Below are 65,449 nucleotides of genomic sequence, written 5' to 3' on the forward strand. Positions count from 1 at the left end.
TGCTGACTGGGAATCACTTTCCAGGGATTCTGTTAGTACAACAGGTCTGTTGCGGGTTGGTGGAAACAAATGGAATCTTACTAAAAAGACTAGCACTCCTGGTCACTGTGCGGTACCTTCATTTCTAATAGGCATCAGAGAGAGAGTTGCCACTACACGTAATGAGTCTGGAGGACAGTACAAGGAGCAATCTGCATTTGTCATTTCCATCATCCCAGAAAAGTTCCCTCCCAGGCAGCAGTGTGCTGATAAATTGTCACCAACTTGTAATCTGAAAAAGCAATCTATGCACACGTGTATGTTTATTGTAAATTTTGTTGATCTAAAGATGAGGAACACACAATTTACAAATAATAAAATATACAATCCTCTTTTCTGTAAATTTCCTATGGTCAATTGATTCTCAAAGAATGCTTTTGTGGATATTTACTGAGCTCGTGTATCTGTAGCCAATCTATGGTTGCAATTGGTCAACGAGTATAGTTCTGATGTGAATGTTGATGTTTTTGTTTACATGAATGAGTAATGCAAACATGAAACAACTTTGTATGTCGAAACTTCACTTGGATAAATTGGAAAATAGTTTTCAAATAACGGAAGAATATTTCCTCAAGTGTTTGTGCTATTCACAATGTAATGGCCAAGGAGACAACTTTTAAACTGCATTATTAATATTTTTCCCATTACTTGTCTAATATTGAACAAAATGAGGATGTGGCCCACACCTGTAATCCTAGTACTTTAGGAGGCCAAAGTGGGAGGATTGCTTGAAGCCAGGAGTTCAAGACCAGCCTGGACAATAGCAAGAACCCATCTCTACAAAAAATAAAAAACTTAGCCACACTTGGTGGTGTGCACCTGTAGTCACAACTAGTCAGGAGGCTGAGGCAGGAGGATCACTTGAGTCCAGGGATTTGAGGTTGCAGTGAGCTATGATGACATCATTGCACTCTAGCCTGGGTGACAGAGTGAGACTCTGTCTCAAAAAAAAAAAAAAAATCAACAAAACAATAACATGGTAAAATAACTAAGAAGTGATGAATTTGAGTGTTACCTTTGCTTTAAACATAATTTGAAAGTTATATCATTTTTAATGATTGTTGTTTAACAACCTGAAAATTTAACTGTTGGTTCACAAGCCAACACACAGTATGTCTGTGCAGTCAATTCCATCCCATATATATATACACACACATATATATATACACATATATATATATATATATATATATATACACAGTTTGTTTTTTAAATAAGGAAAAGGTAAAAATACAGAATACTACATGAATTTTCAGGGTTAAACCTATTATTTCTTAACATGACAGGAAAGTAAAGCTTTGACCCACAGGGGAGGCTGGAAGGGAAAAGTTGGCTTGTGTGTTCCCATTTCCGGAGCAGGCTACGAGTGTGTGTCTGGAAACAAAACCGTTAGGGAGACAGTTCACAAGCAACCAGAAGCAGGACCCAGATCTCTGCCCAAGGGCTTATAACAAAGACTCAAACCAGGCTTTTTTCCAAAAATGTTTTTAATTCCAACAGCCCTCTTAATGGCCTACTGCAGACTAACTTAGCCAATAGCTGTTACACTAAAAATGGAAGCTAATGATTCCAGCTAAAAACAACGAAGCCAGTACTCTCAAAGTGTATGTGAGAAACTGATCATCACAGGGTGCATTTGTTTTTCACATCCTTTTCCCTATAGATAGGCTTAATAAGATTCCCACATCAAAAGCAAAAGCATTTCTTCCTCTCCTGGGACCCTAGAATATTATGAATGTGCTCCCTAGAGGCAGACACTTCCCAGAGCCTCTTTTATAACACTCAGCACATGCAGGGAGCGGTGGTCCGGCTTAAGGACACCACCTGCTATTGGTCATCATATTAGTGCCTTTCAACAAACATCGGCAGCATTAATTTATTTCTCTTGAGCACCTGCAGGTACTCCCCACTTGGCTTGGTGCTATATAGCTCCGCACACTTTATACCTTGCAAAATAAGTGCATTGGAAAAGCAGTACAACTTTTAAGGCACAGATCAGATACTATCCATACCACACAAACGGAGAGCTGGAGGAAATCTGGCAAAAAAAAAAAAAAAAACCCACCCCCAGAATGGAGTCGCTAACCCAACAGAGCCCCTGGGAATGCAGATGCCCCCTGGTCATCTAGACTCTGGGCAGGGGTGGGTCTTGCTGCTGGCCCTACTCTAGGTGTGGCTGCAGCCTGATCCTCTCACCCCTGGGGTGTAATAACATACTTTGGATAAACGCAACAGTATCAGATTGAGCAAAGTATCTCTTTTACATACCTTAAATAAGAGGGGTTTTTTTAATTAAATACCCAATTTATGAGAACAGATTAGCTGAGGGAAAAAATGCAGTGATTTCAAGTGACCTATTCCACTAAATCAGTGTATTTTCCCCAAAAAGAAATGAAGAAGAAAAAAGGAAAATCTATTTTTAAGATCAGCTGAAAACATGAATGACCTAATATTACTTTAGTATTGCTGATATAATGTTCCCTCTGACAGGCTTAGTTTGAGCAACTTGGAGCAGAAAACTCCACTTTCTCTTCAGAAAATTCCATTTTCTCTTCATATCTACACAATCATCACTGTCTAAATAATTTCAGCTATAAAGAAAAACTTAACAGAATCCTAGAGAATTGTTAACATTCTGTTCATGGGATTATCTGAGCAAGGATGTCTACTCTGAGGTATTATCAGGAAAAGTCATGGATTTTTACTATTTAGTCGGCACCAGCATGTCACTGACACACATTTAAAGGCCTTTTAACAATGACTTTGCTTCTCCTGATATAAAGCAAATTTTAAGTGCAAAGATTTCTTTTAATTTAAAAAAGCAGTTCACAAATGTATATTCTTCAGAACACTATACGTACGGGCACCTGGGCCTTACAATCACCCTGGCAAGCTAAACTGCCCCATTAATACTGCCCCTGCCAGTTTCTGTAGACGTTGATTCACCAACAAAAAGCCAGGCCTGTGCATAAGCGCTGTTTGAAGAAACTGCCTACAGTTCATCGCTATTAATAATTACCTGGGCAACATTTATACTTCAAAGTTGACAAACAGGACAGCAACTCTCAAAGCTCTAAAAAGATTTTGTCCTACAAAATGCTACCCTAGTGTGTGACCCTTACCCATCTACGGTTAACAACAGTCAAAGGTAACACTTCTTAGAGCAACAAATGCCATGGGCAGTGATCCCAATAAATCTCCCTTTGTCTCTCACTGCAAAGGCTGGTCTGGTCCCAACTCAGTATCAAGGATACAATTCCAGACAGCCTAGTCACTGTTGATTCGGAAGTTTCCTTAGTGAATAAGAGACTTCAGATACACTTGCAAGGGCTCCTGAATCGGAGTTTTTCTGCAACATCTCCATAATAATATATTTGCACCTCTGCAAATGTATTATTATTTGTATAATAATATATTTGCACCTAAAGCTGTTGAAGAAGGGAAGCAGACCCTAAGCAAGTTTCCTTTAAGGAGGGAGAATGGCTCCAAAAATAACCTGTCTTCAGTGCCACACCACGAACCTGGAGAATCCACTTCACTGTGGGACAGTCACTCAAAGTCTACTTGGAACCTAAGCCCCCAAAAGGTGACAGAAAAGTACAGAAGAAAATTCTAAACAACTACCTATGCCTTCTATCTTTCTCTAGAAACATAACCTACTAAAAGAAAAGCCAATTTCAAATTTAAAAATTGTAGATGCTACTCAAATTAGAGGGCCATTATCACTGTAAGAAAACTATTAACTAAAGTGGATGGATGGCATGTTTCTTTTCCTGTATTACAAAGTCAACTCATCATGCTTAATAATTTTGGTTAACTAATTTTGGTCAATTTTGATTTAGCAGACAGCATGAATCACACTGGTTACAACCTTAATGATGTCCTAATATTTATTAACATAGCAAATTCTGAATATAGAAGGTCTATGAATCCCCTAATACTTCCAGTTTATAAACTCGCTTTGAAAAAAAAATCAAAGAAATGCTCTTTTGAAGAACGAAGTTTTAGGGCTTGGAGAAAAGAGAAAGTGATCATTACAAATTCTTCATGGATCCATCGGAGATCTTTTAATCCATGTAAATCCAAATATAGAAGATCAGATTCTGATCTGACACTATTTCTACATTTTTAGAACAACTTTTCCACTCCCCAATTCAAGGTCACAGTGGCATTAAAAATATCCACAGGAAAAGATTGGCATGAAATAGCATAATTAATAATAGTTATTGCATTAGAGTGGTTTTCTTTTCTGTATTTTTCAAATGTCCTATTGTATGGCTATATAATTTTTATAGTAAAAAATTATAAATTAATAAAAAGTTCAGAGTTACAAAGCAGAGCTGTCCTTATAAAATAATTCTTAAGATAAATGTGCAGAAAGGAGACATTCAACTAAGATACAGAAGACTCTGGAAGGAAAGGCTCCCGAGGGCGGGGGAGGAGATATAAGGGGGAGAAGCCCACCCTTGGTGGCTCCCAGCAGCACTGTCCTTGCAGACCGGAAGCGGCAGGGCCCCTTCCCTGAGGCACCAGGGACACTCACCAAGGCGTGTCTGGTGAACGCTGGATTTCTAGGCGTTTATCAGCCTTGCATGCCTGGGGAATCTCAGAACACTGCTCAAATCTGTGCTCGATTCAGTTTCACGGCGAGGAAAGTGAGACTCACACACAAATACAAAAATGACCAATGAATGGGGGCCTCCCAGGCAAAAGCAGCCGCTGTGTGTAACCAAACACCCCACCCACGGGCCTAGGGAAAGATCAGGTAACATTTCTTTTTCAAATTCATTCAAATACTCAACTATGCTCATTTTAAAAACTACAACTCCACACGCAAGACTGTAAACAGATCTCATTCACACTGACAGCCCACGGAGAGGACCCTCTGTACCCTCTCCGGGGGGCTTGGGGCAATAAAACCAAACTCTGTATTTAAAATAGAGGTCTGTCTCATAAGATAAATTTTAAAACTCACTTTTCAATGTCCTAGTGGACATTACAAACTAGTAACTTCACCCAGAGAGGGGGAATACAAATGGTTACTGTATAGTTATACGAAAACAGAAATCTCTCAATAAGGATTTTGGAGTCCAATCCTCAAGAAATCACACAATTTGCGCCCAAAGGCTGTGCGTATACTAATGTGACTTCTGTTGCTGATCTCTAAATAACGTCCTCTTCCACATCGGAGGTATCTGGAGGTCGGCAAATTTGCCTAATCCCACGAGGTCCTCGGGCAGGGGTCACAGCTGCTGGTTGGTGAAGAAGGATTTAGTCTCCCTGCAGACAGGATTTACACAGAGCGGACAACTCAGCGTCAACTGCTTGGAGCACAGCTCGTTGGACTGGATGTGCGAGTGCACCAGATCGGCCAGGGCCTGGAAGACACGCAGGAAGCAGAGGGTCGTCAGAAGCAAAAGTCTGCTTGTCCCCCACGCATCCCCTCCTCCCGTCCACCCAGACAATCGCTCTGGTGTACGGTTTCTTTTAATTTGAGTTGTGAATCCTTTGAACCCAATTCTACAACATCTTCCCTTCCTGAGAATCCTCAGCTTAAAGAAAGTTAAAACAGAGATTTCAAGAAATGAAAGCCTCTTACCCCACCCACTAAACCTTCTCTCTGAAAAGCAGATTTTAAAGGAGATGGTTTTCGGAGGATAGAAATAAGAAAATTGGGGCTATCTGAAGGAAAAAAACGTGAGCGGTTAAGGAATTCGATTTTATTTTTGTAATTAATTGGAACTCGAAATGTTCTAATATGTGAGAAAACCAATATTCTGCAAGAGTTTCTCAGAGGATTACTCTCCGGTATGTTCTACTAAAATGGTTGTAACACTACAGGTACCTTAGAGAACAATGGATTTCCATTAAGAGACTCTGCTCTTCTGATGTTTTCAACTCCACACTGAATCAAATGAGAAAAGGGAGGAAAAACACAGACACATTTTATTTTCCTTTTGTTTTTTGGTTTTTTTAAAGAAACTGTTACCAAAAAAATAAAAATAAACATACACAGATACACATAGACAATTCAAAGTCTAACTTCAAGTGTTCACAGACCGTTCATAAGTGAATAACAGTCGCCAGGCCGGGCATGTAAGTGGATTTTGTTATCATAAACTGCTCAATTCCTATGTCCTTCCCCAACCCCATTACCTTCCCACAGGTGGTTTATTTCCAAACCATTTTTGAGGTTATACTTGACAAAATTCTCAGATAATTTAAATCTGCTTACCATTCTTTATTTATTATATTTTTCTAATGCATACTTTTACAGACTCTGCCTTGGTAGAATGTTGCTTTAATTAAATTTTTGTACTTGTTTTCATCTCAAGTGCCAAAATCAAATAATTTATGGACTAAAAAATGTATATTGAACCTACATCAGATGCAATTCAGAGTTGGGTTTTTAAATATCTTTTTTGGGGGGGGTGGAGACAGAATCTTGTTCTGTCACCCTGGATACAGCGCAGTGGCCTCATCATAGCTCACTACAACCTCAAGTGACCCTCCCACCTCAGCCTCCCAAGTAGCTGGGACTGCAGGGGGATGCCACGACACCCACTAATTTTTCTATTTTTAGTAGAGATGAGGTCTGCTCATGCTTAGGCTGGTCTCCAACTCCTGAGCTCAAGCAATCCTCCCACCTTGGCCTCTAGAGTGCTAGGATTACAGGCATGAGCCACTGTACCCAGCCTTTAAATATATTCTTAACAGAGAAAAATCTAAAGAAAAAATCTGAAGATTGTCTCAATACTACCCCTGATCTCCTCTCCAAAAATATCCAGGTAATTATCCCCCAAATAACTGAGCACTATGCAATTATGATTATTTACTTGGGGAATCTGGAGTCTTCTCTTTCCCTCTCCTGCTGACAGCTTCTCAGCTGCTTTATCTTTTAGATTAGCATTAACATCAGGGGGCTGGTCTGGGAAGAATGTTGAGACTCAGCAAATGCATAGTTCTCAAGAAGAGGCTGTATTCTATTAATAAAACTCCACATAAAAGTTAGTAACAGCAGAATAACCAGTGTTGGCAAAGGATGTTCTCCAACAATGTTGATGGGAGAGGCAATGGATACATTTTTGGAGGGCAATCTAGAAAAATATGGATCAACATTGAAATTCCATTTCTAGAAATCTGTCCTAAGAAAATATTGGAAAAGTGAAACAAAATATTTATTACAGAGTGGTATATGATAGTAAAAAATTATAAACATTTTAAATGTATACTAATCGGAATTTGTTAAAAATGACTATATAGATCTAATTTTATTAATTTGGGTCCATAATATATTTTTAAGAAAAAAAAGATTATAAAACAGAAGAATAAAATATCATTTTTGTTAAATGTGTAGGAGAATATGACATTTATTAAAATATATGCACATTTAGTAGAAAAGGACCTATTTTATCAAAATATTAATAGATGTTATCTCTGAGGGGTAAGATTATGAGTGTGTTCTAGTTTCTATGTTATACTTCTCTGAACTGCCTGAGATCTTTATTTTTTTATTCTCAAAAAGCAATAAAGTCATTTCTATTTCTAGAAAAAATTCAAATAACCTTTTAAAGTTAGTTGTTTTAAACGTACTATATTCTCCCATCAAAATAATGAAATAAATTGTGGCTACGTGGTCTTCTTTATGCCCTACGTGGACTAATTTATCAGTCACTAGTACATTTGATTACCAAAGAATAACCTCAGTTTAGTAATAGGAATGAATGTGAACTCAATGTGATTTTCCAAACACACTGGTGTGAACTATCAATGTATTTTCACTAAAGCCTTTTTAGCAAGTTCACAAAGAGCCAAGGTCATAGTGGGGTGTAGAAGGCATCTTTAAATGAAACCCATTGACAACACTGCAAATTTATCTTCACCAATTACAACTTGCCTGCAAATCCTTTATCAGAAGCACTAACCAGCAATTTGGGCACTCCCTAACTCTACTGACATCTCACTGATGACTAGCGTGGACATTCAAAAACCAGGGGTTCCGGTGTTGCCCCAGGTTCTGCCCCCACCCACTCTCCACCTACTCTGCACCTGCCAGCCAGTCCCACGGAAGGGGATGTGTCCTGCAGGCCAGGCCTCCACCCGTCATGCATGGGATGACCAGGGCCAGGAGCTCTGACAGAAGAGGCAAGGGAAGAAAGGGCTTCCTGGGTCCCAAGACTTCCACACTTCCCATAAAAACAAAGATAAATCAGATGCAACTTTCAGGCTGGCCCTCAGAAGCCAGAGTTAGGCGAACAATAGTTTTTCTCCTCCCTGAATGACAAGTCACATCCATCTTACAAGACACCAAAGATGGTATTTGTTATTTCAATAATCAGATTGATCACAACACAGTAGCAAACAGCTAATGAAGTGAGTGCATAAAAGAGGTCAAGGAAATTACAACACACGCTGCTTCCGTGTGCATCCCATGCTCTTCTCTTAGATGACAATGACTCCCAGATGCCTTGCAACCCAACGAGAACCTGTGTGTAACAGCCCCAAGTAAAGGACACTATTAGCCAAAGAAAAGAAATTATAGAACACTCAAATTTTTCTCCTTAGAATTAGTGAGAAGCACAATTCTTTTTCTTAAGCAAATGTAGCTGTTATTACTTTCAAGTAACGCACAGTAACGCAAACTAAATGAAATGATGCTGGCCACTGTGATCTCTGGGCCACCTGATTTAACCAAAGCACAGGTGTCCTCTCCCACTCCTGACAGGGGACGAACTCGATATGCTGAGGTTATTACTCAGGTGAAGAACTATTCAGAACCATGAGGACAGGACACGTGCAAACGTATATAGTAAATGATATTTCTCAATGCTCCAATTAGATAGTTGCGGAGAAAGTTTCCTTTTAAAGCAAATCACCATGGGATTGATAAACCAGATGGGTGCGTTTACCTCACTGGCTAACACTTGCGAGTACTCGATATCCAGTTCGTACAGCGTTTCGATGTGATCGCTGGTGAACGCTATGGGAACCAAAAGGATATTCTTCCTCCCTCTCTCACAAAGCCCTTTGATAGATTCGTCTGTTTGAGGACCCAACCAGGGCATCGGACCCACCTAGGAGAAAGGAGGATGAATGCGTGAGTGGACCACTCTCCCCAACGAGGCTACAGCGCACGCACGGCCCACCACCCGGGTGCATACACCTGCCTGTGAGGGGCGAGAGCCACCTTTACACCTGCACACTTGCTTGAATGGGTCTCGATACTTCCACGTTGAAGCTGGAGTCCTTCTAGAAGTTGGCCCAATATAAATGAATGTTTCTGTTATTTACAACTAAAAATATAATATCGAACCAATGGAACTCAATGAGTCATGTATTTCCCCTTCTATCTTGCTTGCTGAGTTCTCTGTGCATGGTGAGCAGTCAGGTTACTGAATGGCCTGTGTCAAAGAGCTAAATCTAGTCATTTTATAACTAAGTCCTTAAATAGACTTTCTCACAAGAGCTGACTTCCTGCAGAAGCACAGAGGCCACCTACCTTGGATTGCCAAACCAGCCGGTAGGGGTTGCAGTGACCCAGCCTTTCCATGACTTTCTGGACGGTGGCGCCTACTTCCTGAGGATAGGGGTCTCCTCTGTTGACCACCTGCGGCAGAGGCACAATGGGAGTTCATCGCCAACACTGTGAAGGGCTCTGAGAGCCTCTGGCTGGGTGGTGGGGTGGCGTGGGCCTGGCCCCAAGCCCTGCCTTCCTGTCTCCTGCACTCGTGTCGGATGGTATGACCTGAGCTCCGTCACCGAACTTCCTTGGTTCCATTTCTTCATCGGCCAAAGGAGAACACTGCACTCAATCATCTCTAAGGTCCCCAGAGGACATAAAATTCTATGTTCCATGTTACTCATGGGAGATGGACAAGATCTAACTATGGAGGACAAATCCCTCTGCCCCCTCCTCATCTGAAATAGCTGACACAGAAAAGCTACGCAGCAGCAGTCAGCACGGGATGGGAATTTCTACCTCGGTAGCCAGTGAGGAGCTGATTTTACAACAGGAAATGAACACGTGCTATATGGACAATGCATAGAACTGCTGGACGTCAGGCAAACACTGGAGGAGGAAGAGGAGGAAGGCAGCAGCACGTGGGGCCAGGTTACAGGCTCCTCAAGAATATGACCTGAACCTTCCCCTTCTTTCTCTCCCCTCACTCTTCCCACCACAGTGGACTACGGACAAATGCTTTGTGCACAGCGAACTCTGATATACGTTCCCTTGTTAATGCCTCTGAAAATGTTCAACACAGATTTTATTTTAATGCTTTAAATATTTAATGTGTACTGACCCCCTATGTCCTTACTCTGCTCTATTTTCTTCTGTAACATCCATTCCTTCCTGATTTACCACACCGTTTTCTTGTGTATTAGGTTTATTATCTTTTCTCCCTACTCTCCAAGGACAAAGACTTTTGTCTGTTTTCTTTACTTCGATATCCTGTGATAGTGGATGGGACAGTGCCTGGAATGTAGTGGGTGCTCAATAAATACTATTGAAATGAAATACTGATGGATTATTTTATGAAATTATGAATGGTTAGTTAAAAAGCCGTGGGAAGCCTAAATGTGGAAGGAATGAGGGAAACACAAAGTTGCGATTGTGGTTAGGACAGCAATGCAATAGCTGCTACCTGCAAGGTCCACCCATGCGTGTGAAAATCAGGGGCAAGAGTCTGAGAAACAACAAAATATTTGCATAGTCTCCAAGTATCTCCTCCAAGATATTTTTAATTACAAAGAGAAAAATAGTAATTTTACAATGGACAAATCCTGCAGACACCACCTTAAACAAGTGACCAAGGTCCCATCACCAACAGTAAAACATACTGACATCACGGACCCCTAACCTGGGGCACCAAGTTGGGCGTGTCCCCCCGTCCTGTGGTGTTCCTGCCAAACACGCATAACCACAATCCAAGGTAGATGAGAGGAAAGGCAAGCATGAGGAACCATCACAGACGGGAGACTACCAAGGAAACACAACACAGTGCGGGATCCTACACTGGATCCTGGAATGGAGAAAGGACATTTGTGGGAAACCGGGTGAGATCCAGATAAAGTCTGGAGTGCAGCTGATAGTACTGTGCCAATGTCACTTTCTTAGTTGCGATAACTGCACTTCGGTTACAGAAGATGTCGACACTTGAGGAAGCTGAGTGAGGGTATATGGGCACTCTCTGCACTCTTTCAGCCACTTTCTGAGTCTAAGAATTATTTCAAAATAAAAAGTGTAAAAAGTCACTGGAAGTGGGGAAAGAGCAGAGCTTGCCAGCTCAGTGCTCTTCCTCGACAATCCCACAATCTCATGTCTCCCGTACTCCTGCCTAATCCCCACGGCTTCAGGGCGTTCCTCAGTCCCACCCAGGACCCTTGGGCAGCAAAACAACCTGGAAGCAGCATGCCCCATCCAGGGCAAGGGAAGGTGAGGCAGCACCTGGCAGTGTTCATGTGTAAAAACCTGTTTCCTCCAGGCCGGCTCTAGAGCTTTCCCTCTGCCATCTCCAACAGTGTCTCATCACACGTGGGATGAGGGCGGGCAGGAGGGTGCACAGATGAGGAGGATTTGCACACCAAAAAGGAGAGTATGAAGCCATTACAATAAAACAGGCTTCCAGAAGACAGAAACTTATCTCCAGAGCCACCTACTGCCGAAACAGCAACTGCCTGGCTGAGCTGAGTGGGAAGCTGCGAGGGCGTGACCCCCATGACCAGCAGGCAGCGGTAAGGCCCCGTTAGAAGAGTGGCCCCCAGACACTCAGGTGGACTCCATTAACCATGAGGATAAAACCTTAATTGCATCTAAGAAAATGTAATTCTCCACCTCTCTGGCTTGGAAAGTAAGGTTTTTCAGACCCAGTGCTAGTTCTGAGCTGATGAAATTGGTTACTTATTCCAAGCACTTCTATATAACACACAGCGCACGAGCTTGATCATTCTTGTTTCCAAAAATGCAACAGCTGTGGCACAGACTGCAGTATTTCAATGAACAACCTAGTATAATATGACCAACTATGGAGCAACCAGATCACAACTCGATGCTCTACATTCACTTGCCAAAATGGGGTCCCTGGTCTTAGCAAATTGAAAACTTTGCCTCCTGGAATTCAAACAGCCCCTGTCAAGTCTTGAGGACAAAAGAAAGAGATTAAGAGTACTGAGTCTGAATGGAGACCCTACAATCCAACACACTGAAACATCAGGTTGAGCTCTTTCAACTGGGCAATCGAAAGCAGTCTTCTCTTAACTATCCCACTTATTAGAAATTCTATAAATGATTATATACTCAAGTTATCATTTGAAAGGTAGGAGAAAAAGATTTATTTATAATATTACGAAAAGATCTATTTACAGTATTACAATTTGTTATGAGGTTTCAAGAAGTGAGTCTAGATAAGTCAGTACCGAGTGGGGTTTTAGAATCCAATCTTGCAGTGGGCTGAGGACATAATGGAAGCTGGATCCATTTTCCACATTTAGAAAACAAAACAACCCAATCCCCTACCACTAGGTCATCCAGCAAAATGTTCTTACTTACAGACATTGGCAGTGAGTGAGCGGAAAACAGAATGACCACCTCGCTTCTCTTCTCAAGTGGAAAATGGTCCAGTTCTTTTAGAATGTGGTCTGCAAAGCACTGTGCGAATACCAAGAAAAGAGGGTAAGGAGGAAAAGGGGAAGAAAGAAATGGAAGGAAAAGAAAGTATTATAAAAATGAGAGATATACCCCAAATCTCAGAGCAACCCTCTAAAATCAGAACTCCCTTTTTTTTTTAAATTGCAAACAGTACAGTCTCTTTGCTTTGGTTCATCATCAAAATGGATCATAACGGACTCAGGGGCCTAGGGAATTTGATGGGAAACATCTAAAGCTCGCTAATGGCTCCCTGCAAATGAATGCGGCAGGTCTGCTTCCCCTCGGGAAGTGCAGGGCACACTTCCAGATGGAAAGGAAACACAGATGGGAAGAAGTTGTTTTAAGACCTCTCATTGCTCCGTTAGCAAGAAAACAGCTTACAGGGTCTTTCTAAATCTCCCTTCATTTGGCATTCAGGCATATCACATGAAAATACATTAGTCAGAAACAGGAGAGAGGTAAGCAAATACCCTTCTATTTTTACAACATTTTCTTCTGAGCCCGGTATCCTCACCGCGTCAATCTTAGTAACACCCTTCACAACAGATGACAGGTTGTACAACCCCCATTAAATTCACAGAGGGCGAAAAGATGCGGAGGACGTGGGGGTCCAATCGGTCACATCTGTGGAACTGGGCTAGAGCGCGGTCCCGCCTCCTCCTGCAAACCTCTGTCCGCCAGACCAGTGAACTCCCTTGTCTGGTTGGCACTTTCTGATTCACCCCGAAAGGTGCTGAAATACCAGATCTGAAGACGCTTTCTTTCATCTTACACTTTAATCATTCTCTGTCATTTAATTTATAAAAAATGCTAGGAAGGATATTAATGGGTCAACTGACAAAATTGGAATTTGAATGTAAATTAGACAAAAGTAAGTAACAATGTTCAATTTACTGAAGTTGGATGTCGTATTGTGGTGATGTAAGAATATTCCTGATCCTAGGAAACACACACTCAAGTATTTAGAGGTAGAGAGTGATAATATATACATAACTTATTCTCAAATGGTTCAGAAAAAAAAATCATTTACATACAGACACACACAGAGTATGTAAATGATAACAAAACTGAGATAAATGTTAATAATACATGAATATAAGTAAAGATGAAGAGTTCCTTATACCATTCTTAATCTTGTAATTTTTCCATGTTTGAAATTATTTCCAAATAAAGAGGTTTGAAAAAATTATAAAGGACAATTTATCAAAACCACATAAATCTACACTTTACCAGTGGTCAGTCGATACTACAGGATGAGCAAACTGTTCACTAATAAATATTGAGATATTATTAATCTTTCCAGAACCCTCAAAATTTGGTAAATAAATGTCCTAAGGTACAAAATGGTACCTAGAGCTAGGTTCCCTTTTCAGAATTTATAATTTACCTATAGAGTAAATATGATAGGATCAGATACAAACAAAAACAATATTTTCTGACCTTTATAATGTTTGGAAACTAAGCCTGTTCAGAAAGGATTATTTTTGGACAGCAGTCTAGATAATGAGGCCCACTGCAAAGTGTAAATAGGAGCTTAGAACATAAATTTAGTGTAATTACTAAATAGCAATATTAGAAAGACAGTCATAAAATGACTATTTGGAGTAATTATTACCTATAACAAGTAGAAGCATGGATTTAGTTTTTAACTACGTTTTTAGTTTTAGTTTAGTTTAGGGTTTTAGTTTTGTTTTCTGGTTTCCAAAAATTACGTATCTTATCCAGAGTTTAGCGTTTTTCCTTTTCTTAGCTTGCAAAACTGCAAGTAAGAACACAATTCGTTATGGCTTGCAGCAGTCTCTAAGCCATCTTCAAAACTGAGGGGCCCTGGGCCAGCAGAAGTGCTCCTTAAATCACCCAAAACCCATCTGTGGTATTTGCTATGCACCACTCCTCTGCAGAATGAAAGAGGCACGGGGCTCTCAGAGCCTTCAATCACACCATCTAGGAGGGCAGATAAATGCCTCTAAAATTCCCTTTCATTTTATGAACAGAGACTTCCTCAGTTAAGAGACCTTTCCATCTTTCTGCTTCCCCCCTTTTCAAAGGGCTGAATTTTAATGCAAATCTAATTACTCACTCGATCAGGGCAGGCAGATGCTGTGCAGATCCCTCCGTTCCCTGCTACCACATGTCAGAGCTGACCTGAAACACCCTCCTTTCCAATCACAGGCCTCCAGGAGCAAAACAGTCAGGGGACACGGTGCTTCAGGCAGAACTGGCTGGGCCCGGTAGCACAGCAAACGAAGGACCACAGCCACACCCATCCCTAAGGGTAGGCTCCTTCTTCTCACTTTTTACTTAAAACAAGATTTTAACCCAAGTGTTAACCCTTTATACGGCTAAGGAATACAGTCCACTCTGGGGAGAGCTGCCTGATTTTAATGATGTCTAGCACCATCTAGTGGCTATACATTTTAAGTGACACCAGGCTTTTTAAGACGCTTTTAAGGGTATTTTGCCAGAAGTCAGAGAATGTTCAAGGGATGAAAAATAAACTAGATGAAATTTAAATAAATCACTTAATATTTCTCCTACCTTAAATAACTCAAAAGCAGAAACTCCTATTAGCAGAAAAAAACCATATTTGCATGATTTAGGGCAATATTTTACCAACTGCCTTCTCATATTTGATAGAAAAGAATACAGTAACACCAATTCAGAGCTACTGGCTTTAGAATTGTAGTTTTAACTGATTCTCCTAAAATCAAGCATCTATTAATATAAATATTATAAATATAGAATTGTATAGAATAAAGTTGAAATTTCTTTAATATATGAAACTTTCTCAACTGAAATGTTAAACTTATTTTCATGTCTCAGAACATGTAGACATATTACCTTTAAAATTTTTAATCTTTTGAGATGTTAAAGGATTTAGAAAATAGAGGATTTAATTTGCTGGTCAGGCATCAAGCTACAAACGTCAGTTAGCTGAAATGCCACAATCTTTAATGTTCTTCTGGTCACTGAGAAACACACAGCTGAAAATACCATTTTGTTATGGTTTGGAACTAACAGCATTAACCTGAAGAAAGCAAAGAGTCTGACTACCTTAGTATCTTTACATTTATTTTCGCTTTTCATAATAAATCAAGAATCTAATGCTTGTCGTTTAATCCCCAGCACACAATGTAAGCAGGAGAATGGCAAGGCTCAGAAAGACATCCACAAGCCCAGCAGGGACACGAACCTTATCTGCCCCAGTCGCTGGCAGTCGCTGGCTTACCTGGATGAGGAGGCGATGTGTGGGCCACCTGTCAATGGTACTCCACTTCATTGTGGGCTTCCGTCCCACTCCATTATAGTATCTGTAAATGGCATTTAAGCTGCTGCCTGAAACATACAGGGGCCACTTAGTAGATGCATTTCAATTACAGTGAAAATAAAAAAACAGACTAGTAAAGGCAGTAATTATAAGTTCAAAGCAAGTAACTGCTTCTAAACTGAATCGGGCTAATTACAATCATTTCAATACTCTAAAATGCACATAGATTTAACGACCCTGCAGATGAAGATCACTAAAAAGTAATCAATTTCAATAGACTTTCAAAGATTATTGAGGCCATTTCAAAGATAGCTGTGGATTTATGAATTATAAGCAGTTATTATTTGCAGGGACCAAGTATGTTAAAATTTTTTTCCAGTTATGAAGGTGATCAACCTCGTTGCAGAAAATATAGGGGATGAGGGAAGAAAGGTAAAAAGAAATCGGCCATTATCCCAGCAAGCTAATATAGTCATTGTTTTATTCTAGCACGGTTCTTCTCAGTTATTTTTGTTTAGAGCTGTTTTGTTTTACTAAGTTGTAATTTTAGTATATATGTAATTCTGCCTCCTATTTTGAGCATTTTTACCTAATGTTATGAGATAAATATTTTCCATGTTACAATAAAAGCTTTATAACCATCCTTTTGAATGGCTTTGTGATAAGGAGAGCAGCTTATTGAGGTCACTATGAGCATTCTTCATCCCCAGAATAAGTTAAACGGACACCAAATCCTAACAGGTAATCTAACGAAACTTGTATTTCTAAGTGAGTGATGGAAATCGTGAAAATTCAAAGCCTAAAGAAAGGCAGATGGTGCCAACCAAACTTTTTCCTGGCCTAGGGAAGCTGGCAGTGAGGCCAAATCTTAATCCTATGAAACCAATTCTAACACGAGGCCTCTTCTTCAGTCTTAACACAGGGCAAGGCCTAAAACATTTCCTTGCTTCCCACCGCCAATCCATGGGGTTCTCTAACTATAAGAACTAGGTTTCCAATTTAACATGTTAGGACAGAGCCGTATTTTAAATCAAATGTACTCTTAGGCTAAGACTCAACTTTCAAAAAAAATAAACAGTTTCAGTTTTGGTGAGTGGAATACAGTGAACTTGAAGAATCCAAACTGACTCCATTCAAGGTTCAAAAACAGCCTCTCCAGAAATTGCAAAGTGGTCGCTACCATATTTGCAAACCACATTTCACAGGTGGATACCATTTTCAGATTTGCAAAAGGGTTTCTGGAAGCTACAATAGCTCTTTTGGGTCACTTGCAAATATTTGATAAACTACCAGAAGTCATTAAGAAGGGGAAAATATAACTGAGAAATTTGCTTGTGATATTAATAGAATACACCAGCTCTGCCACAAAAGTACATGTCTAAAACACATGACACATAAACGATACTCTAGTGGCCACAAAGAATTAACGTGCTTCCCAAAGGCTTTCACAGCTTGGGAGTAAAGATGTACCTATCCTTATATACGAGATACACTAGAGAAAAACTGAGCATGCCTTGAAGTTTTGAACACACTGTTACAGCCAACTGTGAAATGAAAACCATAGTCAATCCTGTGTCATATAAATAATAATCTTAACTTATCTAATTTTGAGAGCAGATATTTACATGTTGGGGTATATTTTTTAAAGCAAAGCAAAAGTATAGCTTAAAAATTCACAAGATCTGACTATTCTCCAATAATGTATTACCGGATATTTTAAAGTTGTAGTGGTACATTTTCCAAAGAAATGACAATTCGAACTCTTGAGTTCTGAGAACTCACACATTTTAACAGATGCTCTGAACAAATATTTAAGGCACAAAATGAGCTCTGAATATTCCTTCCAGTAGCCTTTTGTTTCTCCATATAGTTATAGAAAGAATATGCATTCATATCCAAAAGCAATTTGGGAGTAAAAATGTGCTGACCTCAATCCTTGGAATAAAATGCAAACAAATGTATGTGTGGGTGACGGTAGAAGCTTTGCCTACAGTGAATGATACAGAGATTGCCAAACACAGATCATCTCCAGCTGCAGTTACATACTTAGGAAAAAACAAGCACAAACATTTTCCAAAATCAAGAACACTGAGAGGAGTTTGCAAAGGGAACCCCAAACGGGGCTTTAGTTTTACCAGCAACCAAACCATAACTGAAGTGCAACAAAAATACATCAGTATTTCCCGTGTAATGTGGGCATCTCTGCTTTCAAAATGGAAACAGCGATCACCTTTGCTCCATTAATAAGAAAATCAGGGTAGCTATAAAAAGGTTTATTATACAAACCTAGAGAGTGGCTTAAGGTTGATTACTGATCCATTATGCAATGGCATTAAAGCACTGAACACTTGCAGCCACCGCCTTCCACCCACAATTTGTAATTCCCAGCCGAATGGCCAATAACTCAAGGGACAGATGAACCATGAGATTTCAAATGGACTGACCTGAACTTCCGCGTTTAAAGGTACTTTAAGGAAACAGATTTGCCATTCAAATTGCACATAACCTATCCTTTACTTCGGCATTCACACTCCCCGGCTATTTTTGCCTGGGCCCTGCCTTCCTTCCTGCTGTCAAAGAGCCGCCCTTACCTGTGGTAGAGCAGCTGTACTGCGGATACTGCGTGAAGGCGATAGCCCTTTCCAGGCCGTCTCTCTCCATCTCCTCAATTGCTTCTTCTGTTAACGGATGGACGTACCGAAATCCAATATAGTATTTGTGAGGGGCTGTTAGGAAGCACATGTGGGAAGGAGAAAGTATTAATCTTTATATAGATTCCTCAGAGTCACCAAACACAATGTCATGCCCAGAAGAGAAACAGTTAACCTAGTTTCTCATGGTGCTGATAATATAAGCAAGTTGAGAATATTCCTTGGATCTTATCCATCGTCAGCCGGTACCTGCACTTTTTTTTTTTTTTTTTTTTTTGAGACAGAGTCTCACTCTGTTGCCTGGGCTAGAGTGAGTGCCATGGCGTCAGCCTAGCTCACAGCAACCTCAAACTCCTGGGCTTAAGCGATCCTCCTGCCTCAGCCTCCCGAGTAGCTGGGACTACAGGCATGCACCACCGTGCCCGGCTGATTTTTTCTATATATATTTGTAGCTGTCCAAATCATTTCTTTCTATTTTTAGTAGAGACGGGGTCTCGCTCTTGCTCAGGCTGGTCTCGAACTCCTGAGCTCAAATGATCCGCCCGCCTCAGCCTCCCATAGTGCTGGGATTACAGGCATGAGCCACCTCACCCGGCTGGTACATGCACTTTTAATCACAATTTTCTGGGATCAACACCTCACCTACACACCTTTACTTAGCACGGTGGTTTTTAAAACTCGGGCTTTTGTTCCTAATTCTCTGTTCTTGGCTGGGATAAGAGAGACTCAAGAGAAAGAAGGGCAAAACTAACACTTATGACTGAAGTATAACCTCCTCTTGCATACTGGACACCACGGTAGACGCTTGGCATTTTTTCTTTCTCATTCAAATCCTTTTTCAGATAAGAAAACAGAGACTCTAAAGGTTAACTGACCTGCCCAAAGTCACACCTAGCTGGTGGTCGAGCTGGAATTAGAGCCTGGGTCCCCCACCCCAAAGCCCATGCTCCTTCCTCTCCCCAGCCTGTCCTGTCACCCAGCCCCCTTAGCCTCCAGGCCACTAGTTTATGTAAACAAATGCAAGAGCTCTGGATACGGGATAAAAGTTCACCAACAACAAATGATTAAAATGATTCTTGTCATTTTATATACATATATAACAATGCTTAAATTGGAGGCACCAAGTGGGATTTAAAGTAATTGTTCTTGGCCAGGTGCAATAGCACACACCTATAATTCTAGCACTTTGGGAGGCCAAGGCAGGAGGATCACTTGAGGCCAGGAATTTGAGACCAGCCTGAACAACATAGTGACAACCCTGTCTCTACAAAAAATTAAAAAATTAGCCCAGCATTGCAGTGCACACCTGTAGTCCCAGCTACTCAGGAGGCTGAGGTGAGAGGATCTTTTGAGCCCAGAAGCTCAAGACTGCAGTGAGCTATGAATGCATCACTGCACTCTAGCCTGGGTGACAGAGTGAGACCCTGCCTAATTAATTAACTAATTAATTATTCTTTGCACCTAAACGGCCCATGTCTGTGGCATATCTTTGTGCTCCTTCCCTTGTCACTTCACCAACTCCCTCTTCTATTAATATCTTCTCTTTTATCCTCTTGCGTCTTTCCTTCCTATATTTTAAAAGCATCCATATCACACAATTTCTTAGGCCTTTATAAAATCATAAAACTGAAAGTTTCCTAAAGTTACTTGATCTTGCTTCCTTGCCTTTTTATAGGATTACACATAACTTATACTCAGGGATGATACTGAGAATACACTACATAAATGTCAAGTAATAAGAAAACCAAGATGACATTACTGCCCAAAGCTTTAGAAAAGGCTACAACTAAAAATATGACACAAAACTGCCACAAGAAACACGTAGGTTACAGTGAAGGGAAAGACAGGAGTTTATCTCATACACACAAAGACATACACATGATGACACTCCTCATAACTGGACCCAAGGAACTCTAAAATAACGGAACACATTACCACGGCCAGAAGCAGGGTGTTGTTAGGCAAGAGAAGCACGTATGTGTATGGGAAGGGTGGTCTGATTCAGTATTCTCTAGTGGGGACTGCAAAAAGGGGAAGGAAGGGGTATACGCAGAATCATTTTCAGCTCACCATTCCTTCCAGGCCACCAATTTTATGCTATCTTGCATAAAGATGGTGAGAAGCAGTTAAAACATAGCAGACAATGTGACCCTGTGAGCAAACTCCAAATGACTGATCGTTCAAAGATTATGTGCTTCATGCTAAAACTGCCAACTATCACAACACCATCAAGTCCACTTAAGCAACTCATGGTGATCTGAGTTGGGGTCTAGCAAGCCAGTGGATACTGCTTTCTGATCTACTTTGAAACAATACGATTATCAGACTGCCACAGGAAGACCTCCTAGTGCTGCAGATTAAGCAGCTTCTCATATTTTCTTTTCACCTGTCCAGTATCTGAAGGTTGCAGTCTAATGCCTGGGGCCTGGGAGTTCCTCAAACAGTGCAGACTAAGAGGTGGAGAGGCTGCCCTTGCAGATAAAGGCAGGGCGGGGACCACATTTTAAAGTGAGAGGGAGTAAAATACTCTGGAAAGAACAGATAATGTTTTCTAAATGCACATTCTAGAAAAAGTGGCAATGTGCTCTGACTGTGCCTATCCTGAGGAACCAGCAAACAGTGCTCATGAAGGACCCTTGCCTGTCGGGGGGGGGGGGGGGGGTTCACACTGTAGCTGGCTGTCCCTAGCAGGATGCAGGGAGGGGAAGGAGCCTCTCTGATGTCAACCAGCACCACATCTGACTGGCACATCTGGTGGGCACATCTGGCCAGAGTGAGCCCCAAACACATGACTCACTGACCTAGCCTGGATACCCGCACAGGTATTTAATTTTCACAGGAATCCTAAGAGTTGATTCTGTTATCATCCCATTTTTGAGATGAGGCTCAGTGAGGTAAGCGAACTGCCTGAAGTCATATGACCACGACCACGAGGAGCAGGAAGGCAGCATCCTGTGAACAAGAACCCCTGCTGCTCCCCACCCTGCATCCTGTAAAGAACTGGATTGTTTCACTGAGTAGCCGTTACTTACAGCTTCATTGCAAGCAGCCACAATCTAAACAATTAAACTGTAATGAAGATTTTAGATTTAGATTTTTCATCAGATGATTACACTTCTCACCCATCTCCTACTCTACTCCCTACATTTCTGCAATGCGGTGCAACTGTACGAAACCACTTCCAAGCCAGATCCCCAATATAACTCACTGCCTTAGGTAATTGGCCAATTCCATGCAAAGCCAGTGCAAGTCTCAAAACTTCCACACTAGCCACCAAGCAGCAACTACATCCCTTAAAAAATGACAGCATGCAACATTTTCATCTGTTTGCAATCGCATTTTCTTGCCTAAAGAGAATTTTTCTTAATTAGAAATAAACCAATAGAAGTAGTTCAAAAGTAAACTTTATAACTGTATAGGAAAGAAAGGATCAGAAGAGAGGAGGAATGAGAGAGAGATGGTGAGAGAGAAACAAAGAAAACAGAGAAGCATGAAGGGCGTCCTCAGCACCCGGCTTCAGGCCCACACAAGAAGTGTGAGCAGCAGGACAAGGAGCCTCTTTCTGGGCAATGTGGGGGCCCCTGAGAGAGCCGCAGAGCCACGATTGGTGGTCTTCTCGGTCTTCAATGCAAAATTCTCCCATGAAGTTTCCAAGCCTTGAGGCTATTTCATGTATCCCACGTTCATACTGCGTGCTCATCAGCCTTCATAAATGCCTCGGACACCATCTCTTCAGTAAGTTTCCAAAAGATTCTCTCTCTGCCCCTTGAGCAGAATGGCCTAGAGAATTAAGATCCCATTAGGCTGCAAGCTTCTTATAAGTAGAAACCATGGTTCTACTTTGAACAGCAGCACCAAACAGTGCCAGGCATTCAATGGGCTGCTGAATAAATGAATGAATGAATAGGTGATCTTGGGCCTTATTCACTGCCACTACCATACCCCAAAAGCAGGTCTGCTGAAATGATTAAGTGGTCATCTACCCCCCCCCACCCCGGGAGAAAGCCAAAATGCACCCTGCCTGCCTCAGAGGGTCCCAAGTGTGGGCCACAGAGGATGGTGACATGACAAAGGGGCATCAATACCAACGCCTGCCCAGGATGCAGCCTCTGGACAAGCTTCCAAGATCCAGGGAAGCCAAAAGTAGCCCCCAAGAGCAGTGACTGCCCGCCTCAGTGAAAAGTGCCAGGAAACACAGTTCCAGGAAGGTAAGGGCGTGGCTCACTTGCTACTCTCCCTGACTTGCGCTCAGTGCTCAGTGCTTACAGCTGTCTGGCGGTGGCCGGATAGATGAAGAATAGATGGATGTGGGAATTAAGGGATGAAAGAGTACGTCAGTGAGTAAGCAAGCAAGTGAGCGGAACGAGCAGAGGAGGAAAGGCCATTTCCTGCTGCATTAGGGATGATTTAGTGACAGGACAGGCAAGCCACTGAGCTGATCCATGCTCCATGGACACATGAAACTTATCCCCAAAGTTATAATAAGGAATAATGGACTGTTCAAAATAAGTCTCCATAGGACAGAATGCTTAAGCACTGAACTTTTTTTAAAAAATCACTTTTACAACAATTTTGACTATGTAAACATAGAGTGAATATTATTATTCTTTGGTCCCTACCAAAGCAGAGAATAATTAATCCTAGAAGCTACCTGCTTGTACCTTCCTCTCTTTGTGCTAAATGGCCACATATTAAAATGATAAGACATTTGATAGTAAGTAGGACACTGGGTAAAACCCAGGCCATTCCATGGACTCTTTCCAGCCAAACTGGGAGGCTGAGGCCATGGTTGGCCTGCACAACCCAAAAGTCTCACCAATGCGATGGGAGGAGGTGGGGCTCATACTCTTCTGTCTCTATTCCTTTTTCAACTCTGACGACTCTACTAGGGCTTTTTTTAATTTTAGAAACAGAGGCTTGCTGTGTTGCCCGGGCTGGAGTACAGTGGCTATTTATTCCCAGGCACAATCATAGTGCGTTGCACCCTTGAATTCCTGGGCTCAAGCGATCCTCCCACCTCAGCCTCTGGAGTAGCTGGGGCTGCAGGCGTGCACCACCACACCTGGCTCCCTAGGGCTCTTTGTAATGATGGGCTCTATAGTAACAAGTAAATAGGAAAATAAAAGGGCACCTTTCTGCCTTCTCTTTCCACTGAAGACAGCACAGCAATTGCAACTCTGATTCATGCTAAACCACAATAAACTGGTGATGCCTAGAGAGTTTGTTGTCTAGCAAGCAGGTGTGAGAGGGCAGTCTAGTATTTAGTATTACAAAAACAATGGTGTATCCTGCAATCAATTGTATCTTGGATGTGTTCAGTATGGTGCTGGTAGGTCATTTGTGCATTTAGGGTTTAGTTCTGCATATTATAATTCTACTAGAGGTTTTCAGAAGGCAATTACCAGATGTGGACAACTCTCTCTTTAGTGCCATATCCAACGCAGCACTTCAGGACCTTACAATGGTGGTGTTGCTGAGAGCTGAAAGCAATTGCTGAAAGTTGCTTAGTGTCTTGTGGCTTCAGTGATAACTAGTTAATTCTGGTCTAACTGCTGATCCAATTAGCTATCCAGTTAGAAAGAAAAGGCAATAGCAGCAGCCTCAATCCATTTCCCAAAGATTTCTTTCCAGCACAATGATACATGCATCTTTTATTTATGATATGTCGCTTGTGTCTTATAATCTAGCTCCATTTAACAAATATCTTGAACTTCCTTTTGAACTAATGCTCTAAATCCTTAGCTTTTTTATTTGTAACATAAGAAGTAATGGGTATAAAAGACATTTGAGACTCAGGAGGGGGTAGCGTGGGAGGGGGGAGCGTGGGAGGGAGATGAGGGATTAAAAATCACCTATTAGGTACAATGGACACTATTCAGGTGATGGGTACAGTAAAAGCCTAGACTTCACCATAACACAATACATCCATGTAACAAAAACCACTGTACCCTCCAGATCTATTGAATTTTTTTTCAAGCAAAAAAAAAAAAAAAAAGAAGGAATGGAAAAGGCTATGTAATCAAAGCATAATGCCTCAAGAGCTTGGCAAAGTGATCATGTATTATATAGAAATCCCCGCAAATCGAGAGTTACCTGTACAAGCAAGCATCTGGCATCCGATACTGTTGTGAATTTCATGACTACTTTGAAAGAACACACCTAGAGGTACGTTAACGAAGAAACACCATACCTGTGGCAGGGGACAACTCATCCAGCAGCTTCACCATGCCTTCCCCCTGCTTGGAAGTCCACATCTTGATGGGGGATCCGCCTCCAATCCTGCGGTACTGCTCTTGAATTTTGGGGGCTCGGCGTTTGGCGATGAATGGTGCCAGCTTACTAAATTATTTAACATGTAGGTAAGTGGATTTCATTCCACCTTAGCAAGCTGAGAAACATTTTCTACTCAATACAAAAAAAAGATAAGCAAAATTTGAAGAAAAGCCTAACAAAATAGAGCCTTTAAAATTAGAAGCTGGAGGTCAGTGACGACAGCCAGCTGTCTTGGTGTAGATGGAAGAGCTAGAGCCAGACACTCTCTGAGGAACAGCCACCTCTGCTTCACGAGTTGTTTCAGCAGCACACCCTGAAGATTCAGGACTCCCCATGCAGAGAACCCTGGATTTGTGCTAGCTACTATCTTAACACATTTTGATCTTGCACCTAACAAGCACTAGGATGTAGGACATAGGAAGCATACATTCTTCTTAATTAAAAAAAAAATGTATATTAATCCTACAGATATACTTGCATATGTGAGCAAAGACATATGCACAAGAATGTTCATTGAAACACTGTAAACAACCTAATTGCTCATCAGTGAAGCACAGGTTAAATAAATTAAGGTACAGCTATACAATGCAATTCTAAACAGTCATGAAAAAAAATGAGCCAGATCTATATAATGTTATGAAACAAGATACAATATTTTTTTTCCTCAAAAAAAAGCAAAGTGCTAAACAATGTACATAAGCACGTTTGCAGTTTTGTAACAAAGTAGGGAGGGGATATGTGTGTGTGTGTTGTGTGTTGTGTGTGTTTATACATGGTTGCATACACGGGGACTACTTCTGGATGTAACAGTGCTTACCACTGGGTGGGTGACCGGGAGGATGGAGTTCAAGGTAAAAGGGACACTTGCTTTTTACTTTAAATACTTTTACACTATTTGCATTTTTATCACAGGCACGTATTAATTTTTCATTATAAAATCCTATTTTGAAAGAAAAAAGGAGAGGACAAGGGAGAAAAGGAGGACAGGAAGAGGAGGACAGCAACAATCCACATTCACGGTACGAATGAGTAATAATCATCGTTTCCCTGCATGTTAATCAGATGTTAAGTGCAAAGCACAAATATATTTTTAAAAATCGTTAAATGTGCTTTAGCTATGTCAAGACAACTGTAATTTCCAGGGCTCTGGGGAGGAAAGGGCTCAAGGAGAATCCTCACTAACTTGCTTTCTCTCTTCCCTGCAATTCTTCCAAGATGATATCTTTCTAATACCCAACAGGAACTAATGCTGCTGCCCTGACCATTACCAAGTATGCATTAAAACTGCTTATTTTTTTGAAACTATAGAGTTGAGAGACATGTGCAAGGCAAAATGCCTTGCATACATTATAAAACAGTGCAGGTGTTTATGTGTATCTTACTTTTGAATAGGAAGCGTCATGAGGTCTCGGTCCAAGAAGAGCCTCAGAAGGAAGTCGTGAACTTCTCCAAGGGTTTCAGGGCCTCCCATGTTTAGCATTAGTATTCCTGTTTTTGGCTTCCTAGATAAAATAAAACAGTTGATTTGTCACACTTTGTATTATCCTCTAGGGTAGAATCTTGGTTAGGCTAGCAAACTCCCATCTAATGTGCCTGATGCAAAGGTAAAAACCTACATCTCCTTTTGCTGCCGTCACTCAGCTACTATGTGGGAATACATGAGGCCTCCACAGTCCCAGCTCAGACTCTGATCTTCATCTCTTGGCTCCATCTACGACATTGTTCACTCGGCTTGAAATGTTTCCCTATTAAAGTGCCAGCCAGAACAAAGCTCCAATTCTTTAGGTACTGAGAGTCAACGTAGAAATCTAAAATTGACTTTGAGGCCGAAGGACCTGTACATGTGAATGCACAGGTTGCCTGACCTCTCCAAACTCAGGTTTCCTCATCTGGAAAACAGAGTCCACCACCCACCTCAAAAGCTGTTTTGAGAATTCAATGGACAGCAGAAGAAAAGAAACAACAAAGCTCAGAGCAGAACTAAATGAAATGGAAACCAAAAAAAAAACAATACAAAAGATCAATGAAACAAGAAATTGGTTCTTTGAAAAGATAAACAAAATTGAGAGGCCACTAACTGGTTTAACCAGAAATAGAAGAGAAAGGACTCAAATAACCTCAATCAGAAATGAAAAAAGAGATGTTACAACTGATACTGCAGAAATACAAAAATCATCTGGGATTACTACCAAGACCTCTATGCAAATAAACTAGAAAACCTAGAGGAAATGGATACATTCTTGGAAACACACATCCTCCCAAGCCTGAATCAGGAAGGAATGGAAACCCTGAACAGACCAATAATGAGCAGCAAGATGGAAATAGTAACAAAAAAATCCCCCAACAAAAAAAAAAGCCATACCTACCATACCTACAAAGAACTCTACCATACCTACAAAGAACTGGTACCTATCCCACAGAAACCATTCCATAACACCAAGAAGGAGGGAATCCTCCCTACTCATTCTGTGAAGCCAGTAACACCCTGATACCAAAGCAGGAAAGGACACAACGAAAAAAGAAACCTATACAATATCCCTCATGAACAGAGATGGAAAAATCCTCAGCCAAATGCTAGCAAACCAAGAATTCAATGAGTAACGTACTCAGTGACTCAGCATGTTCTGACACATGGTAAGTTCTGTTACACACAGACAAGGGTTCCCCATCATTTTAAATCTTCGAAGCATAGTACCAGCCCATCTCCCATGTTTTCATCTGCTCTCTTCTCTTTAGCCAATTATCAAATTAAATGGTTACTGACTTAAATCATTGGTTGCTACTCTGCTTTCTTTTCCAACACCCACCTTTAATCCTTCCACGTCTCCTGTGATGATAAACTACATCTCTCACTTCACATTCACCTCTCCACCCTTTTTGTAAATCTACTGCTTAGATAATTCCTGCAAGAAATGGGGCTAGCATTCAAATTAGTTCCAGGCTACAGAATCAAGCACTGAATGAGCAAAAAGAAAGCAAAACTCCGTAACAAAAGCTTTAAGTCAAGCAGCTTCTGGGAAATTAAAAAACAAAAGTACTATGCAAAAATGTAAACTTCTAAAATCCAGATCAAGCTCTGCAGCTTACACAGTCCAAAGTGAGCCAGGCCAGGGGTTTTCACTCCTAAACCCCACCAGCAGGCCAGGTGACACCAAAGCAGAACCACGTGCCTCCGGGAGCCACCAGAAGACCATGATGAGAGACTTGGAGTCTGAGCTGGGCTATGCAGACCCAGAGGTCTATGGGACTCCATGAACAAGTAGCCACATGATGGCAGCGATGGAGAAACTAAAGGACAAAGAGTGTTTCTTACATTCTTTTTTTTTTTTGCATTTTTAAAAATTGAGATATAATTCACATAACATAAAATTCACCATTTTAAGCTGAACAACTCAGTGGTTTTTAACATATTCAAAAGGTTTTGAAACCATCACAACTATCTAATCCTGTGACATTTTCATCATCCCACAAAGAATCTCTGCATCCATTAAAGCCACTCCCCAGTCTTTCTCTCCTCACCCATGGCAACCACCAAGCTACTTTCTGGATCTATGGATTTGCCTATTCAGGACATTTCATAGCAGTGGAATTGCACAATTGTGCCTGGTTTCTTTCACTCAGCACAGATGTTCGGGGTTCACTCATGTCACAGCACCAATCAGTGCTTCAGTCCTTTTTGTTGCTGAATAATATTCCATTGTATGACTATACCCTCCATTTCCTCTGGATAAAATAGCTAAGAAATAACTAGCCTGAAGTTTATCTAAAACGCCATTTATTGTAAATGGTGAGGTGTCCACTTCCTAAATCTCCCACATCAGACTACCTCTGACTACTGCAGTGACCAAACCAACCCTGCTGAGATGGCTTTCATTTGGAAGATTGTTCTTAATGTGCTCTAAAACGAACGATATTATGACATCGTAATGGCAATTTTTTTTTTTTTTTTTTTGAGACAGAGTCTCGCTGTGTTGCCCGGGCTAGAGTGAGTGCCGTGGCGTCAGCCTAGCTCACAGCAACCTCAAACTCCTGGGCTTAGGCAATCCTTCTGCCTCAGCCTCCCCAGTAGCTGGGACTACAGGCATGCACCACCATGCCCAGCTAATTTTTTTTTTCCAGATAATTTCTTTCTATTTTTTAGTAGAGACGGGGGCAGGGGGGGGCGGATTGGGTGTTCTCACTCTTGCTCAGGTTGGTCTCAAACTCCTGACCTCGAGCGATCCACCCGCCTCGGCCTCCCGGAGTGCTAGGATTACAGGCGTGAGCCACTGAGCCCGGCCCATAATGGCAATTTTTAAGCAGCTGTTAAAGTTTGGCAATAATGTAAGGCAACAGAGTGTGTTAAATCTATACAGGTGGAAACTGTTTTCTTGTTCAAACACAGTGTAGATGAAGAATGAGGTAGAAATCTGAAGTCTCAGCCTAAATTTTCAGAATAAGAACCAATTCCTGGGGAAGGGGAAACATTACATTACAATGAGGAGGTCAGGGGGTTTCTAATTTAGACCCCACTATAAAGATCACTTTTCACATCATTGTCTCAAACCAGGGTTTCTGAGCCTCAACACTACTGACGTCCTGAGCTGGACAATCTTTTGTTGTAGAGGACTGTCCTGTGCAATGTGGAATGTTTAATAGCACACCCGGCCTCTACCTACTAGATGGCAATAGCACACATCCCACCCCAGTTGTGACAACCAGAAATGTCTCCAGACATTGCCAAATTTGTCCTGGAAGTTAAAAATGTCCCCTACTTCCTACTAAGAACCACTATCTTACAGGAAGAGTTTATCCCCTTCTCACTAAACCAAGGGACTACACTAAAGATGTCATTGGTATGTAACTTTTCCACCCAGAAGTCCTATCACTACATTAACAGTGGTGTTGAGTTTTCTTTCTTTGATATCTGGAAATTCCTGATGTGTTATTTTGTGAAACTGTAATATTTCCTTAATCTTTCTACTTAGACCACCAGTCTTCTCCTGAGATCCTGTCTTTTACCCTCAAAATCTGTGACTCACAATAAATTAAGTGCATTTTCCCATGGACTGCTGCCAGTTAAAAGATTACTGGTTTAAAAACCCCAAGCTAAAAGACTTACCTAAGCCACAGAGGGTATCAATGTGCAAACGGGATTTAGAACTGCTTTTCATCTACAACACCTGAGCTCAGAGCAAGAGTGGCTTGAAAGGGGATGTTACTCTGCCCTGCTCATGGTCTTGCAAACCCATGGTGATCTTATACATGAAAGAGATGCACACGATTTGAAAATGCCTAAAAACGCATGCAGTTAATTCAAAACTGTGTTGTGCATGACAAATAGCGCATTAGTAAGCCCTGGCCTGACACCCCTCTATTCCAGAATCTGAAGTGCAAGCTTTAGTCAAGGGTCTCCATCTCTTCTCCCCTCCAGACAGAGCACACCTGAGACCAGGGTCTAAATGGTCACATTCCCTTTGTTTGAACATAAAAGTGTACATAGCAAAACACATTTACAACTTCTCACTTGAAAAGGTTTCGTTTCGATGTTTCACCATTTTCAAATTCTATGACTCTCAAAACATGAGGTTTTTCCCTTAAACTATTAAATGTACATCACAGGAAACTTAAGCTCATCAATTAATAAAGGAACAATAATTCTGTTCTACCGTATATGGTCAGCATCAAGAAAAAGTAACAAAATTCCAGCTCTTCATAAACCTAATTGGCCTGTGCACCTGTACTGCCTCTAGAACAGACTTGGGCAAACTACAGCCCATGTACCAAATGTGCACGCACAAGCAAACACACACACTGTCTGTTTTTATAAATAAAGTTTTATTGGAGCACAGCTCCACTCATTTGTTTACATATTATCTATGGCTGCTTTCACATTACAATAGCCGCAAAACAGATTGTTTGGGCTACAAAGTCTGAAAAACTGACTACCTAATCCTTTGCAGAACAAGTCTATCAACCCCTAATCTAGTATAGTGGCTAGTCTAGTATTCCAGTCTAGTCCAGTGTAAGCATTAAGCAGCACAATGCCTTCATGATGTCTGGCATCAGAATGGTCCACACTCATCACTTTACCATTTCTAATGTGGAGAAACTAGAAACAACCTACGTGCCCCAAAATGTGGGACGGGATAAATAAATTGCTCTTAAGCTATTAAAAATAAAGTAAAACAATATTTATATGATAACACAGTAAATAAAAAGAGGAAGTTATAAAAATAGTCAGTATTGTCACATTTTGCTAAATATATGCTGAGTGAATATTAATAGATACAGAGACAAAATACTGGGTGGTAAGATTATCAGTGATTTTTTTTCAGTCTTTTTTTGCCCCATCTGTATTTTCTAAAATGAACCAATTTCTTCTGTATAAATGATATAAAGTTACTTAATAGAATATGAGTTTTTTAAAGATTTGTATTTAATTTTAATAATATTAAGGCTATTTATATTATTGACTCCTGCCACTAGGATAAGACAGTAGTGAAATAATTTTTCTTCCAGGGTCTACACTGAATTAGTTCCGTCAATTTATACCAAATATTCATTTCAGTGGCTGAAGTGGGAAGAGGGGCCGGTGGGGGCATGGAGGAATGGTGCCCTGCTTGGCACCCTGCCAGACAGGGATGATATGGGGCCCCACCCGTACTGCTCTATCCCCAACAAACTGCACTTTACTTAGTATTCAACCCATGTACCCACGATCACACGGTGAAAAATAACAAACACAAAATAAGAATGTTTTATTTTCCTAGTTGTATAACTTTCACAGAAAAACATCTGGTCTAGCAGAAAGGTCAAGGAGCTAAACAGGTCACTTTCTTCCTTCCACTCTGCCTCATGTTAAAGCATGCTGTTCCTACACACCCATCTAAATAACGTCCCCGGACAGAGCCTTCAGTGGCCTCTTGCAGAGGAAGGCTGGAGGACAGCTGTGGCTTCTGCTACTGAAGAGGGCACAGCCACAACGACACGCCTGCTGCCAGCCGCCAGCAAACGGAAGAGGTGAGGTAGGAAACGTGTACTTGATCTCTTTAACAAACTATAAATCATATTATGTCATTTATAATTATGTTCACTGTGTTAATAGATGAAAAACAATGGTAGAGTTTCCTATAGAAATTCTTGGTGGATTATTCTGTACAGAACATACATTTCATAGGCATAATTATGTTAGGTTCATAAATGCATTTGCAGCATATATATAATTTGCGTTATGTGACATATTCCAGAACCAAACTCTCACATGATTCGCAGACTGTTTGTACTCAACTATGCATCCTTTAACAAAAGCCCTGTTGCAGAGGTGGGGAGAGGGATAAAATCTGTGGGTTAACAGCTGCCTAAAGGAAACCAAGAAAATAACATATTATTTGTACGTACTGGGTTTTCTCAGCGCCCTTCCTCCTAGGCACCTTGTATCTACTGGTGTTTGCAGAAACAAAGAGAAATCCTTATTTGTACCTGACATTAGGCTCATACCTCTTCTCCGGCTGAACTTGAGGTTGTGTGCTCTTGGCATGCTGGGCTGCTCCTGTGGCGGCAGTGGCGGCTGCTGCACCCGACCTGCACCTCCATGGCTGGCAGGCCCTCACGCGGCCGTACACCACTGTGACAAAATTAAAGCGCTAGTATGAAATCTAGCTGGAAAGTAATTTCTTTTGAAGAGGTCCTCAGAGCATAATTCCTGGCTTTAAAATTTAAAGAGATGCGACAGCAGAGATGATTTTCCTAGCATTTCTCTGCAGGCAGGTAAAGGCACGTAGGGCCTCTTAAAGGGGAGTGGCTGGGGGCTCGCCCCCTAGGATGGCTCATGAGGGCTGCAGGGAGGCTTCTTAGAAACTACACACACCTCCTCTCCCTGCTGTGGCTGCAGATTTTGCTGTGATCCCTCCTGAGAAGCACTGCATGTCATGACATTATTGACAGGAGTATGCTGCTCACGTGAAAGGGGAGGGCCCGCAAAAGAGGTGAAGAGCCACTGATTTAGGGAGTAGAAATTGGGCCAGTTTTCAACCCACTGCATATCTCATCTGTCTACAACCGAGAACCCCAGTGTTGCCCTTGGATGCTGACAAAGGAGGTCTCTGCTTTCCAGGCCTGTTCTGGCCCTCCTCCCACTGCACTCCACCCCATAGGGTGTGCAGTCTACACGACCAAGGAGACATGTCTCTCCCAGTATCCATGCCCCACATGCCAGACCAGGCTCCCAGGACCCCAGAACTCCCTGTCCCCAAAGCCCCACACCCACTTCCAGGATCTGTACAGGCCTCTTTCCTAGATTCATCCTCCTGAGGGCAGATTACGCCATCGGTGTGACCAATTCTTAACCTGAACAGTGACCGCGTCATTCAGGGCAGGAGCAAGAATGAAGCCGAGACGTGAAGACTGGAGCGTCCACGTGTGTGTGCACAAGACTTCTCACAAGGCAAGAAAGAGCAGTGGTGGGAAGAGAAGCAGGAAAGCCACTGGGTCAGAGGGAACTGTCCCAAAGCTTCTACACTTCTACAGGAGCTCTAGAAAATTCGAGAGCTCATCCTTCCAAGTCATTATGAAGGTCTATCTGTCAGTGTAGGAGGATGGAACATATTTCACAGTCCATTAGTTTGCTATCCCAAATATGATATATATGCCTCCACGTCTACCTTTAGACAGCCTACAAATAATAAAAGCTATCAAACTAAGGAATATGCAGAAAAGGAAAAGATGATGTAAGAAAATAAAACTTCATAACTCCTGCAGTGGTGAACACCCATAGTCCCAGCTACTCATGCGGCTGAGGTGGGAGGGTCATTTGAGCTCAGGAATTCGAGATCAGCCTGGGCAACATAGCAAGACCCCATCTCAAAAAAAAAAATAACTTCATAACTGCTGGACAAACTCAACTGGTGATCATTCAAAAGTATAACTGTTCCTTAAGAAGTTCATGGGTATCAACTGGTTCTTCAAAACCAAATTATTTTAATATTTTGGATGCTTGGGGGTGGGGCAGAGGAAGGTAGAAGGCAAGGTTCACAAGTACTTAAATACATAATAGAGCCTTTTTCCATCACACAAGAGATGAGAATTATTTCAAAAGTACCTATAAAAACATGTACCATCTTAAAAATTAACAACAGAAATAAAGTTCTATATTATGACTCTTAATAAAAATGAGAAGGGTTGCTTCAAAAAAGAATTGTTACTTTCTGATGTGGAGCCAAAATATTCTAACGTCTTTTATTTAAACACTAAAACTCTTTTTTACTATCCTAGAATTTTTTTTCTAATTACAAAAGACATATATACTAAGTGTAAAAAATGTGGAAAGAAAAAGGCAAAAGAAAAACAATAATTCATATAGATAAACAGTATATGGCCCATAAAACTATATAACACACAGCATATAAAACTTTGCTTTCCTACTTTTACTTTCAGAGGTCATTTTTCAGAAATACTACTCAATTTTTTCCAACCCAGATAATGTTGATCGTTTCCTATTAACCAAAGTGATTAAAGTATATATTGCTAACTACACCTTAAAATCGAAAAAGTCTGTAACACAAATGTACTTCAAATCTACTTCTGTCATGATTTCTGAATCCTTCCACTTATAACCTAGACCACAAATAATTTAAAGTTTCACATATTGTCCCATGACCTCAACTCTAGAGCCTGTCAGACTTTATTTGAGACAGGAAAGTGGGTGAAACAAAAGATTAATTCAATACTTCTTTCAGCCTCAATCCTGGCACTGCTGCTGCTTCTTAAAAGATATTGCATTTCATCCCCCAGTGTCCTCAGTAAGTTATCCTCATTGTACACTGGGTCCTTATCATTTTCCTAACAAAGGCACCTGCAATGAAATACGGAGGTTCAGAGTGGATTCTCTCCACTCCCTCTAAGTACGTGCCAGAATGTTAACTTAGGGAACTTCTTAGAAAAATAAGTAAGGCCTGGGTCCAGTCAATGTTCAAATGCAGTAAATAACCATCTTATTTGTGGCTGTCTTTTACATTAATCACTGTGAACATTTTGAGGATCTCTATGTACCTATCTTGCGTGCTAGGCACCGTGCCAGCGGCTTCACCTGCATCCTACCGATCTCCATGGCAAGCCCATGAGCTATTACGTTTCTTTCTCCTTTTACATTTACCAAACCTCAAGGGAGGCTGGGGGCCTTGCGCAAGGTGTCACAGTTGGAAATGCCGTCTTGGCCAGGTGTGTCTAACCCGGAGTCCCACCAGTTCATGCTGTGGATACAACCTGTATTTCCGGTTTTCATCAGAAATGTATGAGGTTGTTACTGGGTCTCATTTGTTCTCCAGGTATCTCTAGAAATCACTAGCCCAGGTGGGTCCTGCTGCCAGGGAGGAGTGATGCCATGGGCTTTCGGCAGCAGGCAGGGAACTGCAGGGCAGATGCCCACGGTGGTGATGACGATGCCTTCCTTACCGTACTCTCTGCGGCAGGCCCGTAACATACCCTCCCTCCCGTCATCCCCACAATCGTGTTATTACAACCAAGCCTCTGAGAAATTCAGCCACTGCTCACAGCCACCCAGCTGACCTACGGGACTCGAACCCGCGCCTCCCGGATTCCGGGCGGCCTCCCGGTCAGTGCTCAGGGTGCTCCGCTCGCCCCTCCCAGAGGAGAGCCCGTCCCGGTCCGCTCTCCGCGATGCCACCCGCCCCTTTGCCCGCGGCTCCCGCGCAGCCCGCCGCGGCTCCCGGAATGCCCCAGGCCGCAGCGCCCCGCCGTCGCTGGGACCCCCGGCGGCGGCCGCGACAGCCCCACTTACGCCAATCGTGGGGCAGGGCGCCTGCGGCGCGCAGGGCCGCAGCCATGTTGGGGCCGACTGAAAGCATTCCCGGGGCAGCCGCGGCCCGAGTCCCGGGCTCCTCCCGCGGCGGCGCGCTCAGAGTGCGGCGCAGCCAGCGCCGAGCCGGGAGCGCTCCCCGCCGCGTCCCCCTCCGCCCGATATGGCGCGGCCCGCCCCCGTCCCGGCGCGCCCGCCCATTCGCTGCTGCCGGGAAGGGGCGGGGCTCTTGGTGTTAGGGGTGGGGCCAGGAGGAGACACGCCCCTCGCGGAGAGCCCGCCCCGGCTCTGGGCCGCCCCCGCGTGAGAAAGGGCCGGGCTGCGCCGGGGACCTCCTCCCCGCCACCGCCGCGGTTCGGTGCGAGCACTGCCGGATTCCGGGTTGTGCTGGACGGATGCCCCGGTTGCCCCTGCCAACCTGTGCAAGGCAGGAGCCGCAGCCATGACTTAGCAAAGAACTTTCTAGACGTTTCATTTACTATTACTTAGATAGAAGGATGCTTCTGCCTCAGTTCTCCACTTTGCCTGCCTAGTCACAGCTTACGTGTGCAGACCCTGTTTTGTTTTGTTTTCAGAATAGAAAAAGGCATTATCTTATGTTAGACGTTTATGTCATTATTCAGTTTCTCTCCAGCACCTGTATGTATTAATGGCAAAGTTTGACAGGTGAGACCCGAAAGCAAACCTACTTACAACTTGAGCGCACTGGGAAAAGCCAAGGCCAACCTGGCTAATGCATGTCTTGGCGGGGTGGTATAGTGAGTGCGGCGTCAGCATCACAGCTGCCCACCTGCCCAATTTAGTCGCCTGCCCCGCCCCCAACGTCGCTCACAGGGACAGCGGGGAGGCGCGCCCGCCTCATTTCTAGCCATTCCTTAATTCTTACACCCCCGCCAGCCCACGCTGCCTGTCCATGTTCAATGCATCGTGGAATACAAGACCTGCGCTTGATACAGAAAGGTCTCAGGCATCATCCATTCATGGAACAAATACCGAGCACCTACTATGTGCACTGGTGAAACAGGGGTGAACAGAGCAGATAAGGGGCTAACGTGAGGATCAGGGGAGACACAGGAAATAATCACATGTATTTTGAGTGATGAACGTTAGAAAGAAGAATAAAGCCAAGTAAGGGGCTGGGGGAGGGGAGAGGCTAAGACAATTTGAAACAGGTGGATCAGAGAAGTCCTTACATATATTTAGGCAGAAGAATGAAGGGAATGAGGGCCAAGTCCTGTGGAACATTCTGGCAAGATGGAATCTAGGTTGAGTTGAAAACCAGTTTTCTGTAGCTAAAATGTGTGCTATTGATTGGATTGTTTTTTTGTTAAAGTTGGTCCTCCTCATGGTTGGTTATAAGCGCAGCATAAAATGTCAGATTAAATGGATTGCCTTTCTCGTTATCTACATGATGTTCAAATCCAAGCAGGAGATGTTCCCTGGAAAAGGGGCAGTTAAACCTGCTTCAGGTATCAAACTACCTTCTTGTACATTTGGCTAATTTTCTACCTTTATAACCAAAATTATATTTGTTTTAAGTTGCCCTTTAATGAAGTGATCCTTGTGGGTTATTACTTCTCTACCTACAGCATGAGCCCATTTCTTCTAAAGAAACTACATAAATAGGCTACACATCTTGAAATGCTGTGCTGGAAGAAGTGTGGGCAAGGCAAGAGAATAAGAAAATGCCAGGGGTTTTAGGTGTTGGAGCTACGTGGGTTCTTTCTGAATCCCTTTGGGAGGGTCTGGATAAGTCACCCCCTCCATCCTGGGTGTTGGGCCCCTCCTGCTAGGTAGAGATAACAGGGGCTCTGGCCTCTCCCAGGGAAGCACTTCTGATTAGTGACAAGGCATAAAGGTGCCACATCTCACCAGTACAAAATCAACAGTTGGGACGGGATAAATTTGCATCTATACAGAAAAATATGTTTCATTAAATATATCAACATAATTTTTTAAAAATTAATTAACACTATTTCATTCATTTTATTCACATCTTGTACTTTTATTTTTACTGACTTAAAAATTCATTCAGAATTCTTTGTGTATAACACCTCCTGATGCACGCATTAGTGACTCATAAGTTATAACTGAAAACAGAATTTCACCATTTTTCCCCAACAGAGTAGCATAACAATTGTTATTCCTGATCTATGGCTCATTTCGTACAAATGTCAAATATAACAGCTTTCCAAGGAGTAAATGTTTATGTTCTTATAAAATGAAAGCAGATAAAATGTGCTTTATAGTGGTCCTTTTCAAAACTGATATAAAACATCATCCTTAACCAGAAATTGTGAACTCTAAACACAGGCTTACCATCAAAGCCCTTGAAAGGCTAAAGAAATTTGCAGAACCATGTGAGATTTATTTATATATATATAAATGCATTTTTCCCTGGCTTACATATTTTTAATGAAATTATATACCAATTCCATTAGCAAACAAAAGGCTGAAAAGACACAGTCTCTGGGCTGACCCAGATAAGTGGCACCCCCACCACGTGAGAGAGGGCTTGTCTGAGGCCTGGTGACTTAATTAGTGAATAAAGCACTCACCTGTCACAGACCAACACTCCGAGTTCAGCCTGTGGTCCTCCATAAAATGAATTTATTGGTTTCAGCTCAATGCTTCAGGGAAGGGGGGGAATCCCCTAATTCATTACTTGCCATGATTGGCAACTCTGAGCTACACAAACTAAATTTAGATTATGCAACTCTGATTCCTTAATCAGAAAAAGAACGAAAGAGGGGGGAACATGAGGGGAGACTCAGTACGAGAACAACAGCGGCTGCGTGTGACAAACGATAAAGCATAATGATTACTCAGAGAAATCCGATCGATTGTCCCCACAATCGTTTGACAACAAAGAGGCCACCAACTCCAGGCCAACATGATGTACATTTTGACTCACCCTTCTTAAGCACACAGAGCCTTCAGCCCACTGGTGGTGACAGGTTTATTAATCCATCTGTACCTATTTATTGACCGTCTACCATGAGCAGAGCATTATATCAGGTAATGTGGAGGATGAAAAACAGTGAAATAGAAAAAATGCCAGCTGTACTCTGAAGTACTCCATTGATTCATGAAACAAACATGTGGAGTGGTCTATAGACCATAGAGTGGTCTATGTCCGTCACGCAGCGAGCACTGGGCATTCAGCAATGAATTGGACAGTCTCTACTCTCATGGAGCTTACCTTCTAGAAGGCGAGGCAGATGATTGTTTTACAACAAAGATAAAAGATATACAACATGATGTCAGGGATGGCTACGGACATGGGAAGAAATAAAGGCAGTGAAAGAATGAAGAGGGGTGAGAACTGCTCATTTTGGTAGTGCAGCCTGACTCACCTCTCTGCACATGTGGCGTTTGAGTGGGGACCTGGGGACGGTGAGGGAGGTTGTCTGGGGAAGGGATTTTTGAGCAGAGTGACCAGCAAGTACTGGAACACATTTGAGGCTTGTCTTTGTTTCCTAGGGGTACTGTAACAAAGTATTATACCACAAACGAGGCACTGAAGTTTGTCACCTTCCAGTTTTGAAATGACAAACCCCAAATCATAGTATCAGTGGGGCCATGCTCCCTCAGATACCTGTAGGGCAGGATCCTTCTTTGCCTCTTCTGGCTTCTGGTGGTGGCCAGCAATCCTTTGTGTTCCTTGACTTGCAGATGCATCACCCCAAACTCTGCCTCCGCCATCACATGCCATCCTCCCCTCTAGTAAGGACGCCAGGCACACTGGATTAAAGGCCCACCCCAATAGCCTCATCTTAACCATCTGCAACGACGCTATTTCCAAATAAGGTCACATTTACAGGTACCCAGGGGTTATAATATGTCAACATATCTTCTGGAGGGGACACAATTCAACCCCTAAACAAGGCTATTGAGAAACAGCGAGGAGGCCGTGTGGCTTGAGCAAAGTGGGGGAAACCAGGGCTGACTGACGTAGGACTTTGCAGGTCACGGAAGGCTGTGCCTTCCCAGTGATCTCCATGCAGCAGAGTGATGCGCCCTTCTGTTTCAGAAGGTTCACTTTGTGGTGTGGAGACAAAACTGGAGTTTCTGAACTAATATCACGACTCATTCTGCATGACTAAATGCGCTCATTTCCTCCTATGGGTTATGATTTTTTTTTCGCTCATACTCAGCAAGAGTAGTTTTTTCCAGAGAGTTCTTTGTTCCCTGAGTGATAGAAGGGACCCTAAGGGGCCTTTCTGGTTTGCTTCTGCCAAAACCCAGGGGTCTCCTCAGTCTTAGACAGGCTTGTGCTGGTTTCTCATCTTGCTAGTCCTGCTGCTTGCAGGTGTATAAATTCACAGCCAGAGAGTTGACTCTTCCCAGGAAGATTTTATTCTCTACCCAGAGCCCTGGGAAGAGGCAAGCTTCCTTGTCTTTCTCTGGGCTAGAGGGACAGCCGCTGAGGCCCTGCTTCATGCAGGGGCCTGGCCCTGTCTCCAGCTTCCTGTTCCTGCATGGGCATTCTAGGGGCTGGTACATGATGCACTCACTTTGTGAAAACTCATGGAATTGCATGCTTATGATGTACATCTTTTTCCATATGAATGTTATCCCTGCGTGAAACTTTAAAAGGCCCCTTTAGTGCCTTTATCTGGGATCAATTATCTCCCTAACCTAACAGCTCCAGCCTTAAGACCTTCTTTAACCCCTTTCCCCTCCAATTCTGATGCCCAGAGATCTTCCTTTCACACTCAGCTAAGATTTGGGTCAGGGGAGAATATTATATTTATCCAGTAAATCTGCTTGTAGTGGGGTACAAGAGGTGAGCAGGAATTTCCCTGATACAAGTGAGAGATGATTTGGGGCTGAGAGGACAAAGGAATGCTTTTCATCAAGGAGGTATTGGAACTCACAAGAAGAGCAGGATTGGAACATGCTGAATGGGGGAGACACGGTAGGCAGAAGAGCACACACTAACAAGACATGCACTTGGCCATGGCACCGGGTCCAGGAAGGATTAGGAGAAAAGGCCGTGGGCCATGCCTGAAAGTGCTAAGGATGTGCATCTTTGTAGGCTAACGGGACTCGATAGCCATGACAGTCACGGAGCAGAGCAGCCTGTTCAGGGCTGTGCTCTGAGGGACGTAGCTGGGCAAGCAGAGTGTGGGTTATGGACATAAGAGGGGCGAGGCGGGAAGACCAAACAGGAGAGTGTGGTCACAGATGATGTGCAAGGTGTGGAGGGGAGTGGAAAAGCAGTGGGAGATATCAAGAAGTAGGAAGGACAGGAAAAAACAGGTATCGGCATGTTGGCGATCACAGGGAAGGTGGAATCCATTAACTCAAAGGCTTCCAGCCTTGGTGAGGCCGAAAAAGAAGCATGTTAGTCGGCAGGAGAACTGGTTGGAGACAAAGGTAACTGTACCTTTTGATTGCAGCTGTTTTCATTTTGTTCTGTTTTTAACTGAGTATATTTTATGTTGCAGGAAGGACAAACAGGCACAGCTATCCAAAAGGAAGTTTTAGTGGTCATTGATGTAGCAATGGTGATTGAAACCAACCACTCATGAATCATTTTTTCAGCACCTGCTATGTGCCATGCACTGTTAGGCACTGAGGATGCAAAACAAGGAATAAAGCCCACCCCAGCCCACAAGAAGCTTATACGCAAGTAGAGAGAAACAGCTATATAAACAAAGAGAGAAATAAAATGTGCAGAGCTCTGTTCCTGGTTTTATAAACAGCAGCATGAGCAGAAGGACTGTCAGGCCATCCCCCCACAGGAGAGGCTGCCGGTGCTGGGCACCATTTCCCAGGCTGACCAGGGAAGCGGAGACAGCTGAGGGGGACAGGCCTTGCAGGTTGAGAGGGCAGCAAACTATTCAACAGCAAGATGCATTCTGCAGGTGCTGGTTTGGTAAGTCGGAGGTAAGCTCCGACTGAGCTGAGTGTGGTAAGTATCGAGGCCTGGAGGCAAGCAGGGGCCAGCTCACAGGGGGCCTCGTAGGCCAGGCTCAAGGTCTTGTATGCGACAGACCAGAGTAGCTATAATAAGGAAAGTTAGGACAGACTCTTGGAATATGCCCACATTTTGGCAGCAGGAAAAGGAATAACTGATAATAACGGTTTCCATTTATTAAGGGCCAGACATTATAAATCCTTGCCACCATCTTATAAAGAGGTCGTATTACCCTATTTTATAGATGAGGAGAACAGTCACAGAGGTCCTGACTTGCCCAAGGCCACACAGTTAGCAAGGGGCAGAGCTGGTATTTGGAGCCAGGTATGGCTGGCTCCCAAGCCAGGACTTGCTCCACTCCTTCAGGCTGCAGCTCAAAAGAGAAAAAGGTTACAGAAGGCAAGGGTCAGAGAGCTCGTGTTCTCACCACTCACCCAGTCGTTCCTGTCGCCAGCATCATGGATTTGTTAGAGCCGCTGTCGGCAGCTATGAGACAACTATGAATCTGAATGCACTAAGGATTCTTTTTTTGTTTTAACAGACAAAGCCAAAGAATAATGCATATCTACCCATTCCCGTGGCCCAGTTAAATTTCACTTACAACTTTCGCAGTTCCGTACTGCCTTCCCCTACTATTGGAGAATCCATCATTCTCCTTACTAATTTGCTCTTCCTGATAGCTCATAATTGAACATCTCTTCCTATCTGCTTATGCTCACTCCCTTTCGTCTTCAAATTCAGAGTAATGACCTGTGGGTAAAGATGAGGACTTGAACACATGGATATGGTTTCACTCACTCCCAAAAAGCCTACTAAAATGTCAGTAGAAGTTTTGTTGGTGCATTTTGTTTTCAAGCTCAAACCCAAAAGGAGGGGAAAAAGAAAAAGGGAACCACAGCAACAGAATTTTAAAAGCCGGAAGGCAGGCGAATAAATGCTTAATGATTTAGGAGACCCAAGAAAACCGAATCCTAAAGCTGGCTGGCTGTGCTAAGACAAGAACAATCCAGATCACATAACAGAATCCCCAGGTGGCTCAGGATTGGCAGCAGCAAGTACCTCTGGAAGTGGGGATGAGAAGGAGATGCTAGAATGAGATGGACTGAAAGTCTGCTAAAGCAGCAGATTGTCTAGATTCCTGCCCTGCAGTGGGGGTGACTGCTCCCCGTCCCCCGCAGCCAATTAGCGGTGTGGTTCCAGGAGAGGTAACAGAGGGCTCTAGACTGCAAAGCCCAGGCACAGCTGAGAGCAGGGCCACCACACGTAACAGCAGAGTTCAGTGAACTCTCTTCTGCTTTTTCCCTCCACAGGAAACCCAACCAGCCTGAGAGGAAAGATCTAAACCGATACTGACATGGGCCCCCTACTAACCAGCCCAGGCTGCTCAGCCTACAGTGGAGCTCACATCTCCTACCTACACACGTGGAACATCCAATGGACATTTACCCACAATTCTATATGGAAAATATGGTTCAAGTGTGAAGATAGATTAAAAACATCTTCAGACAAGCAAGGTCGCAATGAACTTAACATCCATGAGCCCTCTCTTAGGAAACTACCAGAGAACGTGTTCCACCAAAATGAGGATGTAAACCAAGAAACAGGAACCATGCGGTACAGGACACAGGCTGTCCAAGAGGGGAAAAAGACAAAGGAAATAGGATGAGTGAAAGAAGATGGCAAGGTGACAACTGTGTTCTAAGACTAGAGGGCAACTAGTTCAGACTACAGCAGAGGCTCCAGGAGAAGCTTCTATGAAGATGTAACTACTCAATATGTCTGAACAGCTTTTGGGATTCAACTAATGGTAAAGAAAAAATAAGACAACTATTAGTAATAGGAAAATAAAAAATTGGGCAGAAAAGGAAAAGCAATTATAGCATCCTATGCAGCCAACCAAAATTATTTAACTAAATTGGAAAGATGGGGAAATGAGAAAAAGGTGTGCATGAATGGCAGTGACAGAAAAAGGAAGAATTGAAATCCTCATCTTCCTTAGAAGAGTGACAAATAATGTCTAAAACTGAAATATCAACAAAGTAAAATAAACATGTTATTTAGCAACATGGAGGTAAATACCTAAATAAGCTAACACTTTTGAACACCGCCATTTCTGAGTTGGGATATGAAGTTATATCAGATACAAACTTGATATTGACTCTAGAAACTGCTGTCTTTGTCCCCCATATATCAATGTCTCTTTAAAGATCATGTTCTTTACCTAATCATGTTAGTAACAAGCCATGAGGTAGAAGGAAACTTTTCAGCATAAGAAACTGAGTCATTTAACTGAGTGGCAACTTCCAAATACTATGGATTACAATATTGGTACATCATGCCATCCCTTCTTTTTTCCTAGAACGGCTGAATGAAAAACACTGATTTTAAGGCAGCTTAAAATAATTCAAGTTTTGGAGTTACACAGCCTTGCCCTGGTGTTCCCATTTCCACCACGGAGATGAATATGAAACCATTAAGTGAGGACCTACAGCAAAAGTTTGAGAGGCTTAAGGTTGAGTTTAGAAGTAGGAGGGAGCTACCTAATGACTGCCAACCTCACTCTGCAACAGCCTCACCTGGGAAGCTTTTAAAAAACATACTGGTCCCACCACTGAAATTCAGACTCAGCTGGTCTGGGGTGAGACCTAAGCATCTTATGTTTAAGGTCCCCAGCTGATCTCAATGTGCAGTCAAGGTTGCTCCTCAGAATTGCTAGAGGCAGCAAGGTGGACGGGAGCTGAACAAGGTGGAAAATGGGGTTGCTAGAAATGGCTGAAGGACATTTAAGAAGATGGCAAGTTGATTATTTAATTTGAATTAGCCTCCTGCTTGTCTCCAAAACTTTCAGCAAGTCTGTTACATAAGTGCCTAAGGTGAAGGTGGTTTTTGGTGCAAAAATCAACAGGTTTCGGGGAGGAAAGAGCCGTGAGATGGGAGTTCACTGACAGAAGAGGCCCAAGAGCAGGAACTCAGATCCAGGGGTGTCTGTGATCTGGTCCTTGGCACAGAGGGACGTGGGATGACATTTGCGATGCCTGGTTTAGGGCAACGACCACACAGTGAAAGGAATAAAGTCCACATGCAGGAGATTTGAGCCCCACCGTGCTCAGTTTCTTGGCCTGAGGTCACCACGACCTTGACTTTCTTATCCTTGCTCTCCTTTAGCATTTTAAAATTCTCAACCCATTTACATGATTAAAATTTAGGCCAGGCGCAGTAGCTCACACCTGTAATCCCAGCACTTTGAGAGGCTGAGGTGGGAAGATCCCTTAAGTCCAGGAGTTGGAAGTGGCAGTGAGCTGTGATGACACCACTGCACTCCAGCCTGGACCACAGTGCAGGACCCTATCCCAAAACAAAAAAAAAAAAATTAAGCTAATTGAGCCTAACCTCTTCACTTGAATTCTGATCGAATGAACTGCCTAGTTGAAGACATCTGGAGCTCATTCACATTCTTCCAAGTATTTTTTATTTAAAGATACAGGCCAGATAGACTACAAATGCCCTGTTTCCATCTGTCATTTCATTTAATTGCAAAATAGGATAAAATCTGATGTGTCCAAATACAAGACAAAAAACATTTAAAAAAATGTAACTAGGACCACCATACCTAATTTTAAAAAACCATTCCTTTTCATTACCATACAACTTTAGTAATACCTACCTAATTGGGGCAGTATCTAACTTCACACATATACATCATAAAAAATAAAAAGATAAAAAAATGCAAAAGGCACAAGATGTTCAGCTTTAAGAAAATTAAGCCACAAAGAGTTTTTACATGTGTTCATTTATTGATTGCTGGAAATACAGCCTATTGAGAATACATGACATGCATTTGGGGGAGAAATTAACTAAATCTGAAATGAAGCCATTCAAGAAGCCTGCTGTGAGTTAATAAGGTAGCACAGATTAGATCTAAGGACATGGCGGGGGCAACTCAAACAGCCACTTACAGTTGTTATTAAGATGCTGGCAGCAAATTGTTTTTGAACTTATTTATTTTTAATTACTTAGGAATTACCAGGAAAGAAGATCAGTCTGCCTCTTTAGCTTAAACTAATGCTAAGAGGGATGCTGTGAATCATTTAAATACCCCCCCAAATTATGCTCTTATTTCATATTAAGGAAATTCCATTTTTACAAATTCTCCCGTATCAATTTGTATGCATCAGAATTACAAGCAGCTATGGAGACTTAGAAAAGGTTAATAACTGATCCAGAAGACTTGCACATTCATTTGATTCTAGTATCTACTGCTGAATTATACCGTTCTAATACCAGCAGATTTTCACACCATATTGCCAATTTCCCCCTAAGATGTTTGTTTTAAGTCAATGATGCAATAAAATAAATCAGAGAATTCCAGTTACACTTAAAAGGACAGAAAGACTAAGTTACTGGAATGTCTTTGACCATAATTTAAAACTAATTATGTATATAACCCAAAAATTATGACCTATAATTGGATAAAAAGCTGAAATGTATCCGTAACTATAGAGTTACTTGCCATATATTTCCCCCAAAGTTTGTAATGGCTATTTTTCTTAAAATGACAACTTCAACATCACTTGATGTTCAAGTAATTTGGGCTACTTTTTATGGTAGTAGGAATAAAAAACAGAGAGAACAGAAACAGTTTATACCCCAATGGAACAAAAAGGGAAGATTCTGGCTTTTTGTTTTGTGTTTTTCTTAAAGAGGCAGTCTATTCCTTTCATGACCATATTCTCTCCTTCATGCTGCAAGAGGCCTTGGTCACGGCTGGCAGCGCTGGACAAACCGGGGGTATAAGCACACATCTCGGATGTGATATCTATTCAGGATCCAAGTTAAGAACCGTTCCAGACCCAAGCCATATCCTCCATGAGGACACGTACCGTATTTTCTCTGTTTAAAGAAAAGAGAGAGAGAAAAGTCAATGTTATCATCTAAAATGGTTAAAATTTTCCACCGTGAGAGGAGTGGGCTCACTGCGGTTAAGAATTCAATCCTTAATCTACATTGCCTTCATGAACCATGTGTAAAGGAATAATTTGGTATGAAAAATAAACCAGGGATTAAGTACCACTCTGGAAAGAAGAGATTTCAGACTCTTACACTGAGTTACTGTCTCTTTACCCAGGGAAAAGGAAGGATAGTACTAGATACTGGTGGGATCTAATGCCAGATTTTTAAAAACTCATATGCAATGAGCTAGGCCAGCTGTTAAACAGGTTTGCAAATGAACTGACATGTAACTTGGCCAACAGAAAACTGGTAATAGTCACATGCCACATCATTATAACCAGGAACCTGAAAACAGCTCATTCAAACACCAAAGTACTACCCTGAATTCTCTCCTTATAAACATTTCAATGTACACAGAACTATTATGATGAAAAAATTTTAAAGAATGTTTAAGACTTGTTTTTACCTGATCTGTATACCAGTAGTAGGGAGTGGGGTCAATCCCTTCCCTTTTATAACCTGCCAGCATTTCTTCACTGTCCCAGATACGCATTGAGCCTCCCACAATCTCACCAACATTGGGCATCAAGACGTCGACCTTTAAATATAAGCAAGAATAAAATGCACGGTTAGTGCCAGGCTGTCAGACACAACACTGCCCTGGAGCTTAAACGAAAATTACAATTAAGCTCTGATGGCTAAAGGAAACACTGTGATCATGCAAAATTCAAATATTATTTAGATTCTCTAATTTACAAAGCATATTAACCCTAATCAGAGGAGGAAAAAACCCACTTTTTAAAACACTGTCATTCTAGATATATAATATTTGCCATGAGCTGTATCTTATTACAGATGACACTCCCTACCCCCTTAAAAAGCAAAATGACTAATACTCTGTGAATCACAAACTGACAGATTCAGTAAGACGGGAATCCTCAGGACATCGCTGCATATAGAAGGACTTGATCTCCACAGGAAATCGACACAGCAAGATTGGTTCATTAATGGTGTCTGTCATCAGTCTCTCAGGAGCTTCTGGGATATCCTGAGGTTAAACAAGACTTCATTAACATTTACAGCTCCAAACGCAACAAGACAGCAGCGGCTCTTTCACCCATATCAGCTCTTCCTTCCATTAATTCAACATAGTAGAGCACACACACCAACCCTTAACCCATACACACTTGTAAGGAACAATTTCTTTCAAAAAGAAATAAATATATTTTTAAAACTCACAGTTATTAATAAGCTATAAAAAAATCGACCTCCTTTTACAGTGTATCTTAACCACCATGCTGCTTGAGGAATGAAAACCAAAAAAACAAAAAGAGAAACAAAAGCAAAGCTCGAGCTGTGACTAGACACTGCTATTTTTTCAGTGGCCTGTTTTGCTTAGCTCTGAAGTGAACGTGGTCCATTTAGTTCCATAAGGCACAAGGTGATCAGTGAATGACGCTGCAGAACATCATTGATCCACACACTGAGTACGTTATGAATGACACTAATCTTTAAACTCTCCTGTTATCTGCACTTCTTTCCTGTTATAATCAGTCATGCCTCTAATGATAGTAAGGCACAAGCATAAGACAAATAACCAATGTCAAATTTATAAGTGTAACCACACCTGGAATAGCTAGCCAAGAAATGTTAGATGATGATGGATCAAGTTAATCCGTTCCTCTCTCAAAACATCCTTCAGTACCACACATAAATTCAAGTTAAAACTGAAAAGTCTTGTTCCAGTAAAAACTGATCGAGAGAAAAGAAGACTCATTAATTTGCTTGATGTAAGAACTGACAGGGAGCGCAGCAACTCCACAGCACACACCCGTTTCCAAGCTCTGGTCCCTTAGCTTGTATCTGCTTTACACACTGGGCTTCTGTGTAAGATGTACTTAGGGAAGTGGGGTCTTATTGCACACCTCAAAAAGTCTGAAGGCCATTTATCTACTTAGTGTCCTCATATGTATGGGGTGATAGCAACGTACAGTAAATGCTGACAGGCACTGAGGGCTCCCTGTGCCATGGACCCTGTAGAGATAAGAAACCAGAGAGCGGGGTCACTGGTCTTCAGTCATACAGCAGGGAGGGACAGAGGGGGCAGCCAAGCCCAGTTGGAGGGGGTGCTTCCGACTCCGCAGCTTGTGTTTTTTCCACTCAATCACACTACCTAGCTAACAATTACGTATACTAATAGTATTAAGTTTTCAGTACAAAATTGTATTATACATCATAAACTGAATCACAAAACAATGAGTGTTTTATATAGTCCTAGTAGTATATTGTTTCTTCTCTGTATAAATTCCTTCTAAGAACCAAAACTCTAGTTAGCAGCAGCTACTCACATTTCACCTGTAAAATAATTAGATTTGCAAATATTATGTAAAGCATGGTTAAAAGCACAGGAAAGAGGGCATGGAATGGTGTTAAAAATTTGCACCCCCAATGCATGCTGGAAGGGTGTTTCTCAGGCAAAAAACAATGCTAAGTTTATCTGGGGCACTAGGCTACCCTCCCCACCAAGGCCTTCTCTCTTGGTTTTGCATTTTAACCAGCAGCTATCTTCTTTGAATTGCCTTCCACGTAAAGGAGTTTTAAAACACTGTTTTGGGGGGAATGAATCCCTTTTGAAAGCACAAGATACTTTCTCCAAAAAAACAAAATACATACATACATTTTGCATGTAATTTCAAGGCTTCACAACCTTCTAGAGCATCCCTGTCAGCCTAGAGAATTATGAGTAGAGCTCCTAAGTGGAGGCCAAAGAACAATCATGAAAGAAGAGAAAGAAGCAAAGGATGAGATGTGAAAGGTGGCTAAAAAGTTGCTACCATTTACTGGATGCTATAGAAAAGGCACCTGTTCTAAGGCTTCCCTACATCTGTTAACTCAGTGAATCCTCGGACAACCCCATGACGCATGTTCTGCTATGACCATTTGAGGACAAGCAGATGCCTCTTACTAGTTAATTAACCAGAAGCAGCAAGCCACTGGAACACAATATCACCTTTAAAATAATGATTAGAGAGAAATACATACTTCTCCAAATTCATAGAAAGTTCCATCTTCTTTTTTTATATCATGTTCTTTTAGCCACACAATAGCATCTGAATAGTTCATCCGTCTGAAAGGCCGTTTGGGTGGCTTAAAGTTCTATTGTAAAAAGGAAAAATACAGTGTATATTAAGAAACCACTAACACTAAAATTTCCATTAAAAGAAAACATTTATCATTATAATAAAATATTTCTTCAGACTAAAAAACTATGCAGGCATTCCTAAAATGGAAAACATATGAACCTCTTCTTATGTAAGTTAAAATAGAATGAAATTATTGACAATGCCTAATATCACCATCAACTCTACAAAAGCTGTGGTGGAGGCTTCAATGTCTTCCAAAAAAACGTCCAAAATACAACTTTTTATTTCTACAAACACCACACCTACCGGGTTGAGGTCATGCACTATACTTGCTGCAGGGGACTTCAAGACTCTATCTACCACGTCACAGACCAAGTCCTCCAATCGGTTTAGGAGGTCCTCAAAGGTCAGGAAAGGGCACTCGGCTTCCACGTGAGTGTATCTGAAGAATAAGACACTAGCTCAGAACCACTCTTCTCTTATGCTGGTTTCAAAAGCAAGGATTTTAACATTGGGAAACTGTCATACAAGTAAAATTCCAACGATGCTAACCAAGTCCCAACTCGGCAAATTAGTTTCGGACTCCCCTCTTGCCCCCTGAGTGATGATTTCCTATTTATTCCTTAACACGTAAAGGATCAAGGCCAAGTGCAAACACAGACCTTAGCTATAGCCTAAGAAGGCAAAACTTCTTAACATGTTCTTCCATTATCCTAATAGATCAAAAATTTTTACATAGCTATCATTTACCTATACAAAAATTTCATCTCTAAAGATATTTTCTAAAACTAAATAAAAACAAAAAGACAATTTCATACTCAGCCAGGTGCCTTCGTGTTCTGGACTGTTCTGCCCTATATGACTGGGCAACACAGAAAACATCCCCCAGGGCTGGAAGGCAGGTCTCCAGGTACAACTGAGAGGACTGGGTCAAAAATGCCTCTTCCCCGAAATAGTCAAGCTTGAAGAGCGTAGCTCCCCCTTCCACTTGCGTTTGCACTAGTGTCGGAGGCGTAACCTGTTCAAATGGAAAGGAGGAGGAAATAAAGGCCTAGGGTGAGTACCGCCATTCAGGTTTCAAAATGACAAAGGAGGTATTTTTTGCAAAAGCTGACAAACCACACTTACTTCACAGTAGCCCCTATCAAAAAAGTGATCTCGAAAGCACCTGGTGACCATGGAACGTGCTTTTAGGATTTTGGACATGTTTTCTCCTCGGATCATCATGTGTCTGTTGTTGAGCTGGACGTCGACGTCAGACTCTTCGTTGATCAAGTTATCAGCGCCCCCAGCAGGGGCCAACCCAAGCAGTTCCCAGAAGTCACAACTCAGCTCATGGCCCCCTGGAGCCTGAATTTTTTAAAAGTAGGGTGGGGAAAAAGAAAGGGAGGGAGAAGGAAATACAAAAATAACAGTATTGAAAATTTTTACATCAAAATTTTTGGTAAGCTGGTATTTCTGAAAACCTCATCATTATTAGCCTTACCTTTCTAAAAGCAAAGACCCAATAATTCAATTTTATATTGATATTTTTACATTTACTATTTCAGAGTAAATACACACATACATTCCTTAAAAATAGAAAAGCACAAACTGGAAAATAACCTGTAATCCCCCAACCTGGAGGAACTACTAACTCCTGTTCACATTTTGGTGTATCTTTCTATTGTCTGCCCACTAATTTCAATTAACATATTTACCCATATTGAAAAACTCCTTAAATGTAAAGATTTTACTGAGAGCTGTTTATTTTTGGAACACATATACAATAAAAATTAAAATTCCCCTAATAATTCCATTAAAAGCAGTTCATTTTAAAAGCCACACATCTTGGAATATATAATTATCTTATTACCAAACACTGGATACCAAGTAACATCATAACAACCACTCCATTTTGCAATCACATTACTTCCAAGGAAAACTCAGTGAACTTGAATCAGATATTCATTACTATATTCTTACTATAATCTATTCTTACTATAGATTCTTTTACAGAATTCTGTGAGACCTTTTATCAATACTTGTAGCTGATTAGGAGGACTCTGCTCCCTCTTGTGGTTAATATGTAGCATTTGTTTGTTTTCTTTCCTAGCCAACAAATATAACCACAGTAGTTATGTGAACTGTAATTACCAACAAGTAACTGTAACTGGGATAGGTTATATGCCTGTTGGCTAAAGAAGAAACAGTTCTCTGAATATCGGAGTTACGTTTAACTTTTTTTAAAAAGAGGCTTTCAAATTCTATTTAAAAAGTTTCAGATTTAGGTTACTATTCTTCTCTGAAATTTTCTGGATGGGTTATTAAGTTTTTATTTCCACCTAGCTGAAAAGTTATTAATATACTCACAGCAAAGTAGCTATTTTATAGCCTGTGAGGTTTATTCAGGAATAATTATAAGGTTGAAAACCCCCGCATTCTTTTTATCATATGAGTTGTATAGGGCACGTATTTCACTGTTAAAGGCACACTAAATTTAGCATGTGCTTCATATTTGTGTATTTATATGCCAAACACCAAAAGTACAAAGACATTGCAAAACAAACAAACAAACACCTATTCATTCACCCAGGGAAGAACTCAATCCACTCACCTTCTTGCCCTTTGGGGTAAGTTTTAGCATTCCATACACTGCAACACTACTCTCAGTAGACAAGACTAATCCATTGTAACACTGGCACTATAAAAAGGTCAAAGTGTAAATTTAGTTATTCACATTGATATTAAAATAACATACAGAAAATTAGAAGAATTATTTACAAACAAGTTATCTGGTCAAATACTAGTAAAATAAAAAGAAGGCCACTGATTTGTAATATGAATAAACAATAGCTGTTTTTGTGGAAAACGAAGATTTATCTATAGATACACACATATATGTAAATACACAAATTATACACACACATATGCATAAATGACACTAACCCACATAACTTAAAAATATCCAGCTTATTTTTACTTTTTAAAATCTGGACTATTAAAATAATATACAGAGACCATCTACACTATGAGCATCAATTCTTGCTAAAGTCATTAGGAGAAAAGTGAGGGGAAACTTTAAAATGGAGAGATCAGGTTGTCAACACCTGAACCCACCAGTCATTACAGAAGATGACAAGACATTACTTATGTGCCTCTTGATGTGATGCGACTAGAAGAACAGAGCTTTGCCCGTGAAGTATAATAGTTGTGCCAAAAAACTGAACGGAATCCTATCTAACCTCCAGTTTATAAAAAAGAGGAGAAACTGCTAAATGACACCACAAGGATGCAATGAACCAAATCTACAGGGTGAGAAGTTCCATAAGATAATCGAACAGGCTTTTATTCAATAAATAAATAGCAAGGGGAAGAAAAAGAAAAGAGAATGAAGAGAGCATTTTTATAGATTAAAGAAGATTTCAGTCACATGAACTAAATGCAGCATGTAGGTTTTGTTTGGATCCTCATTCAAATTAAGCAACTATTTTAAAAAGGGACTACAAATTGATTGGGAGAATTTGGATATTAGGTAACATTTAGCAGTTGTATTAATTTGGGTGAGGGTCTGACAATGGTAGGTGACTACATTAAAATAACTTTTCTCAGAGATCCATGTGCATGTGTATTTGAATGAAAGGACATGATGTGTGAGGGGTTGACAAATACCAAGGATTGGCCAAATATCGGTAGTTACTGAAGCTGAGTGAGGGACACATGAGGATTCCTCATACTGTCCTACTTTTTATGTGTTGGAAATTTTCCATAATAAAAGCATTTCCCCCGGCTTTATTAAGATATAGTTAACAAAAATAGTATATGTTTATAGCATACAATTTGATGTTTTGATACATGTTACCTGCTATGAATATAAGTTTAAAAATGTACACAGATTCTAGAATTCGCAAAATAAAGAAAATTGCTGAAAAAAATCTAATTTTCAGACATAAATAAAACATTTACCAAGTCATCCGACAAGACACACTGAAGATAACCTGTACCATCCCGCAATACCAGAAACATTAAATTCTTCCCTAAAAATGAGAAATAAAAATTTAGCCAGGCTGTTCTCAAGACACTACAGATTATTTTCTTATGACTTAATCTTATGTAAAGGAACTTCTCAGGTTAAACACTGAAAGTTCAAACCTCCCACACGGCCCCCTTCCTTTAAGTACTCATTGGTAATGATGCTACTCAATTTGTAAAGCATTTTATTTCCACCATACTGTACTTCAAATCCTACGTGATCCCATGATCCTCATGACCAGGGGCAAGCAGATAGTAGCAACATGAGTTAAGGGATTAAGCCTGCTTCAACCTTGAATCCCCTGCAATGTCTAGCATAGTACTGTGTGCTCAGTGGAAGAGGCATAAATATTGTTGAATGGAATCACTATCTTATTTATGTGCCATTGTTTTTTATTAAAGATTTGAAAATCAGTTACAATAAAAAAATGAAACATAAAATGTTTATATATCACATGACATATAATACCATAATAAAAAAAATAAAAAGAGAAAGGGAAAACAAAATATCGGGACCAAGGGAGAAATAGAATGCAAATATACCAATAATAAGAGTAAAAACTATGGCCATGTTTCAGATTTAGATATGAACTTCCTCCAATACATCCCATTTTTCATTAAATAATTAAAATTCAATTTGACAAATATTTACTAGATAACTCCACATCACTGTGAGTGCTTAAAGTTGAAACACCATTTAAATAATCTGTAAACTTTCAATAGTCATTTTAAGTAAGAACAAATTTAGGATATAAGTCACTATATCCTTTAAAGCTGGGCACAGTAGCTCACACCTATAGTTCCAGCTACTCAGGAAGCTGAGCGGGGAGGATTGCTTGAGCACAGGAGCTCAAGTCCAGCCTGGGTAACGTAGCGAGACTCTGTCTCTGAAAAAAATTAAAGAAAAAAAGGCCAGCATACAAAAAAAACCCTAAAAATGAACCCAAGTAAATGTTTTTATGTTTTTCTTCATCTAAGACCAGGGATATTTAAAATTAAAAAGAAAGAAAAGCTATACTGTTTACCTTGCCTACGCAGCCTGTGGACCCAGCCAAACACTTTCACTCTTTGGCCTCTATATCCTTCTAATGCGTGAATCTTCACCTGTTAAATTAAAATAAATAATATTTGACCAATCATGTCATTTATACATACCAACTTTTTCACTAATATTAGACGGATGGTAACAAAGCGTTAAAAAATCACAAATGGTGCAAAACTGGAGACAGTCACTGTACTGTCAGAACCGTGGTTCAAAAAAATTCAAGTCTTTTTTTTTTTTAGTGCAAAACTGGCAATGAGAAACAATCAGAAGAATTTCAGATATTGCTATATAAAATCAAGTAATAAATGAATTTGATTTGTCACAAGTGGAGCACCTGCCCCTACAATAGCAACAGTCCTAGTCCACATGGGACCTTTTCCATGACCCCACAGTCCTTCAATACAGTCCAGGACTTGGAATCTAAAAAGGCAGCTTTTTGCTTGGGGGATGAAAGAGAGAAGAGATGAATAGAGGAAGGGGCTGATGAACGCAGCCAAGAAAACAGCTCCATCATTAAGGAAACAGGAAAAATATAACAATTTATCAGCAATAAAAACTACAGGAAATCAAACCATGTCCATTCATAGTCCAGTGATCTGTTTGGGTTCCAGAAAGAAAAGAAGGAAGAAGAGTGAACCCAATTTCACAAAATCACAAACATGAGTCTCACCCTGTTGTCCAGACTGGAGTGCAGTGGCACAATCACAGCTCACTGTAGCCTTGAACTCCTGGGCTCAAGTGATCCTCCTGCCTCAGCCTCCCCCATAGCTGGGACTACAAATGAACTCCACCATGCTGGCTAATTTTTCTCATTTTTTTAAAGACAGGGTCTCATGATGTTGCCCAGGCTGATCTTAAACTCCTGGCCTCAAGCAATCCTCCTACCTCAGCCTCCTGAGTTGCTGGGATTACAGGTGCGAGCCACTGCACCCAGCTTATCTATTTACGTATTTACTTATTTATTTTTCATGGCATGATTTTATCATGAATTTTTTAGCTATTTAAATAAACCATAAAAATCATAGATTGCAACCTCTTCATTCTATGATAAGGAAACTGATACTAGAAAGGGTATACAATCACTTGACCAACAACACACAGTACAGCCAGGCCTGGATACCAGGTCTGCTGGTGTTCAGTTTGGACAGAATTCATTTAATAAGCAATTACTGAACTCTGCAATAAAATGAACCTCTAAAGAACTAGCCACATAACTTTCAAACATTATTTCTCTCTATCCTTTCTACAAGGAAAGTAAAAACAGAATGAACAAACCATGTGGCATGCCCTCAAACACAGAAATAAGGATCTGATGTAGCCAAGTCCATAATATTCGAAATGATATACACACTTACACATTTTGCTTCTGGAAGACTTGAATCATTTTTAATGGTAATCTTTTTTGCTTCTTCTAGGTTCTTTTCTCTTCGCAAATTATCTTCTGCCTTTTGACAATAAAGCAATTTGTTAAAGTGGTGTCAGGTGTTCTGACTCTAACACTGTTTACAGTGGCCAATTCATTACTCACCTCTTTCTTTTCCCGGGATTCACTCTTCATTTGTTCCCTATGCCACATTTTTTTAATATTTTTCATCTGTGATTTAGAAATAACATCCCACCTCTAAAGAGATAAACAGATGTTTAATTTTTTCAAGACCTCTATGAAAATTTATTCACAAAATATAATTCTGTAAAGCTTTTGGTTCACCCTACCTCATTTTCCTTTTGTGAATCTACGTAAATAGTAGGAAATGGTTCTTTTCCTACTGTCATCAAAGCCTTGGGTAGAGAGGGAGAAAAAAGATATTTCTTTAATGTATAATACTTAAAATCAGAATAACACCTTAATTATGAGGCAACTTCAACAATCCAGAACATCAACAAGAGCCAACAAAAAAGCATAGAGACCTCAACAGCCAGAAGTTGACATTGGCAGTGACTCGTTGAATATACTAAGAAGCACTTTGTTTAAACTACAAGCCCTCAGGTCCTCTCAAAAACAATTCCAGCAAGTTCAGTCATACAGAATACAGTTCCCCAGGACAGACCAGAAGTAACACTAGACTTTACATGGCTGTAGTGACCAGAAGAGGTACACTGACAACAGAAGAGACACTTAATAGCAAAAGCCAAATGCAGGTGACATCTAAAATGTTAGTGCTCTGTAAGAAATCACAGAAGTGCGTTAGACATTTTTGAAACTCAACAAAATAATGGTCAAGTACACAAAAGGCAAAGCTTCATTTAATTTGAAAAATTCCTACATGTAGAATGTAGAATACCTGTTTTCACCAAACACATAAGGCATTGCTGTGCTATATAACATTTAATAGCTTATATTTTGTGTTGTATATGAAAGATGATATTTTATTGCTTCAAACATTCTTTCAAAATCTCTTCCAAGTTATCAAACCAAACAAGAAATGCAATGAGTTATTCTCTCCTTGCAAGATCTTAAGCTTACAAAAACTGACCTTTTCTAAAGGGACATTAGTCTCAGAGAAGGAGGGAATCTGGATCTTTTGAAAACATCCAAGAGAGTTCATTTTTTTTAACAATTAGATGTTGTAGGGCTATGTGTAGTTCATTTGGAATTCATTTACTACCTGACAGTCTGCAGTACTGTCATTAATAAATGCAAAGAGATCCCTCCTTTTATATCACTGCAACTGAAAGAACCAAACTGCCATTCTCCAAATCAGAACGGCACACTTTTACTAACAGAAACATTCTGTTGACATTCACCTAAATGGTATCATCAGTTTTGGGGAGCCACAAGGAGGCATTCAATAACCCAGAAATGAGAGAAAGATTTCCCTTTAAGAGTTAAAAAGCAAAACTCATGTATGCCATGCCAAGGCACAATCATACGGTATAACCTAAAAGAGGAGAGAATGCTCCCAGGTTAGGAGGATTTAGTAACTAAATAAATGTTGTAACATAGTTAACAAAAAGGGGGATTGGCCAGGCATGGATGCACACAAAAAGGAGTGTCAGGGCACTGCTTTTCCTAGTTAAGACCCAAGGAAGGAACTTTCAGCCATCTTCCTTATGTGGCAGTTGTAGCCAACACATCCTAGCATTCAAGTTCAAAAGTTAAGTCCATGGAATACTTTAAGAAGGGTGTGTTGGGCCACACCTTAACCTGATGCAATTAGTTACCTAAATCCATGTTCTAGGTCCAAGCTTTAAAAGAACCTATTTGATTTCCACTTGGCTGTCCATGTAAGTCTGCTTAGAAAGAATGTGTTAAACTCATTTGAGGATTCTAGGTCCTGAGAAATAATAACACAATAATAAATTGGCGTTCTATTAATAGCTTCAAGCTCCAGACTCATGTGTCTGCTTAGAGAAATCGGTCCATTCTTGGTGTGCTGACCTAAATCAGGTCTTTGAGTCTTAAGGCTGAGGATTCCACTCTGGATTGCGGCAAATTCACTAAAAGGCCTTTTAGCAGTCATCTGACTAAGGAAAGGTGATTTTTATTTTTACAAGAGTTGAAAAAGCAGCAGTCTGACTCATTGGATAGAAAAATTCCAAGATACAATGCCGAGTGGTAAAGAAGAAAAAGGACACCTTTTTAAAATGTTCAAGTAAGTTTAGACTTTGATCATCGAAACAGTTTTAAAGCTACATATCTGTATATATTCCTTCCTTACCCTTTTCTGAAAATACGCATTAAAATCTAGTGTTTGAAAAAAAATTCTTGACAAGTCACATAATACCTGATATTAAGTCATTAATAAATGCAGTCATTTTCCTAATGAGAAGAGACACTACCTTGAGACCTGTTTTAAATGGTTTCTCCTTGGTTCCATCTCCCGTTGTATCGTTTCCCTCTCGATCTGAGACATACAGCTCTGCTGTTTTACAAAATGAGAATAAGTTATTTGTTTGGCCAATAATTATCAGTCACTTTTATACTGCAGCTACTTTATTCATGCTTTACCTTTGTAAACAGAACCCGAATCTGAGTAGAAAAAATTAATGAGGTCAATAAGAAATTCATATCCTAATTATTTTCCTATTCTCCCATTTCAATGATATCCATCTCATAAAAACATATTACAAATTTAGCTTTTCAAAATGAACTCTAATAATTTTAATTTTTCTACTATTGACTTAATTATTCTATCTACTTAAATACCCCAAAATAATGCAAGGGCTTTGAAGTTGACCAGACCTACACTGGAATCTTGGATGTTGTACCTTAAAAGGCACGGTGACCCCGGGGAATTTTCTTAACCATTCTGAGCTTATTTCTTAGTCTATAAAATGAGAAAAAACAATCCCCACCTTGAAGGGTTGTACTGAGGATGAAATAAAATAACGCATACAAATCAGATATCACAATGCGAGTGCAGAGACGGCAAATAAATATCAAGTTCCCTCGTCTTTAAAGGAAACTAAAGCTCTGAGGTTAGACAAATTGCAAAAGGCCTCACAACCAGTAGGGCTGAACAGTGACATTAATCCAGGTCTCCTAAATCTTTTCTTTTTTTCCCTACTGCACCGTAAGGTCTCCCTGGAAATTTCAATAAAAATAAGGCTGAGTGAAAGAGAATTAGAATTTTAATGTCCTTTACTGACGATCACTTTGAACAACTGCATATCTGGGGGCTACACTACGTCTGAACCCCTCCCAGCGCCCAAGTCTCAGCGCAATCACGGGATTTCTCGCAGTGGGGTAGGGCCGGAGTGGCCGCTGTCGCAGCGTCGGGGCACACAGGGCTCGGGGAAGCCCCTGCCTGGCCCATCTCTCGGGCCCAGCCAGGGGCCAGGTCCCTCATCTCCTCCCTCCCTCCCTCCAGTCGGTCCGCAAACATTTGTGGAGCGCCCATTCTGTGCCTGGCACTGAGATAAGCGTTGGAATTCGGCTGGAGTAGAGTTCCTAACCCCAGACAGGGAGCATCGCGCCATACACCGAGCTCACCCACCTAGCACCATCCCTGCGGTCGCTCTGGTCACCTCCAAGGACATCAACCGCTACACCGCCACCGCCTTATTACCCCAACGTGCACCCAAGGCTTCCCGGACTCGAGCGTTGCATCATGCAATGTAGTGCCGAGGTCGCCCTAGTGAGTCAGCCGAGCGTCGGGACGCCATTGGTTACGGGAGGTGTGCGAGCGGCGCTCGGGCCGCCATCTTTGATCAGGGCAGAGTCAACTTCCGGGTCCGGAAGCTCACTGCACGGTCCTGACCCCGAGACCCCGGCGCCGCTTCCGCCTTGCGCCCTTCGGTCCCCAAACTTTCTTGTCCGAATCCTTCAATTCTGCCCCAGCTCGAGACGGGCCTGGTCCTCTTGCAAACCAGACCAAAGATGTCCAGATCCCCAGAGGCTGCCATGCTAGTTGAATTAACGTCATCAGCAAGTGTATGGAGCGCCAGCAGCAAGATAGGGTGAGCCGTGGTGGAGATGGAGAACGGCCCTGTTTCGTAAGCAGGAAGAAGCTCTACCTTTCTAACTTCAATGAACGCACGTACCCCTGTGTGTGGGACAAGAACTGTGGTATCTTTATTATCATTTAATGTTTTAATAATCATTGTTGGAGCTGCCGTAATAATGTAGTGGGAAGAAGCAGGGCTTCGGAATACGAACTGGGTGGGGATTCTGGTTCTGCCTTTTATTCACTGTGTGTCTTTAGATAAATTACCTAACCTGAATGAGCTTCAGTTTCCCTGTTTGTGAAAGACAATATAAGTTCGCTGCCCAGCTTGTAAGAGGTACTAATAAAGGGTAGCTATCATTACTCTCAATTAGTGGAATACCAGAGTTTGCCTTTGTGGCAAAGGAAAACTGTTTTTGTTACAAAAGGCCCACTCTCCAAATAACTCCATACATAGCTCCCAGGCCTATCAAGATGGTGACCCAAATACTTTTCCTAAAGAGTATTTCACCCAATTTCATGGACTTTCCTTTTCCCTCCTTGCTGTATGTTTTCTGTTTGCCCATGTATTAGTTATCTGTTGATACAAAGTATATTACCCCAAACCTTAGCAGTTTAAAACAACAAATGTTTAGACCTCACACAGTTTCTGAGGGTCAGGTATAAGGAAGTAGCTCAGATGGGAGTTCTGGCTCAGAGTTCCTCATGAACATGCTGTGGGCAGGGGCTGCATCATCTGAAGACTTGACAGGGTCGTTCACATGGCTGTTGGTGGAAGGCCTCAATTCCTCACCAGGTGGGGCTCCCCATAGGGCTTCTAATGACACAGCAGCTGACTTCCCCCAAAGCAAGTGATCAGACGGAGAGAGAATTAGTTACCTCTTGTTTTATAATAAATTACCCCCAAACTTCAAACATTTGTTAGCACATATTTCTGTGGACCAGGAATCTGGGCACTGAATGTCTCTAAAGGCTGCAATCAGGGTGTCAGCTGGGGCTGCAGTCATCTTAATTGAAGATTCTTAAGTCTCATCTAGGGTGGTTCCTCTCCCATAGTCATTCAAGTGGGTATTGACCAGAGTTCTCCCTCAGTTCCTTGCTACATGGGTCTCTCCATAGGGCAGCCTGCTTCATCAGCACAACCAAGCAAGACAGAAGTCACAGTCTCTTGTTGTCTAATCTCAGAAGTAACTTGCTGGCCAGGTGCAGTTGCTCACATCTATGATGCCAGCATTTGGGAGGCCAAGATGGGAGGATCTACTTGAGGCCAGGAGATCGAGACCAGGCTGGGCAACATAGTGAGACCTCATCTTTACAAAAAATTAAAAAATTAGCTGAGCCTGGTGGTATGTCCCAGCTACTCCGGAGGCTGAGGCAGGAGGATCGCTTGAGCTCAGGAGTTCAAGGCTGCAGTGAGCTGCCATTGGACCACTGCACCCCAGCCTGACTGACAAAGTGAGATGCTGTCTCAAAAAATAATAATAATTAAGTAAAATAAGAAGTAACATCCCATTGCTTTTATCATCCATGTTCAGGTCATTAGAAACGAGTCATGTGGTCCAGCCCACACTCAAAGGAAGGTAACACACGAGGGCATAAATACTAGGAAGTGGGAATCACAGGGCCATCTATCTGAGAAAGCTGCCTACCACAGTGACCAAAATTGAAGCTGCAGTGCCAATTATAACCTAATTTGTTAGGTGATATTTCATTATTTCTGGCATATTCTATTGGTCACATATACCAACCCTGGTACAACATGGGAGGGGACTCCACAAGGGGGTTAACACCAGGAGATGGAGGTCAGTGGCACTATCTTTGAGGCTGCCCACCACAGCCTGCAGCCAATGGGGACATTTGCAGGAGAACAGAGAGAGAGGACTGAGGTCAGGGTACTTACTCCCCCAGCTGCCTTGTGGCAAGCTGACTGTACCCTCTTGCCATAGCTCCTGCCACATGGCACCACGGGACTGTCATCTGAACTGCCCTTTATGAATTTTGTTTTATCTGATTCTTAAAATTGGATGTACACAGCAGCATTACATTATGAAATAAAAAGTATGTACACAGGACTGGGCCCGAGCAGGAAGCTACAGAAGAAGGTGGCTTAGATCTCTACCCCTTCCTCAGTCCACACCTATAACCTCACAGGATTTCTCTATTTCCGGTTAGTGCAGGATGGAAGAAATGGGCCTGGTACTGACGTCTGCATAATGTGCTGGCACATGCCAGAAGTGAGCAGCTATTCTAGCCTTACTTGGGCATGGCTCTAAAAAGGTAGCAGTGAGGGGAAATCATCTCAGATGGTAAAATTCTGAGCATTATGACTGGTTTTCCACATCTCAGGTAAGGAGAGATGGCCTGAAGGGGCTGATGGACACTGGCTCAAGGGTTGGCCAGTTAACCAGGGACTTAGAACAAGATTAAAGATTAGGTACAGGAGGTCTGGTGGGGCAGTATATGGATGGACCCTTTTGAATGGGCACAGAATGTGAAGATTTCTTGTTCTGTGTAAATATCCATAAGGAGGCATTCTGTATGGAGGTCTCTGTAATCTGTGGATGTTGGCTTTTCCCCCAAACACCTCAGTTCTTGCTAAAAGAGCCCATATACGAAGTGGCTGTAGTAGCAGGCTGGAGACTATGCCTGGGTCCAACCTCATGGACTGCCCTTCATCACAGCTGATCTCGCTGGCCACTGCCCCTGTTGAGTACCCAACAGGGTACTCAGAAGCCAACTTTGAGAACCCAAGAGGACAGTATTCTTTGGGAGGACCAGCTGGCCACTGGGTGGCAGGTAAATTACATAGGACTCCTGAAGAAGGCAGCAACGTGCCTCCCAAGTCTAGACACACAGTGCACGTGTGTTGATGTGCCTTCTCTGCCTGTGGCACCAACATTTGTGGATTTACAGAATCATGTATCCATGTCCATGGTACATTCACCTCTAACCAGGAAATTTATTTTCAGTAAAGGAAGTATGACAGTGAGCTCATACCTATGGAATTCGGTGGTCTAATCAAGTGCTTTGTGTTAAGTTAGATTATTGGGGTTTTTTGTTTGGTTTGCTTGCCAAAACCATACATAAGAGCAGGGCTTTATTACTGAAAATATTCGGATATGCTCCCCTCTCCTACACAGGAGGAATATACTTCCCTGCTTCATTTATTTTGGGCTTAGCATGTGGATTTTCTTTGACCATAGGATATTAGCAGATGTGATACAAGCAAAGGTTTAGAATGTGCTTGTATAATTGAGCTGGTTTTCTTGCTTCTACCGTCACCATGGGAAGAACATGCCCTAACTGGCCCACTGGTCCAAGGAAGGTGAGAGACATATGCAGAAGACGTGGACCCAGTCTGCAGTGTGCAGACAAGCCCATCTGAACTCAGCCCAGACCAGCTGGCCCTTTGATGCAGGAGTGAAAAGTAAATGATTGTGTTAGACCTCTGAGTTTTGGGGGCATTTTGTTACACATCTTTATTGTGGCAATAGCAGACTGATAATACTCCGTTGCTCAGAAGCATCTGGCTTAAAAGAATAATTGAATGGCCTACTGGGAGTCACTTATGGCACCTGTGAGTGTGCCATGTATACTTTAAACCAGTAGCCAATATAGGGTGCAATCTTCCCCATAGTGGAATGCATGTTATTGATTTTTTCGTGAATATTTGTTGAGTTTAAAGAACTCTCCAGGTATCTCCCTTTCGATAAAATAATTGAGATGTCTGTGACCCACTCTGAGGTCAGTAGGCAGGAATCTTTACTGCTATTTTGGGAAGAAAGACCAACTCTCCCAATACCGGTGAAGACCACAGGATTGGGAAGTGGGAGAAGGGACTACAGCTCCATGGCTTCCGCAGACCACCTCTCCCAGATAGGCTCAGTCTCTGCCCCCACACCCCCATAAAAAATAATGTGGGCGGGGCCGCCTCCCTTTGTCCCCGGGGGGCATCCTCTCTTCATCTGCCCACTGCAGGCATTGTACTCCCCTGTAACCTCTGTGTCTGGTAGTGGCCTTTACACGACACCGCTAGACTGTAGGTAAGATGCCTTGCTGCCATCTCTGCAGAACACTTAGCAGAGCCTTGTGCTCAGCACTTGGCAACTCTTAGGCGGACGGGCTCATTTAGTCCGACCTCCCTCTGAAAGCAGAAATTTCCTAAAAGCATCGCTGAAAGGGTTACTTCCAGGAACACTGAAGGTTGTGCCCCTTATTGAATGAATGGGTGAGTGAATGAATGAATGGCTTGTTCTTCTGTCTCATTCCGACTCTGGCCAGCTGGGGCGCCCTTCTCTTGAGGTTCCCCAGTGTTCCGCCTCCGCGCCCCCTCAGGTTTGTACTGAAGGTACAGCTGCAGCAGGCGTGGGATGTGCTTCTCTGATCTTACACTGAGGGGCCCCCACGGGCCACCGTATCCAGCAACCGGCCTGGGTTCAGGGCACGAGACGCCGTCGCCGCCATGTTGTCTCCGGGCCACTTCCGCGTTTCCTGCACTCAGTCCTGCTCTTCCGGCTCCCTGCCCGAGGCGCCGCACCGCCGGATGTGGGGGCAAGCCGGGGGCTCTTCCAAGTTGCGGGAACGGCGACTTCCGGGCGCTTTTTCCGAGCATCCTCACAGACGTCTTCAGAGAGCCTTGTGCTTTGAGCTTCTTTGCTCCTCAAAACAAGCTTCGGAGAAAGAAGCAGCAAAAATCACTGCAAGCGCCTCAGGGCTCCTTTTTCTGTCTCCCGACCGGGGCTCCGAGCGAGACCAGCAGTGTTCGCGTAGTTCACGAATCAGTGAAGCAACCCGAAACTCTCAGTAATATTTAAAATATTTGTAACTGCGAACTACAAGTGGGAGTTACTACGATGAAACAATCTGAGGAACTGAAAACGTAAACTTTCTTTTCCTTGTAGAGTTGGGTTTAAGCGCTTAGGTTTGCCGGTTAATTTACTCCTTGAAGAACTTTGAGTGATTCCCAGGCTGCTTCATGTTCGTGAACTGCTTGCTTGTAAACCCCTTATCTTTCTGTCTCCCTAAAAAAAATTAAAAGCCCTGCTGGGTGCTCAATGTTTAAGGAAGGTGAATAATGATAACTCTCGTGCAGGTAGAGCTCTGAAGCGAGATCCCTGGCCACAGAACACAGAATTCTTATTTTCTTGACCCTGGTCAAGTTTCTTAACCTTTCTGAGACCCAGATGTTTCGATTGTAAAGTGATAATAACCCTTCTCTGAAAGGTTATTGGGAGGATAATATGAGATCAAGTATACCAAAATGCCTATTATGTGCTTACATGCAGTAAGTCTTCTGAATTAGGATATAAGTGGCA

At 41.8% G+C, this 65,449-nt stretch overlaps 2 protein-coding genes across 3 annotated transcripts; both read right to left on the reverse strand.

Moving 5' to 3' along the window:
• Window positions 1–1,703: 1,703 nt before the first annotated feature.
• FECH (ferrochelatase) lies at window positions 1,704–35,828 on the reverse strand. Its single transcript, XM_045527433.1, has 12 exons — window positions 35,655–35,828; window positions 32,357–32,483; window positions 26,260–26,379; window positions 24,795–24,943; window positions 18,545–18,679; window positions 15,915–16,021; window positions 12,587–12,685; window positions 9,539–9,646; window positions 8,949–9,113; window positions 5,885–5,944; window positions 3,462–5,417; window positions 1,704–3,421 (listed from the first exon to the last, which is right to left on the reverse strand). Exons 1-11 carry the CDS (start codon window positions 35,719–35,721, stop codon window positions 5,283–5,285), a joined length of 1,272 nt encoding a protein of 423 aa, XP_045383389.1. The 5' UTR covers window positions 35,722–35,828; the 3' UTR covers window positions 1,704–3,421; window positions 3,462–5,282.
• Window positions 35,829–45,369: 9,541 nt separating this feature from the next.
• Window positions 45,370–59,920, reverse strand: NARS1 (asparaginyl-tRNA synthetase 1). Of its 2 annotated transcripts, none has more exons than XM_045527434.1 (15): window positions 59,685–59,920; window positions 58,528–58,610; window positions 56,461–56,526; window positions 56,276–56,368; window positions 56,103–56,192; window positions 54,728–54,806; window positions 53,637–53,707; window positions 52,288–52,374; window positions 50,820–51,041; window positions 50,510–50,709; window positions 49,998–50,133; window positions 49,591–49,704; window positions 47,465–47,596; window positions 47,015–47,146; window positions 45,370–46,488 (listed from the first exon to the last, which is right to left on the reverse strand). In XM_045527434.1, exons 1-15 carry the CDS (start codon window positions 59,725–59,727, stop codon window positions 46,357–46,359), a joined length of 1,680 nt encoding a protein of 559 aa, XP_045383390.1. In that variant the 5' UTR covers window positions 59,728–59,920; the 3' UTR covers window positions 45,370–46,356. The 2 variants fall into 2 exon arrangements, with proteins under 2 accessions (XP_045383390.1, XP_045383391.1); XM_045527435.1 differs by having other exon boundaries at window positions 58,528–58,607; window positions 59,685–59,919.
• Between the last annotated feature and the right edge of the window lie 5,529 nt (window positions 59,921–65,449).

Source organism: Lemur catta, chromosome 16, assembly GCF_020740605.2.
Source record: "Lemur catta isolate mLemCat1 chromosome 16, mLemCat1.pri, whole genome shotgun sequence".
In the NCBI taxonomy this organism is placed as follows: domain Eukaryota; kingdom Metazoa; phylum Chordata; class Mammalia; order Primates; family Lemuridae; genus Lemur; species Lemur catta.

What these genes read in the sequence shown, in the direction of transcription:
- FECH (XM_045527433.1), bottom strand. Translation starts at nt 35,721, where the DNA reads ATGCTTTCAGTCGGCCCCAACATGGCTGCGGCCCTGCGCGCCGCAGGC. An exon ending in CGCCCTGCCCCACGATTGGC is followed by an intron (nt 32,484 to 35,654) that starts GTAAGTGGGGCT and finishes ATTTTGTCACAG; the next exon opens with TGGTGTACGGCCGCGTGAGG. An exon ending in GGCTGGTTTGGCAATCCAAG is followed by an intron (nt 9,114 to 9,538) that starts GTAGGTGGCCTC and finishes CCTTTCTCCTAG; the next exon opens with GTGGGTCCGATGCCCTGGTT.
- NARS1 (XM_045527434.1), bottom strand. Translation starts at nt 59,727, where the DNA reads ATGTCCTTGGAGGTGACCAGAGCGACCGCAGGGATGGTGCTAG. An exon ending in CTTTCTATGAATTTGGAGAA is followed by an intron (nt 47,597 to 49,590) that starts GTATGTATTTCT and finishes GTTTAACCTCAG; the next exon opens with GATATCCCAGAAGCTCCTGA. An exon ending in ACTACTGGTATACAGATCAG is followed by an intron (nt 46,489 to 47,014) that starts GTAAAAACAAGT and finishes TTCTTTAAACAG; the next exon opens with AGAAAATACGGTACGTGTCC.